The following is a 72089-nucleotide window of genomic DNA, read 5'->3' on the forward strand; positions in this document are numbered from 1 at the left end:
CACTTTATAATATAACAGCACTGGACATTTTCATTTTCTGTCCAGTGAAAGTGCAGGTCTCCTTCCTCTAACCGATCAAGAGCTCTTCCTTAACACAGTAGCTTCTAAGCATTCCCTTCTGCGGTTTCTCCTGTATTACCCACTGCAAACAGCTTCTCCAACTGATCCTTGCACTGCGATCGTATCCTCTCTCGCTCACCTCTGCTCCAGCACCAACCTATCCAGATGGGTAACCCCTAGCTGCGGCGAGGTGCATGGTTCTGGTTAGCTATAGTCTGTAAGGTGAGAACCATCACCAGAAGACTGGTTTAACTCCAGTGTTGCTACTTACTCCTTATACAACTTGCAGCAAGTCTCAGTACTCCAGCTATGACTGTAAGCTCCTGGAAAGGACTTTATAACTATGTGTTTAATCTTGCACTGTAGTAACAACACTTTGTAAATACTATTGCCCAAATCAATCATTTGCTCTGTGTATAAACTAATTTTAGAAGTAAAATATTCCACAATTTTGTACCCAGGATATTTTGGTATATTGTTACAGCTTCCACCCTTCAAGAATATGAAAGACAAAAAGCCTGGCATCTTACAATATGTTTTAGTAATACATCCCATCTGGGATTTGCTTAAAAGAGTGAATACAAAAATCTATTGTTTCAAGTGTTTGCATCTGTCCTTCATTGTGACTCCCTTTTATTGTCTAATCTAGCCCTTAGTTTTCACAGCTGCAGTCTTAGACATTTGTAACCTCTCTATTCTTCCACCCCTAATGTCCTAGGTGACTACACATGCCCCTGCTGCCTAAGGGCTGAGGTCTAACCATTCAGTGCTGAGCTCTGGAGCAGGACCCAAGAGCATCTTCCCTCCAGCACCTCTCACACAGCCCTTGAAAACAGGATGTAGTGAGAACGTGTGCTCTCTTCTCACCACCTCCATGATGGGGCAGATACGGGCTAAATAAAGATACAGCACTGAGCAACTTCATCTGTTAAGTAACAAGAAAGGAAAATATAGCACTGTGTCAACGAGGACTTTAATTTCAGGCTGTCACTGTCATGAATGGCTGTAGGAACAGTGGGCAGTTATAGCAATGGAGTTCAGGCCCAAGCACCCTGCAAATAACTGAACATGGTTTGTAAGTTTTTGTTTTCACATGTCACTAAGTGATAGAGGAGAAAAGCAGCACCTGACCACTAAGACCAGGCAGGATTAGGTATTTCAAGTAAAAGCGCAGATTCTCAACCCTTACAACAAGGCACTATGCTCTGAAAAGGCTTTCCCTGTTAGTCATTATTAATGCATTAAAGCGTTAAGTCACATAAAGCAGGCTGTGCAAAATGCTTCCAGGGACAGTGACACTTCCTGTGACATCTTGGGCTGGGCACTGTAGCAAGAGCAGCAGCTTGTGGTAAGGTGTGACTGTTGCAAGCAAGCAGTAGTTGCATATTGAATTACATGGCATGGGCTTTTATTCTGCAGAAATTACAAAACGTGCCATTGCAACAAAAAAAAAAAAAGTTCCCAACCCTCCCCTGCTATCCAAGTGTAGGACCCAAACCTGAATTACACATTTTTACCTGAATAATCCCATCCACATCTCCAGCCTTAGTTTCACTAACTGCATTAAAGCTTTTCTGATCCAGACTGCCCAGCCAATGATTTGAATCTAAAGCTAAAAGCAAGGGCACCAAGGTCATCACAGTAGAAATGACAGTCAGGCTAATTGCAAAGAGATTCCGGTCAGAACCCATACTGACTTTATAAAATGTCAATCTACTTCTAGGAAGGGTGCTGTGTGCAGGTATCTACAACATCACGCAGAACCAAAAAGTAGACAGCTGCTGCACTTTAGAAAACAAACAGTTAAAAGCTCACTAGTTTCAGCTGGCTTTCACTGAAATCTCATGTATTAATTATTTATTATGGATGAGATGTTTTAACTTTAACTGACTTATCTTTTGCTTTTATCTGCTTAGTACAGTCCTCCAATAGACAGTGTAGAAAAATATGTAAATAAAGGAAGACAATATTTGCTGTAACTGCTTCCCACTTAACCACTGGGCCTACTTCAGTTATTTATTTACAGTGATCACGAGCAGGAAGTCAGATGCCACATAAGACAGACCTTCTTCTGCTTATTCCACTGTGAATACAATGTTGGCACCTGTAAAATGGCCCTTCTACCCTCCAGCCAGGCTGTGCAATCCCTTTTCCAATCTAATTCTAGAATTGAAAGGTTCGGTGGCCTTGTGCCACATCCAGAGCCATCCTAACCCAGAAGGGAGAAGCTCTGCACTCCTGTGCCAGTCCCCCCTATAAGAAGCTCTGTGTTCCTATCCCATTCGCTCTCTGGCCCGTCGCCAGTTCCTGAGCCATCCAGTCCTAGAAATGAAAAGGCTCTACGTTCCTGTACCAATGCCCCAGGCCTTCCAGTTCTAAGGATGAGGGGCTCTATAGTTGCATGCCATGGCAGGGACAAAGTACTACATCTGGCCGCACCATCATATAGTGGATACATAAAGAAATACAAAACTACATATTGAAAAGGGTTGTAATGTTAGATAAAGCAGTAGCAGGATTTACTCAAAGCTATTATACTACAGATTTTTATGGATTTCATTTGATATAAATTTTTGATGTCACAGCAGTGCTGCCATGAGGCATAACACACCTATGACTTTACATAAGCAATACATCAGCCAATCAGATTATGTTTAACCATCCATTTCTGAAGCCACCTAATGCCCTTAATTATGCGCCATTCACAGAGTGTCATCCCTGGTGCATTAGGAGGGAAACTTACTATAAATCCTGCATAGGAATGTCAAGAAAGCATCAATTAGTCCTTAAAAAGTCTTTAGCGTGCATCTTCTTTAACCATTACTGATCCTTCACATCAGGTACCAGGCAAGAACTCCCGCTGCCGTAGCAACAGAGGCAGCAAAGAGGAACTGCACAGCAGGGAGTCTAAGTACAGAGAGGGCAGCATGGAAAGGACATCCAGATGTTTCACTGGCACCTGAAAACAGAGACAGCAGATCTTTAACATAACTAGAAAGGGAAGCCCTAGAAACATTGCATCAGAGCTAGCCCAGGAGTAGCTGCAACACTCTGCCCTGGGCATGGTTGGAGGGAGAGTAGACAGCCTGGTTCTCTTCTGGAGACTAGGGCTGTCTGCTCAGTAGGTCAAGTCTGCCTAGCAGACATTCAACACACTGACTTGGGAGGAAGCCTATTGGTTATTTAGAACAGGGGAAAGCAAACTATGGGGGCATGAACAATCCTGAAGGGGCAGGCTAGCTGCCCAATCATGGGAAAAAAAAAAATGGCTACATTGTCAAGTCTCAAAGCCATGGATGCACTGCAATATCAGGAGAGCAGCCAGAACATATGACATTGTAATCCTGCCACATGGTTCAGTCGGCTGAGGAGAGGAGTTGCTTCCTGCTGTGGCGGGCCCAAGTGGGGAGCCGCTCATTCTGCGCCAAACTGGACATGGTAAGAGTTACTGGAGTGTTCCATACCCCATGAAGAGCTGCCACCCCTGAGGCCTCAGCCCAGCTGTTCCTGCTGCCACCTGCCTCAGGGAAAAGAAGTGGTGAGGGAGGAGGGGGAAATGGGTAAAGAAGCCAGAGAAAATGAAGTGGTGGAGAGAGGGAAGAGAATAAAGGCAAGAAGAATATAAAAAAAAGTTAAAGAAGCAAATCATAACTTGAAAAAAAAAAAAAAAAGTTGAATAGGGTAGGAAGGAGTGTCTCAGTTCCTAAGATATTTTGGCTGGCACCAAAGTCTTGAAAAGTTTTCCAGCCCTTAACACTGAGGTGCATGGCGTATGTGTCTTTCTGTCTAGGAGTGGTATTATAGGTGTCTGTGTGCCTGCCCGAGTGTGGGGTATCTATATCTCTCTGGGCACTGGAGCAACTCTGTGTGTGGGGTCTCCATGTGGCTCAAAATGTTTGCGCACCCTTGTGTTAGAAGACCCCTTCTTTGGTAATGGAGCCCTCCCTCCCACGCACGCACCTCATTTTCAGGCCAATACAGTACAGTGCGCTCCGACGGACGCACGTTTTCCCTTACCCCTTATTCACTAAGGGGCGGAAATCGTGCGTCCAACCCGCGGCACCTAATAGCGCCCGCAACATGCAAATGCATGTTGATGGCCCTATTAGGTATTCCCCACGATACAGAAAGTAAAATGTGCAGCCGAGCCGCACATTTTACTTTAAGAAATTAGTGCCTACCCAAAAGGTCGGCGCTAGTTTCTGCCGGCACCGGGAAAGTGCACAGAAAAGCAGTAAAAACTGCTTTTCTGTGCACTCTCCGACTTAATATCATAGCGATATTAAGTCGGAGGTCCCGAAGGGTGTAAAAAAGAAAAAAAAAAATGTAAAATGGGCCGGCAGCTGTCGGGCCGAAAACTGGACATTCAATTTTGCCTGCGTCCGGTTTCCGAGCCTGTGGCTGTCAGCGGGCTCGAGAACCGATGCCGGCAAAATTGAGCATCGGCTGTCAAACCTGCTGACAGCCGCCGCTCCGGGCTAAAAAGGAGGCACTATGGACACGCTAGTATCCCTAGCGCCTCCTTTTGCCCGTTTCTACCGCACCACCTCATTTTCATACTGTATCGAGCGCAGCGGCGAGTGGCCGGTGCGCGCGCCGGGAGAGCGGGCGTCCGTCAGAATCAGGTGGTTGGGCAGGTATGTATTTACCAATTCTAAATTTAAAAGGCCAAATCAGCCGTATTGAAATGGCTCTAGAAGTTCCCCCTAACAACTGGAAATAGTTGGTTACATTAGCAAGAGTCACAAATTATTTCATGAATTAGTCCAAATCGTGTAATGTCACCGCCATGAACTAATCATGCACGGTCATTTTTGGTGCAGTTTTGCCTCCTTTGTCTTTTGCTTTTAAATCTTAACTGATTTCTTTTTGGGTAGTGGGAGGGAGGGAGGCGGGCAGCAGCAGTTTCCTCCTGCTCTTTTGGGCTTCCGGTTGAAATCATGACCAGCCTTTTTTAGGCTCCAGTGGCTCGAGCTTTCATTGGCAACTATCCATGGTTTATGAGACTTAACTCACAACTACCCAGGCCTTTCCCCCATTCTTCCTCCCTCAGCTAATCCCAAGTAACTCACTAGAAATTAGGCCCTATGTCAACATAAGATTTATTATTTTCTGCACTAAGTAAATGCTGTGGATTTTCCTACAGCTAGTGAAGCATGAGTTACCAGCAGCAGGAGTGCATCTACATTACTGGCTTCTAAAATGTTAGCCACCCGTCTTCTTGTCCCACTCTCCCCTAAAGGGCCTGTGACAGCCAAAAGTAACCCAACCCCCACAAAGAGGAAACCTGAAACACCCCCAAGCAGGAAATCCTTCCTGAAGCAGAACCTTCCCCTTCCCCTTATCCTGTACCCTTGTTCCCTAGGACCCTGCTATCTCTGAGTGGTCCCAGGGTCTTCTGGGCAGGAACGATCCCCAGTCACTCCTACCCTGCTGCCTCTGCAGCATCAAATGATGCCAGATTGCATCATGATCTCTTTTGCCTCAAACGTGCCAGGAGTGAAATGGGGACTGCTCTTGCTCAGAAGATCCTGCAACCTCTTCCAATATGGTAGAAGGGACCAGAAGAAGAGGAACATGGAGGCAGGGTTTCTGCTCTGGGAAGAGGATTTTTTGAAGAAAAAAAGGAAAGGCAGCTTCATGCCCAGGAGATAAACACTTCAAATTTGACCCCTGGCTGCAATTCCTTTGATCCAAACAAAATACAGTTATTCAAAATAAAACCACCAAATGCAAGCTACCTTGTTTAGCAGCATAGTATGGACACTTGCGGGTATCCCCTGTTCCTTCATGCACTGGCAGTCCTCCATCTTGGATCTCTTCCTTTAATGTTGAACCAAGTATTTCCAATTCTTCGAAAACCTGCAGCAGGAAGCAAAACACTACAATGATGGAGCAAATATTATAAACACCTACTAACAATTGTTGCTGAATACAAATGCATTTCACAGAGGTTAAAATTATAGACTACTTGAAAAGCAGGACCACAAACATTGTCACCTGTCTAATTTAGTGCAGTAAATTTCAGAAGTGTTTAAAGGGCAAGTATTTGACACCAGAATCATCTATTGCAGTTCAAGGTAGGGCTAGGAAATCTCCAGGGGTAAATTCTCTCTAGTTGCTTGCTGTTGGATATTATTTTATTTATTTGATATACTGCCCTTCGAAAAATATCAAGGTGGTTACAGAATAATTTTCTTCTTTTTAAACAACCACCATCACCAGAGGTGACACAGTGCAGTCTGGTTCTTTACCGTGTCAAGAGCCAATGTCAGTAAAAACAAGGAAACAACTCCCCAACTTCCCATCCAACTAGCAGCTCTAACAAAATAAAATTAACATCCATCATACATAACATAAAACATTATAAAAATATACCTAAAACTGCAATCAAATCTACGTTAAATCTGATCAAACCTAACATTATACATACATAAACACACTCCTGACTCCAAAAAGTCTAACCTAACTAAAATAATCAGACTGCCTTATAAATAAAACAGAGTTGGACTAAAATTAAATGATACCTGCATATTGTACTGAAACACCTTGGTGGCTTCCTCTACAATCCTTGCCTTGGTGCTCTTGTCCAGATCAAGCGTGTTCAATCTTGCCCTGTACAGCTGCTTGAACTGCTGGGAATTGGAAACATCATCAAAACAGTAGAACTGGATTCCTTCCCCCGTGTTGGGCAAATGCAGGGCCCTCTGTGCCACCTTCCTTAGCACCTGTCCCCCTGAGAGGTCCCCCATATAACGTGTGTAAGCATGAGCTACCAACAGCTCTGGTTCATGATGCCCTAGGTGATGGATTCGTTCTATATATTGCTTGGTTGCCTGAGAACACTGAATCTTGTCCTTCCAGTCTTCCCCGTAGAAGTACTCCAAGTCCATCATCAGTGCATCAGTCCGATGCAGTTCCTGTGGGAAGTACAGGGGTGCAAAGGCAGGGTGGTCCTTGTTCCGCTCAATCTCCTCTTCCATGGCAGAATATGTAAAGTACAGAGCTGCTGTGGCCAGCTAAGTACATAAAGATACATTGTTAAGGGCCTTGAAAAGCACTTGGAACAGCGTAACAATATTCAGCATTTATACAAACATGATCAACACTATACAGAGATTTTTCAACATGACAGCCAAGTATTTCAGAATAGCACAGTCAGAGGTTAGTGCTCAAATCTGGAGACCTTGATTAATGTCTTAGATGCTGCTATTCACTTGGCACAAACTGCTTAAATGCCCTGTGCTGTAGAAAAGAATTTGTACGAGTATGTTCCTTCCTAAAATAACTATGTACATGAATAATACCCCACAGAGACTGGTACTGCCACTGCCACTAACAGACAAAGAGGAGGGTGTGCTAAAAAAAAAACAAAAAACTAGAGAAGGAAAGAAAGAGGAGGGGAGACAGACAAATGCAGGGGACAGATACAGACATTCAAGTTCAATTTATATGGTTTATATTCTGCCTTTCAGACACTTGAAGGGGATTACATTCAGGAACTATAGGGATTTCCCTATCCCCAGAGGGCTGTATCTATGGGAACAACGCTTAATAAATCAGGCCCTGAGGCAAGGAAGGGTGAAGTGACTTGGCCAAGTTCACAAGGAGCAGCAGTGGGATTTCAACCCCGTCTTCCCTGGTTTGCAGCCCGCTGCGCTATTAGGTGGTTCCTCCACTCCAAAAGGAAGATTCAGGGAGAGAGAGAAAGCAGGAGAAAAAAGATGAACAGCTTGTTTCTCTCCCATCCCCTGCCCATAGGCATAGAGGTCTGCAGTCATCAGAGCCTTTCCTAGTGTAGGAAAGAAAGGTACAAAAAAAACCCTTCCTTTCCTACACCCCTCACCCTCATTCATGGTCTGTGCTACCACCCTGCCCTGACACAGCGTGACTGGGGAGTGATTTAAAGGTTAGCAAGAGGAAAATGAGAAAAAAGAAGGAGGAAAGAAAAGAAAAACCAGAGGGGAGAGAGATGGAAGGAATTAAATACAGAAACAGAAGGGAAGAGGAATGAAAAGATTAAAGAAATAGTATAAAAGTAAATGTTCCATTTGGGATGAATGGGAGAGGGCGCAGAGCCCTACTAAGCCCTCTGGGGATAGGGAAATACCTACAGTACCTGAATGTAAACCGCTGTGATCTCAGATCGAATGTCTGTATATAAAAATAATAAATAAATAAAAATACTAAGCAGGCCAGTCAAAAGCATAATGGCACATGAATAACCAGGTACCCAGCATGCTCTGCCCACTGGGGATTAGGAAGAGAGACCACAGTCTGGCACAGCCATCTAGCAGCAAACTAAGTCCCGTTCTCCCACTTCTGGGGCAACAGAAGGCCAGCAGTAAAGGGACACAGAGAGCACATTCTCCCAGGGCCCCATAGATGCTGCTTCCTCTTTCCTGCAGGTTTCCTGCTAGGAAGGAGAAACACAGGACCAAAAATACATCCTCACTGTGTTCCCATTTTGCTGTCCTGCCACAGCCCAAAGAACCAAAAAAAGGTAGGAAGGAGAGGAACAAGGAACCTGAAAGAGGCAAAGGGTAGCGGTAGCGTTCACGCTGAGGAAAGAGGGGTTCCCTGTACGTACCCGGATCAGTCCAGACAGTGGGTTGTGTCCCCCTTCCAGAAGATTGAGTTAGAGAAAAACTTGAAGGGCGCCCCCTTATAAGCTGGTGCACCCTCTACTTTCCTTCAGTCTTTTTTCTGACTCCAGCAGATGAAAGTGGTTGAACCTCTGATTCCCCTGTAAATTTCTAGAAAGCTAGATTTATTGATTCCTTCTCTATTTCTTGGCTTAATTCTTACCTTTGGATGGATCAAGTTGATAAAGTTTATTAAAAAAAAAAGAAGCTTAACTTAACTTTTGGCTCTAAGTCCTAGCGACTTGTAACTTGCTGGCATAACTGTTTTACAGTTTTCTCTACCCTGTGTTAGCCTGTATATATTTTGGGGGTAGGTTTGTACCTTTTTTGCTTCACAGGTCTAGTTGTTGACTTTAGACTCCCTGGCGTGCATGTTGGTGGTCCAACCTCTCCCCCGTTGTTGCGACCTGACCCGCTGCCCTGAGATGTCGTATGCCTCAGGGCAGCATTCACAGAGACGCGTTATTCCTCTGTGTTAATTTTAAAAAGGCATTTTTCAGTCTGGGAGAGTCGTATGGGTCTTAAGCGGAGTTTTGTGTTTACCCGCTCCTCGCAGCCCCGAGCTGGCTTGATTTTCTTTCAGCTCCACCCCCGCCCCCATGCTGCACTCCTCGACTTGCTCGGCCTGTGGAGAGCGCAGATCGAGGCTCTCCCGTGAAGGGGTGTGCACGAGGCGCCCCCTGGTGGGGAGGGTCCCTCGCAGCTGGCAGGACAGTCTGTTTCGCGCTCCAAGGCGCGCCTCAGTGTGCACAGGCCGGCCACAATCCCATCTAGCGTGGGAATGGCGGCCATTTTGGGTGAAGAGCCGGCTGCTCCAGCACAGCCAGGAGATGATTCTGACGCCGGATTTTCACAGTTACCGCCAATCCTAACTCTCATTCACCCTTTGGACCCAGAATCACCTTCAGGGGAACCTCCTTTGGTGCCTCCCCCTCGGGACCTCTTCCTGGCCTCTTTTCTACGGACTTCGTACTCTTACTTCATAATGCCTATCTGGCAAGATTGGAACAGCAGCAGGATTCAACATCAGGGCCCCCTCCTCCCAAGGTGAGCAGGATGTCTAATCCACTAGGTCCTCAAGGAGCAGGGATCCCAGGGGCAGGAGCTACTCAAGGATCTTCCAGGGTTCGGGTAGTTCCTCATCCGGTGAGTCCAGATCCTCTGCCGCGGGTCCTCTTCCAGATCCCGACCTGGATGATCCCTCTCCTTCTGTTTCGCTGGAAGGAGATGACCAGAGAATGCTGCGCCTCTACCAGAGGGATGAGTTGGATCTTCTCATCCCACATGTTCTCCGAGAATTGGATATTGAGGCTCCACAGGACCCCCCCCTGGGCCTAGTCCAGCGGCGAAGAAAGGGGACCTCATCCTGGCCAGCCTACGTCCACCAGTGAGGGCGTTTCCTTCTCATCCTATGCTTCTTCAGTTATTGTCCAGAGAATGGGATTTCCCTGAGGCCTCTGAGGGTAGGCAGAGCTATGGATAAGCTATACTCTCTCCCCGACGATTTCCTGGATCTCAAAGTACCCAAGGTGGATGCGTCTGTGTCTGCAGTGACAAAAAGAACAACTATTCCGGTGACTGGCGGAGCCACCCTGAGAGATCTACAGGACAGAAAGCTCAAGGAGAGTGTTTGACGTCTCTGCTTTGGAGGTCAGAGCTGTGGTATGTAGCTCCCTCACACAACGGGCCGGTCTCTGGTGGGTTCAACAACTGTTCAGTACACAGGAGCTTCCTCCTGAGGAAGTGCAACAGGTGGAGCAGCTGGAAGCCGTAATAGCTTATGGAGCTGATGCTCTCTATGACCTTCTCCGTGTGCTGGCCAGGTCCATGGTTTCAGCAGTTTCGGCTCGACGCCTCCTCTGGCTCAGAAACTGGTCCATGGATTCCTCTTCCAAGACGCAGTTGGGGTCTCTGCCCTTTAAAGGGAAATTGTTCTTTGGTGATGATCTGGAACAGATCATCAAGTCCCTCGGAGAGAATAGAGTGCACAAGCTTCCGGAGTATCGTCCATGAATTTCCAGGACGTTCAGTTCTACCAGAAGCCGTTTCAAGGGCCAACGGCGTTTGACAATCAAGACCGGCCGCGCATAGATCGCCTTCCTCTCATTCCCAGTCCTGGTCTCATTCCTTTCGAGGCCGGAGGCCAGCTAGGGATAGCCTCGCTCAGGGAGCAGCTTCCAAATCTTCACAATGAAGGCGTGCCAGCCCACTCTTTGATCCCAGGATGGGGGGACATCTCGCCCTCTTCTACGAGGAGTGGGTCAAGATTACCTCGGATCAGTGGGTCCTAGATATTCTAAAGCATGGGTACATATTAGAATTTGCTCGACCCCTAAGAGACCGGTTTCTCTTCTCTCCCTGCGGACCACTGAAGAAGTAACACATAGTACGTCAGACGCTCGACCGGCTTTTGGCCTTCGGGGCAATTCTCCCGGTGCCTCCGACAGAAGAAGGGTCAGGCCATTATTCGATCTACTTCATAGTTCCCAAGAAGGAGGACATCGGTGCTGGCTGACAGACTCCACTGGGCATCAAGGCCCATTCACTCAGAGCTCAAGCAGCTTCCTGGGTGGAGAGCCAGTCTGTCTCACCTCAGGAGATATGCTGTGCAGCTAGCAGGAAATCTCTGCACACTTTTGCTCGGCACCATCGCTTGAATCTACAGCCACCGACATTTGGCTCCTTTGGCAATCAGGTCATTCGAGCAGGGCTATCCGGGGCCCACCCTACACATAGGGAAGCTTTGGTACATCCCACTGTCTGGACTGATCCGGGTACGTTCAGGGAAAAGAAAATTATTCCTTACCTGCTATTGATTGTTGGACCTTTTAGTGCATTATAAACTAAGTATAAGAAGTATACTTATTTCTTGAATCGATACTGTGGCGTATTCTACTCCATGCTGCAGTGTGGATTCAAGAAATATTTATTTATTTATTGTTTTTTTTTATACCGATCTTCCTACATTAGATGCAAATCAAACCGGTTTGCAAAGAACAAAAACTTGCCAGACGGCCTTACATGGAACAATGAACATTTAAGCAACTTTAAGTAATAGTCAATGAGAAGAAAAACTAAATATACAATTTTAATTACATAGTAATCAAGGTAGATAAGAATTGGATTGGATTACATAGTAATGAAGGTCATAAGTGATAAAAGTCTAGTAAATGTATAATAATAAATAATAATAAATATAATAATAAATAAGTATACTTCTTATACTTTGTTAGACCTTTTAATGCATTATAAACTATCAATATCCCATAATAACTTTCAAAAGTAGTGTGCACGTGGAGGAGTCAACAGATGTGTTTAATGTAGCCCCTGAGGCAGCTCTGAGAGGAGCGAAACTCGGCCAGAGTCGGGCAAAGATTTAATAAAAAGTTCCTGTTTTACCGATCCTTCTCTGTGTTTATCGGTGGTAGAGACAAGGATAGTATCTGAATTCAAGAAAGCATGGGAATATTACTGGGAGAGGAAGGAACTACAAAGTTGGACAGGAGATGTAGATAGCCTGTGTGTCCTTTATCTACCGTTATGTTTATGTCATTCTCTCTAGACTTAAAGCATTAGAAGAATTTTTGAGAATCTCCAACCTTGAAAATCTCCTTCTTAATGCGGCCTTTTAAGAAGTCTTTGACAAACGGGGTATTTTGTGCCCGATCATGTGATTCCTTGGTTCCTTCTTTCAGCAGCTCTGACAGGTCTGTGGGGCTGCAAAAAAACAGTGGACATGTGCTTACAGAAACATTTTGTGTTTTTTCATTCAAAAATAAATTTTGAGAAACGCACCAGATTGACAGCACTAAAAACTAATCCTCCATTTATCCTAAGAACAGGTACAGTATAGATTTCCCTATTCAGCACTGCCAGTGTGCACCAATTCTACAATTCAGTGTCCAGGCCTGTGCAAGTTTTGGCCTCTCTGCTGAGTCTGCCAGCTGGGGCATCATTTAGTGCCAAATTGCAAAAGCAGTATTAGTGATGTGGATACCTGTGCACTGGGAACTGGACCAAGACCACCATCTCATGAGCTCCCCAAATGGTTTGCAGCTGGTAGCAATTTCAGTCACTACTGCCCTAAATCAGACTTAAACCAGTCACCTAAAGGTGACAGGCTCTATAATCATGTGCCAATTCCCTTCAGAAAGGTATTCCTCTGCATGGATCATCTTGTGCTATGTCTGCAGATTAATTCCCTTTCTTCACACCTTACTCTTCAGTCTCCCAGCACCTTACATATCCCCTCATGTGAAACATTAGAAATGGCTCAGTGTGTCTGTATGAGTGATGCACATGAACACCCCCACGAGTTCAGAGATGAATTTTTTTTCACAGAAACACTCAGATTCATGAGAGTCACAAAAATCACTAGTCCAACACAAAAGCAAACATGGCAAAATTCCTCTGATCCGCCCCTTGCATGTGCACCAGCCCCTCCAGGATGGACCACAGAACTGTCTGAAGGTCCCATCCTATCCTTCATGCATGCCAGAACATGTATTGCTGTATGATCATAGAACATGAAAACCAGAAAGGAAGTAGAGACTAGGCAAAACACACATTAAGTGTACACAGTTAGAACAAGGTGTGTCGCATAACGATTATTGATTTGTGAGAGACTTCAATCAAAAGATGATCAACTTGTCTGATGCAAGGTAGCAAGCATGTAAATATATCAGTCAGGCTGAAGAAGTCCATTTAAATTCCACAACACATTGTGGAATTTAACATGACATGGCAGACATACTTTTTCTCATTCTGTACTCATGGGGGGGGACGGACCCCTTTACTGAATAAAGCCCAATGCATGTTAGCACAGCAGGTCCTGGAACAAACAGAAGGTAACACTCATTAACATGTGGTCAGCTGATCTGCTGACTGAGGTCCATGATCAGTGGCTTACAGCACCATCCCTACCTCACGTCCTTATCCTCATCCTGAAGGCTTTCTTCATAGGGCAGAGCTTCTGACTCATCTGCAGCCTCCGATACCTCAGAGGGCATTTTTGCTGGGTTGGCTGCAACCCTCCCAACTTGGACAGAGGGCAGACCCCTGCTAGAGTGGAGGCCTTTGCTTTGGATCCTTCAAGTTCTTTTATTCCTGTCTGAAAACAGTAAAAAAAAGTTCAGCTTTCTTGAAATTTCCAAGACCTTAAGGAGTAACACATCTCTACCAAAAAGCCTTCAGTGTTACTTTTATTTAAAGAACCAACAGGCAGCTTATTTTCATTATTCTAATTCACTGTCTGTGTACACGAGACCGTATAGTCTGAGACAAGGAAAAATTATGACTTACCTGTTCATTTCCTTTCCTTCTGCTACACTAGTCAAAGTCTACTGGGAAGAGTTAACAGCTTTGTCATTATGGTTAAGAAATTTGAAAAAACTTGAGTTTTGGATTGTTTGAGTTAAATAGATATTTTCGAAGTGAGAATGCTTTTCTTTTTAAAAGAAAGTTTTTAGTTTTCAATAAAATTTAAAGCAGCAATTCAGATGATTTGATTTTTAGACTAGTTTACTGAACAAGAAAACTTTAGTTAAACAAAATATTTTTTTTATAATTATACATTAGCTTTGACAAGAGTATGCTGTCTATACATGACACACGCTAGTGTTCCCAGAACAGCCCTAACCACGTGGTGATCAGTCCAGACTCCTGGGTTTATGCATCCCTGCCAGCAGATAGAGACAGAGAAAGTTTAACTGGCACTGCCACCTGCAGTTCTGTCGTTTGCCCATTTCTCTTCTTGTTAAGAGCCTTCCTCCTATGGGACAGGGTTCCCGGGGGAACCCTTCCCTGTTTGGTTGAGGTGGACGAGCTGGAAGTCGGTGACCTTTGTATGCTTGCTCCAGCGTGATTTGTGGGGTGTAAGTCTGGTGGTCCAGATCCCTCCCTTCACGAGGCCGCTTAGGCAGCTTTTTGGCTCTGGTCAGCTGCTCTGGATCTGCCTCTTATTTCAGGCTGGGCTGAGCTGGACAGCTCCCCTCAGCTTTAGGAGAGGGGAGCTACTTGATGTTTATTAAAGTTATAAATAATTAAAAAAAAAAAAAAGTAATACAAGAAGCAGCTGGAGCTGAGTGGTAAGATTTTAGGGCTCTAACGGGCGGCCTGTATTGTCAGGGGAGAATTTTTGCAGCGGTGTTGTGCTTGGTAGGAGGCACTTGGTCCCGCCACGTGGTGATGGTTCGCAGTAGGGCCTGCCATGCGTGTGTCTCTGTTTCCATGCGATTAGGCCGCCTCGGCCTGTGTTCTGCATGCATTTCAGGCGGTGACTGTCCCTCCCAGCTTCCAACCCCAGCGAAACACCGGAGAATCAGTGCTGGATCTGATGAGTGCTGTTCCTGCCGGGGAAAGCTCCTCCCATGTCGGACCCTCAGGCTCTGATGGCGTGTGAAAGGTGGCCATTTTAGCTTCCTCGGCAGTGCTACCCGCGCCATTGGAGGGATCGGGGGAATTCTCCCCCGAGGCTTTCCCTGGTTCACCCGGGCTCTGTGGAGGAGCAGGAAAGCACAGGTGAGGCATTGCCTCTAAGTTTACCACCATCAGGGAACATAAGAACATGCCATATTGGGTCAGACCAAGGGTCCATCAAGCCCAGCATCCTGTTTCCAACAGTGGCCAATCCAGGCCATAAGAACCTGGCAAGTACCCAAAAACTAAGTCTATTCCATGTTAATGGCAGTGGCTATTCTCTAAGTGAACTTAATAGCAGGTAATTGACTTCTCCTCCAAGAACGTATCCAATCCTTTTTTAAACACCGCTATACTAACTGCACTAACCACATCCTCTGGCAACAAATTCCAGAGTTTAATTGTGCGTTGAGTAAAAAAGAACTTTCTCCGATTAGTTTTAAATGTGCCCCATGCTAACTTCATGGAGTGCCCCCTAGTCTTTCTACTATCCGAAAGAGTAAATAACAGATTCACATCTACTCGTTCAAGACGTCTCATGATCTTAAAGACCTCTATCATATCCCCCCTCAGCCGTCTCTTCTCCAAGCTGAACAGCCCTAACCTCTTCAGCCTTTCTTCATAGGGGAGCTGTTCCATTCCCCTTATCATTTTGGTAGCCCTTTCTCTGTACCTTCTCTATCGCAATTATATCTTTTTTGAGATGAGGCGACCAGAATTGTACACAGCGGAGTGACTCGAGCGTCGCTGCTGTCATCAGCTCCCCGTGCTTTTTCCCCAGAGTTTATTTTATTTTATTTTTGCACAGCACGTATTTGATGCAGCAGGAGGGCCTCTGGTACCAGCAGTTAGGTCTGGTCCCCCCCCTCCTTCGTCCCCAGGAGCTCCCACGCCAGCGACTAGGTCTGCTCAGCCCAGGGGGGGGGGGGGGATTGATCGGTTCCACAGAGGCCTCCTTTGATTCGGAGGTGGCATTGGCAGGGACCCCAGATCCTGATACGGACTACCCAGTTCCAGGGGACGATGCAGAGGCCGTACCAGAGTCCAAAGGGGACGATCCCAAGATTATTAGTTTGTTTTGGAGGGATGAATTAGCTCCTCTGATTCCTCAGGGCTTCAGTGAGCTGGGGTTAAACCTCCCTCATACAGATTCAGACATGGATGGGGCAGATCCAGTCCTGGACAGGCTTTGGGGTCCACCATCAGCGTTCCCCCTATCATAGGTCCGTACAAAAAGATGGTGGATTAGGAGTGGAGTACTTCTGATGCCGGACTGAGAGTAGGGTGAGGTATGTCGAAGCTTTATCCCTTGCCTGAGCAAACCTTGGAACTCTTTTCTATTCCAAAAGTGGATGCGGCAGTGTCAGCGGTCACTAAAAAGACAAACATTCCTGTGGCAGGTGCTGTGGCATTGAAAGATGTTCAGGATTGCAAGCTGGAGGCCCATCTCAAGAGAATCTTTGGAGTATCTGCTTTGATTTTACGGGCAGCCATTTGTTCCAGTTTCATGCAACATACATGTCTGCATTGGGTGCAGCAGCTTCAAGGTGGTCAGGCAACATCCAGTGTTGAAGGGAATAGTGCAGAATGCTTGGAGACATCGGTCGCATATGTAGCAGACACTTTGTATGATTTGGTGCGGATTTAGTCTCGGCTTATGGCCTCCGCTGCATCTGTCCGGCAGATGTGTCGACCAAATCCCAATTGGGTTCCATCCCCTTTAAGGGAAGTCTTGTTTGGGGAGGACCTGAAGCAGTTGATAAATCAATTGGGTGACAAGGTCCACAAGTTGCCGGAGGATAGGCCCAAGACTAAGCAATCCTTTCCATCCTGGTCGCATTTCCAAGATGGCAGACAGCTTGTCATGAATGGTGCCACAGCCTCGCAGAACAGTTTGCTGGCTGTGGTCCATCTTGGGGGCAGTCATTTCGGGGGAGGTCACAGACCCTTCAGAATGTCCACAGCAGGAGGAGTTCCAGGGCCAAAATCCTCCCAATGAGGCGAGGCTGGTCCACTCTGTCGTTCCTTTTATACAGTTGTGCGCACTCAAGAGTTCCTGGCTTCACCTATACATTCCCATTCGTCAGGATCACCAGCGTTTTCTAAGATTTATGGTGCTGGGTCAGCATTTTCAGTTTCAGGCCCTACCATTCGGGCTGGCCACGGTGCCACAGACCTTCACCTAGATCATGGTGGTAGTGGTGGCAGCCTTGTGGCACGAGGGAGTATTGGTACACTCTTATCTCAACGATTGGCTCATAAGGGCAAAGTCAGAGGCCAGTTGTCACACTGCAATCCAGAAGGTGATTCATATTCTGGAATCTCTAGGCTGGGCTGTGAATTTGGCAATGAGCCATCTAATTCCATCTCAGAACCTTGATTATTTGGGAGCTTGGTTTGATAAGACCATAGGCAAGGTGTTCCTGATGGAGAAGAGAGAGATAGTGTTCGAGTTACAGGTGCAGGTTCAGCGCTTGTTGAGGTTGCAAGTACCCAGAACCTGGGAATTTTTGCAGGTTCTGGGTTCGAAGGCTTCAACTCAAGTTGGTTCCCTGGGCCTTTGCGCATATCAGACCGTTACAGAGAGCTCTGTTGGCGTAATGGAATCCATTGTTGAAAACTTTTTGTCAGCCTGTGTCTCTCTATGCTCCTACATGGGACAGTGCCTTGGTGACTACAAATGTCAAATCTAGTTCGTGGCATCGATCTGGAGGTCCCAGATTGGATAATTCTCACTACCAATGCCAGTCTCTCTGGCTGGGGTGCAGTGTGGGAGAGACAGTCAGCTCAGGGCACTTGGTAGGAGGAAGAATGCTCGTGGTCTATCAATTGATTAGAGACCAGAGCAGTGAGGATAGCGTTACTGGCTTTTCTGCCTGTGGTTCAAGGACACTCCGTGACAGTCTTGTCAGACAATGTGACAACCATAGTCTATAATCAATCGGCAGGGGGAAACCAAAAGTCGGATGGTGGTACAGGAGGCTCAGAAGTTAATCCTTTGGGAGGAGAAAAAAAAATGAATCCAGATAGCGGCATCTCATGTCGCAGGGGTAGATAACATCCAGGTGGATTTGTAAGTCACAGACTTCTAGATCCAGGAGAATGGGAATTATCGGAGTCGGCGATGCAGCTCATTCGCAAGGGGTGGGGTTATTCCCATAAGGATCAAACAGCAACTCATCTCAATGCAAAAACATTTTGCTTCTTCAGCCGCAGGCAAGAATATGGGGCTGAGGGAGTAGACTCTCTGGTGATTCCTTGGCCTCGGGAGGTCCTACTTTATGTATTTCCCCCCCCCCCCCCTTGGCCTCTGGTAGACAAGATCTTGCGCTGGATAGAGAGGCACCCTAGGGAGGTGGTGTTGGTAGCCCCAGAGTGGCCGCATTGACCATGGTTCGCAGATCTGGTCAACTTGGCAGTGGACGGTCTGTTACGGTTCAGTCATCTTCCTCGCCTTCATCAGGGTCCCATAATTTCAGACCAAGCAGATTGCTTTTGTCTAGCGGCTTGGCTTTTGAGAGGCGGCGTTTGAGACACAGGGGGTACCCAGAGGCAGTTATAACTACCCTCCTACAAGCTAAATGGATGTCTACTTCGTTGTTTTACATCTGGGTCTGGAAGGTCTTTGATGCATGGTGTACAACTAAAGGTATTCTAGCTTGGAGGTCTTTGGTGTCTCAGATTTTATCTTTCCTTCAAGATGGTTTAAGAAAAGGCCTAGCTTTTAACTCTTCGAATTAAAGTAGTGGCTCTGGTTTCTTTACGTGGTGTAATTGGTGTTGGGAAGTTGTCCTCTCACTCAGATATGGTCCGGTTTCTTCGAGGGGTTAAGAATTTGCGCCTTCCACTGAGGAGCGTCTGCCCATCCTGGAATCTTAATCTTGTCCTTAAGAGTTTTGTGTGAGCCTCTCCGCAGGGCAACTTAAGAATTTGACCTTGAAGGTAGTTTTCCTGGTAGCCATTTGTTCTGCAAAAAGAATTTCAGAGTTGCAAGCTTTATCTTGTAGAGATCCATTCCTTCAGATTCAGGTGTGTCCTTGCAGATGGTTCCCTCCTTTCTTCCCAAGGTGATATCGGCTTTTCATGTTAATCAGATGGTGAAGCTTCTGGCTTTTCCGGATTTGGATGCTTCTGCGCCTCATGTGCGGGAGCTTAGGCGTTATGACATCCAAAGAGCTTTGATGAGGTATCTCGAGGTAACAAATGATTTTAGAAGATCGGACTACCTGTTTATTTTGTGGAGTGGTGTGAAAAAAGTACCCAGACTTCCAAGGCTGCCATTGCGAGGTGGCCTAAAGAGACTATTGGGTCAGCATACATACTCAAAGACTGTCAGGTACCTGTTTGAGGGCTCATTCTACTTTGTCTCAAGCAGCCTCGTGGGCAGAGGCCCAGTTGGTTTCGCCACAGGAAATCTGTAGGGCGGCGACTTGGAAGACGCTGTATACTTTTGCGAGACACTACAGCTTAGATGTCAGGGATCCGGAGGTTCGGTCTTTTGATGAGAGTGTCTTGCGAGCAGGACCCTCCAGGTCCCACCCTAAGTAGGGAGCTTTGGTACATCCCAGGAGTCTGGACTAATCTGGGTATGTACAGAGAAAGGAAAAAAATTGGTTCTTACCTGCTAATTTTCGTTCCTGTAGTACCACAGATCAGTCCAAAACCCACCCGGTCTAGGGGGAGAAGAGTCGTCCGCTCAGCTCCGATTGCTTCAAGTAGTTTAAGATTTTTTCCAGTTCTATTCTTGGTTAGGATATTTGGCTATTTTTTTTAAGTGTTTACCAGTGTTTTTTTGGCTTGGGTACAGTTAAATACTGAGGAACTGCAGGTGGTAACAGGGATTATGAAGCAGTATCAGTTAAGCTTTTTCTGTCTCCACCTGCTGGCAGGGATGCATAAATCCAGGAGTCTGGGCTGATCTGTGGTACTACAGGAATGAAAATTAGCAGGTAAGAACCAAAAACTTTTCTTATGTCAAAAAAAAAAAAAAAGAAGAAAAAAAAAAAAGGACGAACTGCTGGATGAGGTACTATCCCACTTCCAGCTGATGGAGTGGAAATTCCTTTTTTTTTTTTTTTTTTTTTTTAAATATGTACGACATCACTAATAGAATATAACAAGCGTACAGAACCCCATGAACCAGTATTTCACTGAAAGAGCTCAAAGGAGAAATTACTACTTATCTGATAATTTCCTTTTCCTTAGTACAGGATGGACCCAAAAAGCAAAGCGGAAGCCGATCCAGTTGGCTGTGTAGCAGTGAAGACAAATGAGAATCGGATGATGAAAAGAAGCCCTTTATTAAAAAATGCCCGACTCTGGCTGAGTTTCGCTCTTTAACATAGAGCTGCCTCAGGGGCAATTAAATTTGGCAGGACTTTAGGTATGCCTGAGGGGTGATGTCGCAGTATCATACAAAGTCTTAAACTTGTACAGAAATGGTAATTATCCTGTTCTGTCAAGAGACTGTACTCTGATCACGTTGACATGTCACGTAGCAACATTAGTGAGGAAAATCTCAATCAGTCTGTATCATCGACTTAATCTGAATCTATATGGCTGCAGAGTGTATCAACGATAATTCGCTGAATTATCGTTGATACACTCTGCAGCAATATAGATTCAGATTAAGTCGATGATACAGACTGATTGAGATTTTCCTCACTAATGTTGCTACGTGACATGTCAACGTGATCAGAGTACAGTCTCTTGACAGAACAGGATAATTACCATTTCTGTACAAGTTTAAGACTTTGTATGATACTGCGACATCACCCCTGCAGGCATACCTTAAGTTCTGCCAAATTTAATTGCCCCTGAGGCAGCTCTATGTTAAAGAGCGAAACTCAGCCAGAGTCGGGCATTTTTTAATAAAGGGCTTCTTTTCATCATCCTATTCTCATTTGTCTTCACTTTTCCTTAGTACAGACAGGTAAATCCAAAACCAATGGGATGTACCAAAGTTACTCCCGAATAGGACGGGAGGCTGCCTGCGTCCAGCCAAAAAAACCGCACTTGTGAAGGCTGCGTCCTTCCGGGCCTGCAGATCCAGGCAATAATGCCTGGAAAAGGTATGTAAGGAGGACCATGTCACAGCTCAGCAAATGTTGACAGGAGACAATCTAACTTCCACCCATGACACTGCCTGAGCCCTAGTGGAATAAGCCCTAATCTGACTAGGCAATGTCCGTTCAGCATCCACATATGCAGCCATGACTGCCTCCTTAATCCTGCAGGCTATTGTAGCCCACGACACCAGCTCACCCCATTTACTCCCACCATGGAGAATAAACAGCCAATTCATCTTTCTGAGAGGTTTAGAAACCTCCAAATACCTCAACACCATGCCTTTTAACATCCAAGGGGCATAACAGGCAATATTCCTCCTCAACTTTTGTCCTATCCAGAGACTGCTGGGAAATAGATTGATACAAGTGAAAATCTGAGACCACTTTTGGTTTAAAAAAAAAAAAAGGAAGGAAAGAAGTTGTATCGCCCCTGGAGTCACTCGTAGAAATGGCTCCCAGCAAGACAAGGCCTGTATTTCGGATACTTGACATGCAGAACAAATTGCTACAAGAAACACTGTTTTTAAAAAGGTCAGTAACCTAAAGGGAAGGTTACGCATCAGTCAAAAAATAAGGCCTGCTAAAATATCCAAAACTAGATTAAGACTCTACAAGGGCACTGGTAACTCCAAAGGAGGCTGAAGATGTTTTACTCCTTTCAAGAAAGGGGCCACATCTGGATGAGTTGACAAGGGCCCACCATTCACCTGACCTCAGAAATAGGCAAGAGCCGCAAACTGTACCTTTAAAGAATTAAGGCCCAACCCTTTATTAAATCCATCCTACAAAAATTCCAAAATGAGCGGAATCTTAACCGAACATGGAAAAGCCCCTTGATCTTCACACCAAGCCTCAACCACTCGCGAAAACTGCACATAGGCTAAGGAAGTGGAGAACTTTCTCACTCATAGCAAGGTGGTAATCACCGCAGTAGAATATCCACGCTTCAGCAACCGAGCCCTCTCAAGGGCCTTGTTGTAAGACAAAATCAATTAGGATCTTTGTGAAAGACAGGCCCTTACTGTAGTACATTCCTGTGTGCCAGAAACTGGAGGGGAGAGTCCATCAGAAGCCTTCACAGATCTGTATACTACGATCTCCTGGGCCAATCTGGTGCCACCAGAAGCACCATCCTCCTGTAACTCTCGACCCTCTGAACCAACCTGCCCAACATGGGTCAAGGAGGAAAAGCATACAACAGCTTGCCCTCTGGCCACTCTTGCATGAGGGCATCAATGCCCAAGGACTTTGGATCTCTCCTGCAACTGAAGAAGAATAGAGGAACATTCATATTGTAAGAAGTTGCCAGCAGATCTAGAAATGGAAGGCCCCAGCGATCCACTATTAGCTGAAACACCTCATTTGACAATTCCCATTCTCCTGGATTCAGACTGTCTGCTGAGAAAGTCTGCTCTTACATTGTCTTTTCCTGCAATGTGAAAGACTGAGATCTCTTGAAGATGCACTTCCGTCCATTCCATAAGTTGGGCTATTTACTGTGACACCTGCTGGCTCTTGGTTCCTCTCTGCTGATTGAAGTAAGCCACTGTCGTTGCATTGTCAGACATTATCTGGACCACTTGGCCCTGCAATCTGTCACTGAACTGCAAGTATGCCAACCAGAACACATGGGTTTCCAGTTGATTGATACTCCAGAGAGTCTCTTCTGCACTCCAGCACCCTTGCACCATCAGCTCCTAACAGTGAGCTACCCAACTCTGGAAGCTTGCATCTGTCGTAAGTACCAGCTAGTCTGGCGAGCTTAGGGAAACCCCCTTTTAACCACCACTGTATCAGACTTCCAATCAGCAGATGTAGCTGAATTAGTCTTGAGACTATGGGCTCCAACGAGACAGCAGAGTGCGCCAAGGAGGAACATATGCAGCCTCACCCACAGCACCACCTCCAGGGTCGCCACCATCAATCCAAGCATCTGAAGATAGGACCACACTGTCATGCGTATTGTGTTTGTCAATAGATGCACCTGCATCATCAGCTTCTGAATATGACCCTCCAGCAGGAAGACCCTGCCCTGTTTCATGTTGAACTGAAGCCAGAGATACTGTAACGACTGATGGTTGAAGATTGCTCTTGGCCAGGTTCATGACCTAACCCAGCTCCTGAAATAAAAAGAGATCACCTTGCGCGAGACCAAGAGGCTCTCTTCCAGATTCTTGGCCCAAATCAGCCAGTATTCCAGAGTACGGGTGTACCAGGATCCTATTTTTCTCAACTCCGCCACCACCACCACCACAACCTTGGAAAACGTTCTGGGCGCAGTGGACAAATGAAAATGTAGTACTCGAAACTACCAAAACTGTGTATCGCAGAAATTGTTGATGCTCTAGTCAGATAGGAATATGCAAATATGCCTTGGTCAGGTCCACAGACGTCAAAACTTCCCCAGTTGTACTGCCATTATCACAGTGCACAAAGTTTCCATGCAAAAATGTGTCACATGCAAATGATGGTTGACTCCTTTGAGATCCAGGATGAGACGAAAAGAACCTTCCTTCTTGGGCACCACGAAATAAATGGAATATATCAGCCAATATTTACTTGAGACGTGGGCACTGGAATCACAGCCCACAGATTAAGGAGTCTTGACAATGTAAACTCCGCTGCCTGTCTCTTCTACGGAGAGTTGCAGGGAGACACCATGAACACTGCGAAACTCCAGCGCATAGCCATCCTTTAATCATCTCCAGTACCCACTAGTCTGTTGTGATCTTGAACCACTGATATTTAAAAAAAAACCAAAAAAAAAAAACGACCCCCCCCCCCCCCCCCCCCAGGAGATAGGTCGGCACACCTTCACTGGGAGGCTTGGGAATGCTCCACTACCTGAGCTGCTTGGGATGAAAGGTCCGAGACCTACCCAAAAGGTGGAGTCCTCTGAAAAGCCGCTCCTCTGTATTGTCAAAAACATCGACCCCCATAATACTATCTCTCATGCTGAAGAATCACAGGGCCTGTTTCTTATCCTTAGTAATCAAGGAATCAGTGACTCGCCCCACCTATTGGCCATTTTCTCCAGCTAACTCAAACAAGAGTGAGCCTTTAAAGGGAAAACTTCACAAGGTTAGACAGAGGTTGAATTGGCCAACCAATTTCTCAGTCATAACTGACACCTAGCAGCTATTACCGAAGCCACCTCTCTGGTCAAAGTGCAGACCAAATCACAGCCTGCATCTGCCAAAAAGGTGGCTGCTGGTTCCATCACTGCCCTGGAATTTTATACCAGAATGAATGATCTCCTGAGAGAGCAATAAAGAGCGAGCCACCAGGGAACAGGGAAGCTATCTGCAAATTCATTGTCATTGCTTCAAAGGCCTGCTTAAGGATAGCCTCAATTCTTCTACCATGCAAACAGTAGCACTGTTTACTCTGAAAAAATCTAGGGCTTCAGGTACCCTCTTGTTTATGTATGGTACTGCTGTTGATAGTATACTTACTGTTCAACTAATCATTAACTGAAAGTGTAGTGATAGCTTTACGACTAACTGATTTTTGTACCCTGTACTCTAGTCACTTTGCTCAACCTTGAGCAAAACTGTTCTGACAAAAAGCACCCCAATCTTTTAAAATGGGCAGTTACCTTAATATCCAATCTAGAAACTCTACTATATTTATGCAGATATACAGTTTCTTGTACCTATTGATGACACGATAGAAAAAGCACTCAAAAAAGATATAATTGTGATGGAGAAGGTACAGAGAAGGGCTACCAAAATGATAAGGGGAATGGAACAACTCCCCTATGAGGAAAGACTAAAGAGGTTAGGACTTTTCAGCTTGGAGAAGAGACGACTGAGGGGGGATATGATAGAGGTGTTTAAAATCATGAGAGGTCTAGAAAGGGTAGATGTGAATCGGTTATTTACTCTTTCGGATAGTAGAAAGACTAGGGGACACTCCATGAAGTTAGCATGGGGCACATTTAAAACTAATCGGAGATAGTTCTTTTTTACTCAACGCACAATTAAACTCTGGAATTTGTTGCCAGAGAATGTGGTTCGTGCAGTTAGTATAGCTGGGTTTAAAAAAGGATTGGATAAGTTCTTGGAGGAGAAGTCCATTACCTGCTATTAAGTTCACTTTGAGAATAGCCACTGCCATTAACATGGAATAGACTTAGTTTTTGGGTACTTGCCAGGTTCTTATGACCTGGATTGGCCACGGTTGGAAACAGGATGCTGGGCTTGATGGACCCTTGGTCTGACCCAGTATGGCATTTTCTTATGTTCTTATTACCATTTATCTTAATGTACTAAAACTATCTCACTTTAATCTAGTCTTAAACATGGAGAAAAACAGAAATAATGTTATTAGAAATAAAATCAAAATATGATACAATCCCCCCACTAATGCTTGAAAATAACTTAAATTTTTCACCCTCTACATTCCTGCGGGGACCTGGGTATTACAATACATACAGAGCTCAATTTTAAAAAACACATTGCAGCAAAAGTGAAAGACTAATATTACAAGCTTCTTACATTAAGTAAATTGAAACCATTAATGGAAAGAAATGATTTTAGGACTGTTTTATAAGCACTTATTTTATCCAGTGTGGACAACTGCAATACCTTACTTTTAGGTCTTCCAGCATCTACAATTCGACCATTACAGGTGATGCAGAATGCTTCTGCAAGAATCTTGACGGGTAGTAGAAAGCACGACCATAACACACCAACACTAATCTCATTACATTGGTTACCAATCACGTATCGTTCCCAATACAAAACAGCATGCATAATATATAAAATACTCTATGCTGATCAAACGGAATGGCTGAACAGCACAATTCGGTTACATGTACCTCAAAGAAACTTGAGATCAGCGAAGGGCCTGCTGACAATCCCCAATGTAAAATTTGCACACTTGACCGAAGTTAGAGAACGAGCGGTATCAGCCGCAGGCCCAAAATTGTGGAACTCCTTGCCAGTAGAATTGAGACTCCAGAACAATATTAAAAAATTCAAAGCAGAGTTAAAAACCTGGCTTTTTAAATGTGTGTACTTGGACAGCAGCTAGAATTTTAACGCTTCATTTTTAGCTAGAATGCAAAGGTGTATTTTATGATGTTGTTAGTATATTTTAATATAGATTTATCTTAGTATAATTATGCATTTTATTGAATTTTAAAGTCTATTTATATTGTTGAAACTGATGTTTGTGATTTTAGTATCTTAGCATTATTTGTTTAGCTATATTTTCTGATTGTGATTTTAAGTTTATTTATTGTTAACCTATATGATGGAACCCCAATATGTCGGTATATAAAAAATAAACTATAGTGATATTCCCCTCTGCAACATTCAGGGAGTTTGTCAGGCTTTTATTTATTTTTAATTATGCAAGCAAATATAGCATACTATCATAGTAATTTATATAAGAATATAAGATATGCCATACTGAGTCAGACCATCAAGTCCAGTATCCTGTTTCCAACAGTGGCCAATCCAAGTCACAAGTACCCAAATATAAAATAAATCCCATGCTACTAATGCCAGCAACAAGCAGTGGCTATTCCCTAAGTTTATGGACTTCTAATGCAGGCAAAAAAAAAACAAAAACTACTGACAAATCAAAGACATATGTTATAGCAATTTTTAAAAGCCCACTTCCATAGATAAAGTGCTTTTGCTTGCGTAAAGCTCAGCATTAAACATGTAAATGCGTTTGAGCATCTGGTCACTAGCATTAAAAGAGTTTTCTTTGTGACTCCAACCAAAGAAAAACATGGAAGTGCAATTCTGAATTTAAAAGGAGTGTGAAATCAAATTGCTAACCCCATATTTTTAAATTGAAATCCAGTATTATAGTCTATTTTATTGCTCTCATAGGTCTAGCAATTTCAGACACACGTGAAACCCTGACTTGGTTTGTAAGAGCCAAACACACAGAAGGCAACCATAGCCATTCCACTCTATGCAGAACTGGAGACTAAACTACTTTCAGAATGGACTTTACAGGTTGCTGCCAGAGTTTGGCCACTGAGCAGGAAGTCATCTATCTTGAGGAAGGAGGCGCTGCACTAAAGGAATTATGCTTCTCTTTATTGTTCCCTCAGCTGTGCGGATGACATCTGTACTAGTATGGTGGAAAGAGCAATATTAAGCAGAAATTTGCAGCTTTTTGATGGAGGACAGACTTGCACAGCTTGAATCCACAGCTGCCTAACATTTTGTCAAGGTTATATTTGTTAGTTCTTCAAGATTACTAGTGCATTAGGAGCTAGAAGACTTCTATGATTCAGGCATTATGGTGCTGCTTCTTGTTGCAAATTGCATCTCTGCAAATGCCTTGCAAAGAGAGAATTTGGTGAGAACTTGAAAGACTTGCCTTGAGTCAAGGTGAATCAAAAATATTAGAGTTTACAGAGGGTGCCAGAAAACCTAGAATGAATATTTTGGGGTTTTTTTGTTTTTACAAAAAGTGGATCCACATTACCAGAGATAGTAGGTCTTTGATATGCCCCAGAATGGTTTCCCCCAATACATTCATGTTTTCTTTTCTATGTATATTACCAGCAAGACAATTGCTATACTGGCAACACTATATCTATAAAAAACGTGAATCTGTTATTTACTCTCAGATAATAGAAGGACTAGGGGGCACTCCATGAAGTTAGCATGTGGCACATTTAAAACTAAATTGGAGACAGTTTTTTTTCACTGAATGAACAATTAAACTCTGGAATTTGTTGCCAGAAGATGTGGTTAGTGCAGTTAGTATAGCTGTGTTTAAGGATTGGATAAGTTCTTGGAGGAGAAGGCCATTACCTGCTATTAAATTGACTTAGAAAATAGCCACTGCTATTACTAGCAACAGTAACATGGGATAGACTTAGTTTTTGGGAACTTGCCAGGTTCTTATGGATCTGGGGGAGAAAAACCCCAGCGGCAGGACTATTGGCAATAATCACTTTGTCCTAGTATTTGAAGAGTTAAAACAGCAGGGGCTCCTAGTTTTTAATCCTATGAGGCTGTTAAGAGCCTGTAACTGTTCCAGAGCACTCAACTCCAGACACAATGGGAGAAACTGCCATTAGCTGCTCTCTCTGGGAATGTCTGTGAATTTAAAATATACTTATGTACTAGGTTTAGGCTAGTAGGACCCCAGATCTTAAGCTTGCTCTGACACTGCTGCCTTTTAATGGTCACAGAGAGTGCAGCACTCAGACATGTGAACTGGCACATGGCAATCCTCAGAAAATCTCTCCTAGCCTTAGAAAGCCATTCCCAATACAAGCAGAAAGTATCTTTTCCCTTTCCTTTTTTTTCCAATCATAGCCCGTATCACTTACCTTAGCCAGCTGAAAGCTCTGGTTCTTTTTCTGCCTTGAAAAAGGTTAAAGGCAGTTTGAATAATAGAGAGTGTTATCTTCTCTTGTCAACTGACTTTTATAGCTTAACCTATTGCCACATTCAGGGGATGGGAGCAAGGGTGGAAGCAGATTGTCAGCCTTGAAGCAAAGCGTGCTGATCAATTGCAGGGGCTTGGCCTCCCCAAGCATTTCAGGTTAGAGTGTAAGCACATGCAGTGTTTGCCCAGCGAAAAAACAAACCTCATCAGATGGGTAGTGACCTGCTTTGCTCTCCTGGCTTGCATCACTGCAGGATGCTTGGCCCATTAAGATAAATTTGATTCAAAAAACAAGTTTAAGGGCTATATCACAACCATGAAATAAATATATAGTCATAAAAATTCTCTTCAGTTTAAAAACTGTGTCGAGGCTTGTCCTCCACAACCATCCATCCAATAGCTGGAGGCAGAGAACACAGACTGTATCTGGTTCCATACATGACACACACATACAAGTGATGGAAAAAAAAAAAAAAGACACTGCCTCCAACTGCTGAATGAGGGGACTAAACCCACAAGTTTTTTCTTGACTGGTGGAGCAGAAGGACAAGGAACCCCTTTTAAAATTACTTCCTTACTGTGGAAATTAAAAATCCCAAAAGCCACTTCTGTAAGCTCTATATAGCCAATAGAGATGTGAATCGTGTCATCGATCGTCTTAACAATCGATTTTGGCTGGGGGGGGGGGGGGGGGGGAGGGAATCGGATCGTCGCAGTTTTAGGTTTGTAAATATCGTTTAAATCGTGTTTTAGTGTGCCGGGAAAACCGGCACACTAAAACAACCCTAAAACCCACCCCGACCCTTTAAAATAAATCCCCCACCCTCCCGAACCCCCCCAAAATGCCTTAAATTACCTGGGGTCCAGGGGGGGGGGGTCCCGGTGTGATCTTTTACTCTCGGGCCTCCTGCCGTTGTAGAAATGGCGCCGGCCGTACGGCAACACGATTCGACTGCAGGAGGTCGTTCCGGACCCCTGCTGGACTTTTGGCAAGTCTTGTGGGGGTCAGGAGGCCCCCCAAGCTGGCCAAAAGTCTCTGGGGGTCCAGAAGGGGTCCGGGAGCGATCTCCTACGCTCCTGACGTCGGGGGACAAAAAACAAAATGGCGCCGGCGCTACCTTTGCCCTGTAATATGACAGGGCAAAGGTAGCGCCGGCGCCATTTCTACAACGCACCGGAGGCCCGAGAGTAAAAGATCACACCGGGACACCCCCCCCCGGACCCCAGGTAATTTAAGGCATTTTGGAGGGGTTCGGGAGGGTGGGGGATTTATTTTAAAGGGTCGGGGTGGGTTTTAGGGTTGTTTTAGTGTGTCGGTTTTTCCGCCCTCCCCTTCCCCTCCCCCTTCCCCCGATTTACGATTTTTGACGATAAATCGGGGGAATTCCTATTAAATATCGCCTCTAACGATTTAAAATATATCGGACGATATTTTAAATCGTCAAAAAACGATTCACATCCCTAATAGCCAAGGCATCCTCCTGATGCAGTCAGGTCAGGGAGAAACAACAAAAACATGAACACAAACTGTCCTGAGTTGAGAAACCTCTCTCTCAACAAGGAACTCTGCCAGTACTAGGGCATAGAAACAGGCTCCAACAGCATATAAAGATTGCCCTTTACCCATCCACTCTGCTCATTTTTCCCCTTTCTACTGTTATAAACACAGACTTTTCTCCAGTTTCATATCAGCATCTACGGAAAAAGTTAGTTTTTTTTTCCAAAAGTAAATACATAGGATACAACTTTATTCAGCTTAGTAATTTAAAAGAACGAAAACCCACAGAGCGATCCTAAGAAAACCATGCTGTGACTGTGCTCAAACTCAGCCTCTCATCTCTGGGGGTCAGTTAATCATGGGATAAGTCTTCTACAGTGCTGTGCAAACTTATGGTGCTCCTTAAATAATATAATCATTCTGACAGGGGTCCTAAGGCAGACTCAGGAGTTACACTACAGAAGATGTGTATTTGCACAGAAATCAAACCAGATAATAAACACACAGGTAACTGAGAAATGTTTATGTAATTGAAATAAATCATTAATCTCAACATTAAGCATTATATTAATCTATTATTTGTTTTTAATTATGAATGTTGATTACTGTGAACCACAGTATATGAATAAGAACAAGCAGAGCAGCTGCCTCTCTTAAAAGGCAAAGAACTCCATCTAACTGGTCCATGTAAAGAGAAGGAATTTCTTTTCCATGCAGATAAAAGTCACCTGTAAATATTATACTATATGATGAGTGACTGTTTACCATGCTCCTCTCAGATATTACCTACAGATCTATTCTCACAGAGCTCATCTAGCCTCACCTGCGCAGCCCATTCTGTAGATCAGTACTGTACCTGAGCATTTAAGGCCCCTCAGAGACCTTTCCCCTTGCTTCTGGCTTCAGAAGCTGTAGATCTCAGAGATCAAAAGATCTACTTGGAAATTAAACGCAGGACAGAGTTGTCAAGTTCAGGTCCAGACTGATGTGCTCAGAGCACAGAACTTCAGATGGCCACAATGACAAGGATGTCTTAGCACCTGGTTTCAATTCAGTCTTTCCAATAATCTCTTCAGAGTTCCTAACCTGACTCGGAGGAAGCAAGAACAGTAATCTGGGTTGGCTTTAATCCTTCTGCAATGCAGCTGGTTGAGTATCCCAGTTCCGGGCTCTCCCATCCTAGCACGTCACATTCTGGTAATAAATGTTCTACTTGGCACTTGCTGCTGATTACTATCTTGACAAAAAAAATACAACAATTATGACAAACCTGCTTGTGCTATGACTTATGCAACGCAGTCATCCACCCACTACATTTGTTTGCATTGATTCTAAGTTTACATTTATAAAGGCACCCTAAATCAGGGTGCTATACAGTCATTTACAGAGAGAGGCTAATTGTACGTCTGCCCCAAAGAGCTTACAACATAAGCAGATACCCAAGACATAGGGAGAGGGTGTGCGAGTAACAGAAGCAGGCTGTGAACTGAGGCTTCGGACACATTACTGGACTCAGCCCTTCCCTTTCTGAATCTGCACATGAAGGGAAGTTACAGGGCCCAGACAAAACCTATTCCCACCTTTAGATTTACCTATCTGTAATCTATATAAATAAAAATGTTAAATAGTTTGTACAAAATTGCTAATCTCAGAAACCACTGCACCAATTGCTTTCAAATTTGGACACAACCTTCCTTTCGCATACGGGAAGGTTCTTCTGTACTTCCATTACATATATGTCACACCTGTGACAGGTAAAAAAGGTTTAAAAATTGGTTCCACAAAACAGCGACATCTGGTGGACGTCTGACGTCCATGCAACCTCTTACACCTTTCACAAACACTCACACACCCCACACACGACAAATGTATTTAATTCACACAGCCTCCGAACACAGAAATCCACACTCCTCACACACACACACACACACACACACACACATGCCAATTGGACTTACTTCACACACCCTCCCAAAACTCACCAAAACGCACCAAATTCCAGGCTGCTACACCGGGGGGCCACGCACATGTCACATGGCAATTCCCACACCCTCCGAACTCACACAAAAACACCCTCCTCACACCCCCCACGCACATGCCTGTTCTACTTACTGCCCACACCCTCCGAACACACACAAAAGCGGAAACAGGTCTGCGCTGCTCCAGCGGAGGGCCAAGAACGGTCCGGGACACATCGCATACACTACGGCCGTCGGCTGCCAGCAATCAAAATGGCGCCGATGGCCCTTTCCCTTACTATGCCACTCGGAGACAACAATGGTGGCATTGGCCCATGTGACATAGTAAGGGCGAGGGCCCGTCGACGCCATTTTCAGGACTGGCAGCCAGCAGACCTTTGCCCTTACTTTGTCAGGGAACCTAGTGCTCCCATTACTCCTCCACAGTGACATAGTCAGGTCAAAGGGCCGTCGGAGCCATTTTCATTGCTAGCAGCCAACGGCCTGAACCCAAGACTTCGATCCCGAACCGAACACCCGCTCCACCGACTGACTGACTGCACAGGTATCCAGGGGGTGGGTTACTGTATTTCGCCGGGGTGGGGGGGGATGTGGAGTGCGTATTTAAACACTGCGTTTATGGTGGGGTTCTTTTGGGGTGGAAAGACGGAGAGCACACACAAACACAAACCATCCCTGATCTCAGAAAGGCACCAAATTAGCCCTCTACAAATCAATTAACTAAATAGAGAGTGCTAACTTGGTTAGGCACTCCCCTATTTTGATACAGAACACGCACAACCTCCCACTGACGGACCACGTTTACCACCACCAATTTCTATTTCGGTGTTTTTTTCTCAATCGGCATCCTAGCTGCTTCTTACAGTCTGGGTCCTCTTACCTAAGAAAGCATACATTTCAGGGGAGGGAGAATGAGAGGAGAGGTGAGTGACCAAGGGGGAGGAGGATGAGTGACTGAGGTAAATGAGCAAGGGGAAGGGGGAGGGAGGGTAAAGAACCTGACTCTGCCACTGCAACGCGTGGCCGGGTACCACTAGTGTTCTAATAAAAACCCTGGATGCTAGCTGGTTGCAGTCCTGCTTTAAACTGTATCATGACAGCCTGTGCAGCTGAGGTCCCTCTCACAAGCTTCTATTTACTTGTGTTATATTCTGCTTTTCAGGTATTTAAAAGCAGATTACATTCAGGTACTGTATTTATCCCTAGAGGACTTACAATCTAGTAGGGAGATTTAGCAAGAGAGCGATCCACGAACATGGGGGAGGGGGGGGGGGGGATGATAAAAGATGGTGTATGTACTGAACAGGTGGGAGATGGGGAGTGTGCAGAACAGGTAGTAGGATGGAGAGAGCGGATGTTGGCACTGTGAAAAGAGGGCAAAGAGACTGAGGTAATGCTGGAATACTCAGCATGGAATGACAGGGAGAGAAGAGAGGATATTAGGCACTATGGGCAGGGGGTGAGGGAAGCTATACCAGAGCTAACGTCACCAAAGAAGGAAGCGATGTGCTGCAGCTGTCACAAGTAAGAACATAAGAAAATGCCATACTGGGTCAGACCAAGGGTCCATCAAGCCCAGCATCCTGTTTCCAACAGTGGCCAATCCAGGCCATAAGAACCTGGCAAGCACCCAAAAACTAAGTCTATTCCATGTAACCATTGCTAATGGCAGTGGCTATTCTCTAAGTGAACTTAATAGCAGGTAATGGACTTCTCCTCCAAGAACTTATCCAATCCTTTTTTAAACACAGCTATACTAACTGCACGAACCACATTCTCTGGCAACAAATTCCAGAGTTTAATTGTGCGTTGAGTAAAAAAGAACTTTCTCCGATTAGTTTTAAATGTGCCCCATGCTAACTTCATGGAGTGTCCCCTAGTCCTTCTACTATCCGAAAGAGTAAATAACCGATTCACATCTACCCGTTCTAGACCTCTCATGATTTTAAACACCTCTATCATATTCCCCCTCAGTCGTCTCTTCTCCAAGCTGAAAAGTCCTAACCTCTTTAGTCTTTCCTCATAGGGGAGTTGTTCCATTCCCCTTATCATTTTGGTAGCCCTTCTCTGTACCTTCTCCATCGCAATTATATCTTTTTTGAGATGCGGCGACCAGAATTGTACACAGTATTCAAGGTGCGGTCTCACCATGAGCGATACAGAGGCATTATGACATTTTCCGTTTTATTCACCATTCCTTTTCTAATAATTCCCAACATTCTGTTTGCTTTTTTGACTGCCGCAGCACACTGAACCGACGATTTCAATGTGTTATCCACTATGACACCTAGATCTCTTTCTTGGGTTGTAGCACCTAATATGGAACCCAACATCGTGTAATTATAGCATGGGTTATTTTTCCCTATATGCATCACCTTGCACTTATCCACATTAAATTTCATCTGCCATTTGGATGCCCAATTTTCCAGTCTCACAAGGTCTTCCTGGAATTTATCACAATCTGCTTGTGATTTAACTACTCTGAACAATTTTGTGTCATCTGCAAATTTGATTATCTCACTCGTCGTATTTCTTTCCAGATCATTTATAAATATATTGAACAGTAAGGGTCCCAATACAGATCCCTGAGGCACTCCACTGTCCACTCCCTTCCACTGAGAAAATTGCCCATTTAATCCTACTCTCTGTTTCCTGTCTTTTAGCCAGTTTGCAATCCACGAAAGGACCTCGCCACCTATCCCATGACTTTTTACTTTTCCTAGAAGCCTCTCATGAGGAACTTGGCAATGTGAGATGGGGGGAGTATGGGGGGGTATAAGACTGAAGGGTCACCTGGGTGCTTAATACCCTTGCACTGACCCAGAGTTACAAACACAGGACGATTTCAGAATTTAGGTGGCAGGTAAAACAGACATAAATCCACTTTTCATTTAATGCCTAGGAAAATAAGAACATATGATATGCCATAGTCAATTTTAGAAGAATGAACAAGAAATAATGAGTGAAATAATGAGGGATATAAGTGTCCTAAGTCAACTCTAATGTTTTAAAGTGTTTTGTTGACTTATAATATGAATGTTGTTTTTGTAAACCGTTGTGATCTTCTTTTGGGAAGGTGGTATATAAATGCTTAAATACTGGGTTAGACCAAGGGTCCATCAAGTATCTTGTGTCCAACAGTGGCCAACCAAGTCGCAAGTCCCTGGCAAGTACCCAAACATTAAATGAATCCCAAGCTACCAATCCTTATTGGTTAATAGCAGTTTATGGACTACTCCAGGAACTTGTCCAAACCTTTTTTAAACCCAGCTACACTAACTGCCATAACCACATCCTCTGGCAATGAATTCCAAAGCTTAATTATACATTAAGTGAAAAAAGCAAGTTTGCTTACCGTAAACTGTGTGTTTCCATAGATAGAAGGATGAATTAGCAATGCTGTCATGGAACTGCCAATCAGGGCCCGGGAGGTGGAGCTTTATCAAGCAGAGAGTGTAGAGTTTTCAGTCTCTGCGGCTGCATGTGTGTTCCCGCGCAGGAAAGTAACAGATTCTCCTCAGTCTGTATTTAAGCTCAAGCGTAGTTGAATAGAAGGGCGACTACCAGGGAGGAGGGAGGGTCCGCATGGCTAATTCATCCTGCTATCTACGGAAACACCGTTTACGGTAAGCAAACTTGCTCCCCCCCCCCCCCCGTTGATAGTAGGGCTGAATTAGCCATGCTGTCATGGGAGTCCCAAGCTCCCGATCACGCGTAGGATAGTTGTATAAGTTGCGTGATTATTGAAGTGTGGTAGTCGCATAATTTAAGTGGGTAAAGCATGTAGTATTGCTTGACCTAGCTTTGCATCTGCTGCTGTTTGTCTATGCAGTAATGAGAAGTGAAGGTATGAAGTGACGACCCTGTGGCTGCTTTGCAGATGTCCACTGGCTGCACATTCCTGAGATGTGCTATGGAGGTCGACATGGCTCTAACCTGATGAGCGCGTTGAATAGAAGGGAGGCATAAGTTGTGTTTGTTGTAGCAAAAATGAATACACTGCACAATCCAACTGGATATGGTTCGTTTGGCTACTGGTTATCCCGGGGCGTTCGGGTTGAAGGAGACAAAAAGCTGAGATGTACGACCGGTCGTTTGTGTTCTCTCTTTGTAATATGCCAATGCACGTTTTACAGTCCAGCGTGTGCAATAAACGCTCCCTATCATTAGAATGAGGCTTTAGGAAGAAAGTTGGAAGTTCTATGGATTGATTGAGGTGGAATTGAGAGACTACCTTTGGAAGAAAGGCTGGATGAGGCCTGAGGACCACCTTGTTGTGATAAAATTGTAGATACGGGTCGTAGTGAACCAATGCCTGGAGTTCACTAACCCGTCGTGCGGATGTTACTGCTACTAGGAAGACAACCTTCCACATGAGGTATTTGATATGCGCAGAATCTAATGGTTCGAGCATTAATTGTTCTAGCAGTATGTTGAGGTTCCATGGAACCGTTGGCTTAGCAACTGGCGGTCTAAGGTGTTTTAAGCCCTTGATAAATCAAGATAAAGGATGTCCAGCGACAGAGTGATTATTAACCAGTCTGTGATATGCTGCTATTGCACTCAGATGAACTCTAATGGGTGATATTGCCAAGCCCGATATGTACAGGGAATGGAGATAGTCCATTAATAGTGCTGGCGAGCAGTCTATCGGTGGGATACCCTTTGCTGTACACTAGGTAGAGTAGCACTTCCATTTGAAAGTATAACTGCGTCTGGTGGATGGCTTTCTGGATTCCAGAAGAATCATTTGGGCTGCTACGGAGACCCCTCGTGCAGTTAATAGTGACCGTTCAATCTCCATAGCAGTCACATGGAGGGACAAGTGGAGTGGGTGAAGGAGTACACCTTGTTCTTGAAGTAAAAGATCTGGTCGGTCTGGTAATCGAATCGGAGGTTCGATTGAAAGACGTAAGATAGCTGTACCATGGTTGTCTGGGCCAAGCTGGGGCAATGAGGATCAGCTGACTTTTGTCCATTATGCATTTTTGAATTGTCCTGGTGATAAGTGGAATCTGTGGAAAGGCATACAGGAGATTGGATGTCCACGGAATGAGAAAGGTGTCCTGAGCAATCCGTAGGGGACTGGGTCGAATCGAGCAGAACCTTGGAAGTTGAGTGTTTGCTTCTGTAGCAAACAGGTCTATCGACTAGAGATGTGAATCGGAACTGAAATCCGAACAGATTCTGGTTCCGATTCACATCTCTACTATCGACAGAAACCCCAGCGAGAGAAAATAGTCTGTAATATTTCTGGGTTGAGCGACCATTCGTGCGGGTGGAATATATGACTTAACCTGTCCGCTCTGGTGTTGGCCACTCCCGGCAGGTAAGTTGCTTGTAAGTGTATGGAATGTCAACGTGCATGGTGGAAGATCTGGAGGGTTTCCTTGCAGAGGGACCATGAACCGGACCCTCCTTACTTATGTAGAACATCACTACTTGGTTGTCCGTGTAGATCATGACTCTGCAACCTTGTAGATATGTTTGAAAGGTCCATAGGGCATTGCGTATCGCTCTGAGTTCTAGCCAATTTATTTGAAGGGTCTGTTCCGATACTGACCAAAGGCCTTGTGTTTCTAACAGGTCGAGATGTGCTCCCCAATCTTTGCGCGATGCATCGGTGGTGAGGACTGCATTGTGTGTCTGAGGGTTGAACAAAACTCCCTGGTCTAACGTGGGCTTGAGGAGCCACCAATTGATATCCTTTTTCATTTGGGATGTCAGTGTTAGACGTTTCGCCAATGGATGTGAATATTGCTTTCATTGGCGTTTTAGACCCCACTATAAAAAAGTTTCATGTGTAGTCTCGTGTTTGGAACAGTGAAATTCACTGCTGCCGTGTGGCCCAAGACTGTTACGGTGTTGCGAGCCGTAGGGTACTGCGTTGCATGTAGGGAGCAGAGCAGATAACGTATTTCTTGTTTCCTGTCTGGGAGAAATGCTCTGTTGCATATGGTATCCAGACGAGCTCCGATAAATTGTAGAATTTGTGTAGGTTGCAATGATTGCAACCTACACAACTGATTACTCGAAGATGGTCCCACAATAGGGTTGGATTCGAAGCTACTATTAACCAAATCGTACAGGTATGGAAAGATAGTCATACCCTGCTGACAAAGGTAGGCCACCACAACCACCACGCATTTGGTGAATACTCTGGGTGCTGCTGAGAAGCCAAAAGGAAAGAACCTTGTACTGGTAATGCTGATGTTTGTATTGAAAACAAAGGTATTGCCAGGAGGACAGATGGATTGGAATATGGGTGTATGCATCCTTCAGGTCTATGGAGCACATCCAATCGTTGGGTTGTAAGAGGGGAAGAATGGACTTAAATGATACCATCTTGAATTTTTCTTTGACAATTTGTTCAATTCCCGAAGATCCAGACTTGGGCGACAGCCTCCTGACTTCTTGGGAATTAGGAAATATGGGGAGTAGAAGCCCTTGCAACAGGCCGCTGGAGGAATGTGTGATTGCTCATTGATGCTGAAGTAGGGTTATTTCTTGAGCGAGCTGGGGATGAAGTGTTGTTGGTCCCCGAATGAACAGATGTGGAAGTGTGGGTTTGGCTATGAATTGAAGTTGATAGCCGTTCTTTACTATTTCCAGAATCTACTGGTCCGACGTTATGGCCTCCCAGGTGGAAAAGCAAGCTCTGATCCTTCCCGGAGGTGCTTCTGTAGGGAGTGGTGGTGGCCGGGCACTTAAAGACTGTGTGGTTTTTAGTGGGGCTGCTGTTTGTTGCGGTTGAGACCTAGATTTACCCCTTCTTTGTTGTTGAGGTTGATGCGAATGTGGTCTCTGATACGTAGAATACAATTGTCTGCGTGAGAATTGTTGTCGATGAGAAAAATGAAAATATCGTTTGGAAGATGGGAACGTAGTCTGAGTCATTAACGATTGAACTGCAAGAGCCTGGTCCTTAAGTTTTCCAACTGTGTCATGAAAACGTTCTCCGAACAGATTGGCCAATTTGCCATGTACGGAAGGCAATTTGTCATGCAATTCTTCTCTTATGGCACTAGCCTTTAGCCAAGCCAACCTGCGTGCTGCGATCGCTGTAGCTGATGCTCGGAACGAAGTTTCGAAGCCTTCGTACATGGCTCTTAAAAAGTGACAAGAGCACTCCTCCATATCTAAGTGTGGAGATAGAATATTGTCTCCAGTTGAGGTGAGCATACCTTTGGTCGCTTGGATGCATTCATACATATACTGGACCATATAAAATTGGTGATGGATGCGGGCAGTCAACATCGCATTCTGATATATGCGTTTCGCAAAATCATCTAAGCATTTGTTATCCCTCCCAGGGGGGTTGGCGGCGTGTGTTTGACTTCTTAGATCGTTGAAGTGCCGACTCGACCACTATAGATGCATATGGTAATTGTGGAGTAGAGTATGGTACAGTATAGAGGTCATAAGAATACAAGATATTGCCATACTGGGTTACACCCAAATGATAATCAAGCCCAGCATCCTATTTCCAACAGTGGCCAATCCAAGACACAAGTACCTGGCAGGATCCCAAAAGATCAATAGATGTAAATCTGCTTATCCCAGGGATAAGCAGTAGATTTCCACAAGTCCACCTTAATGGTTTATAGACTTTATTTACAGGAACATGTTCATAACTTTTTTAAACCCAGCTACACCAACAGATTTCACCACATCCTCTGGCAACAAATTCCAGAGTTTAATTATGTACTGAGTAAAAATCTTTTTTTCTATTTGTCTTTAATATATCATCTAGTAACCTCATTGTATATCCCCTGGTCTTTGTACTTTCTGAACTGATTCACATTTACCCATTCCGCTTCACTCATTTTATAGACCTCTATCATATCTCCCTTCAGCCTTCTCTTCTCCAAGCTGAAGAACCCTAACCTCTTTAGTCTTTTCTCATAAGAGAATCATTCCATCCCCTTTATTCACTTTCATCTCCTTTCTCTGTGCCTTTTCTAATTCCACTATATCTTTTTGGAGATGTGGTGACCAGAACTGCACACAATACTCAATATGAAGGCATGATGATATTCTCTGTTTTATTTTCTATTCCTAATAATTCCTAGAATTCTAGTTTGCTTTCTTGGCCACCACCGCACACTAAGCAGACGATTACAACATATCCATGACAACTCTTAGATCCTTTTCCTTGGAGGTGACTCCCAATATGGAACCTTGCATTGTATAGCTATAATTTGAGTTGCTCTTCCTTACATGCATCACTTTGCACTTCTCCACATTTAATGTCATCTGCGATTTGGATGCCTAGTCTCCCAGTCCTGCAAGGTCCTCTTGCAATTCTCAACGCTTTTGTGATTTAACAACTTTGAATAAATTTTGTATCAGCAAATTTAATCACCACACTCATTCCTATCTCTAGGTTTTTATAAATGCTAAAAAAGCAGCTGTCCTAGTACAATTCGCTGGGGCACTCTACCATTCACCTTTTTCCATTGAGACCATTTAGCCCTTCTATCTTTTACTCAGTTCTCAAATAGATAATAGAACATTGCCTCCTATCTCACGATTTTACATTTCCTCAAAAGTCTCTCATTAGGTACTTTGTCAAATGCTTTATGAAAATCCACATACAATATCAATTGGCTTACCTTTATCCACACCTTAAAAAAAAAATTATATATATGTATATAGCAAATTGGTGAGGCACCACTTCTCTTGGCTAAATCCATGTTGTCTTTGTCATATTAAACTAGATGTTCAATAATTTTGTTTTTCAAAATATTTTCAAACATTTTTTCTCAGCACTAACATCAAGCTCATTGGTCTGTAATTTCCCAGATCACTCAGGGAACGCTTTGTATCAATTAGCATTACATTGGTCACCCTCCAATATTAAGGTACCATAGCCAATCTTAATGACAGTAATCTGTAAACTAAAAGTAGGTCTGCAATTTCATTTTTCAGTTCTTTTAGCACTCTGGGGTGTATAACATCTAGTCCAGGTGATTTGCTACTCTTTAGTTTGCCAATTTTCTCTAGTACATATTCCAGGTTCACTGAGATTTGTTTCAGTTCCTCTGAATCACCACATTTAGATATCACTTCTGGTATGGGTGTCTGCCTTACAACTTCAGTTAAGACAAATGCAAAGAATTCATTTAAATCTCTCCACTATGACCTTGTCCTCCCTTTTACTCCTCAATCATCTGATGGTCCAACTCACTCCTTTGCAGACTTTTTGCTTCGAATGTACTTGAAAACGTATATTATCGGTTTCTGCTTCCTTGGCAAGCTTTTCAAATTCTGTCTTTGCCTTATCAATTCTCTGCATCTAACTTGCCAGTACTCATGTCATTTCCTTCATTTGGATCCCTTTTCCATTTTTTGAAGGATTTTTGGCTAGAATAGCCTCTCTCACCTTTAAACCATGCTGGCAGTTGTTTGGTCTTCCTTCCACCATTTTTTTTTTTAAATGTGTGGAATACAACTGGTATGGGCTTCCAATGTCCATGCCTGATGTAAACTCTATCTTTGCAGCTACTCCTTTCAGTTTTTTCCTAACCATTTTTCTTATCATAATCTCCCTTTTGAATGTTAAATGCCATCACAATAGATTTCCTTAGTGTCCTCCCTCTAGTTATCAAGTCAAATTTGATCACATTATGATCACTATTACCAAAGTAGCCCAACCACCATTACCTCTTTCACCAAATCATGTGTTCCATTACAGATTAACTTGAAAATAGCTCCCCCCCCCCTTGTTGAAGAAGTGCGGGATCTGGGGGTGTTCATGACAGATGATCTTCAAAAGTGGTCAAACAGGTGATTAAGGCAACAGAAAAAGCCAGACAGATGCTTTGGTGCAAAGGGAGAAGAATAGTAGACAGAAAAAATGAAGAAGGCAATATTGTCTCTGTATAAGTCCCTGGTGAGACCTCATTTGAAATACTGTGCACAGTTCTGGAAACCATACCTTAAAAAAAAAAAAAAAAAAAAAAAGAGACAAACCAGCTGGAGTCAGCCCAGAGGATGGCTACTAAAATGGACAATAGGCTTAAAAATCTAAACATGTATACTGTGTAGAGGAAAGGCAGGATAAGGGAGATATGATATAAATATGCAGAGAAGGAGAGCCTCTTTAAATGGAAATGAGGCGTCATGGGATGAGGGTGAAAAGGGGTAGACTCAGGAATAATCTAAAGAAAGGAGAAATTGTGGTTTACCTGTTAATTTCCTTTACTTCTGCTACATCAGTCAACATATGGACTCTGACCCTCATCCAGCAATTGTATGCAGAATTCTTTTCTTTTATGACATCACCAGTATGTATATCATGAATAGAACTAGAATGGCCAGTACACTTGTCAAAATTAAACTATAAAAACTACTGCATTTAAAAAAAAAAAAGCTTGTAAATATCTTGTTTGATTAAGTTTGTTTCAAAATTTAATGTTAAATACAAAATCTACTTTGTAAAAATGCTCTCTCTGCAAATGGATTTAACATTTCCGATTAACGTTTTTTCCACTTTTTCCTTTTATTATTTTTTTTTAATTTCATAAACATGGAGATAAAACTTTTGTAAGACAAAACTGTTAATCTTTCCTGGGTGGCTTTCTTGACTGGTATAGCAGAACTAAAGGAAAGGAAATTAACAGGCAAGTCATTTTTTCCTTCTTCTACACCAGTCCAGAACACAATGTGAAGTACCAAAACCCATCTGTTAAGGGTGGGCGGGTGATAATCCTGCCTTCAAGATAGAGGTGCCAAATGCTGCATCCTGCTTGGTGAGGACTTAATGTCGTTCATGTGGCCCTTAATGATCATAGGAGCTTGTTGTCATGCAATAGGCCAAAGAAATTGCTTCCCTAATCCATCTTGCAATTGTAGCTTTAGAGGCAGCCTTTCCTTTGTATGGACCCCTGAACAATAGGCTCCACCTCTGTCTAATGTATATCTTTAGTCCTCGCTAAATACCTTAGGAGACATCTTTTGACATCTAAATATTGCAAAGAACTCATTCCACCTCTATAGTCAAGTCTTGTTAAAAGCTGGCAATACAATCGTTTGATTTAAATATCTGCATTTCATCTTTGGTAAAAAGGATGGGACTGTTCTAAGTATCACTAATTCCTTGTTAAATTTCAGAAAAGGATCTCTGCAAGATAAAGACTTACTCAGAAATGCATCTCGCTGAAGTGACTGAAGCCAGAAAGTCTAATGTTAAATTCTTTATTGTAGACTGATCCAAAGGCTCAAAAGATGCCTTTGTTAAAGGACCCAATACGAAGTTTAAATTCTGTTGTGGATCTATTGATTTAATTGATGGACGTAGACTTTTCACCCCACTCAAAATGAGAAACTATAGTTAAGCCCTTGATTCTCCCTCTAAAACAAGAAATTGCCAAAACTTGCACCTTTAAAGAATTTAAAGCCAAATCTTTATCTAGTTTCTTAAGAATGCAAAAAAATCTCCAATTTGTGAATGCCAAGGAGATAATGAATTCAGTCTGCAATCGACAGACCTCAAAAGTATGCCAAATTCTTACATAAGCAAGCAAAGTTGAGCTTTTAGAATTCAACATTGCTCTAATTAACAATGGTGTATAACCCTTTTAAACTAATTTAAACCTCAAGACACATGCCATAAGTGAGAATGGAGAAGAGTCATACATATCTATCAGACTAATGTGAAAGGCCCGTGACACCTGCTAGATACAATGGCTCCCTGACTAACAGCCTTCTCTGATCTGCATGCCAAGGTCTTTGCTTCCAATCTGGAGCCACCATGACCACATAACCTTCCTCTTTTTATTTTCCTTACAATGAGTCCTATCAGGGGCCATGGAGGGAATAAACACATTAGTATTTCTCTTGGCCACCTCTGTCCTAACATATCTATTACTTCGCTGTCATGCTCCTTGCACCTGCTGTAAAACCTTTCTACCTTTCCATTATTGTGGGTTGCCATTAAATCTAGTCGATGTTCCCCCATTACTGCACTATTTGTTGATAATACCACTGGTTCCGCTCCCACGCTCCTGGGTCTATAGGATTTCTTCTTCAATATTCCTAAAAGGTTTGCCTGACCCACAATCCATAAAGCAGATAACCATGCCAAAATTTCTTTTCGTCCGTACAAACAGGAGATCAGTCTCCTTGGAAGTTCCCAGACTTCGAGTTCCACCTTGCTGGTTTATGTATGCTACTGCTATGGCATTGTCGCTCAGGACTCTCACCAATGATTCTAAGGAAAGCAGCATCACTTCGTTTCCAACCAAATCAATCTTATTGCCCTGGTCTCTAAACCGTTTATGAACCCATGAACTTTCTTTTTGCAGCCACTGGCCTTGCATATTCTGATAACTGGCAGCTGTTAGCAGCATCCACTCTGGATACTCTAGCAAAACTCCCTTCTGCAGATTTGGTATCTGTGCCCACCATCTTAGCCCTCCTCTTACTGATTCTGACAGGGGTAAATTAACCTTGTAATCCTGTGTTTGCGGTTTCCTACTTGAAAACAGAGCTAATTGTAGGGGTCTCATGTGAGCTCTTGCCCATGGGACTAAGTCTAGAGTTGAAGCCGTGGAACCAAGTAGTTGGAGACAGTCCAAGCTGTTGGAGCCTTCTCCCTTGAAAATGTCTTTATTTGCGACTGGATCTTTGAAATTCTTTTTTTGTGATTAAAGTAACCAATCCCTCTTTGGTACTGATCTGAGCCCCCAAATGCTCTGTCAACTGGGAAGGCTGTAGGTTGTTTTTCCAAAATGGATTACCCAGCCTTTGGAGCAAAGATATATTACATAGCTGTTTGCCAGAAACCCTTGAGTAAGTTTGCTACTGATTAACCAATCGTCCAAACAGGAGTGACGCAAGATCCCTTCTCTTCTTAGAAATGCTGCTACCACAACCAATCACCTTTGTAAATGTTATCGGAGGCACTGCTAAACCGAAAGGCAGAGCTCTGAACTAATAAATGTTTTCTGACTGTGCAAGAATGAAGATACCTCTGGCTGTTTTCCCTCATAGGTATATGAAAATAGGTCTTTCAAGAATTCTCCTTTTCTAACTTAGGTCACCACCAAATGCAGAGTTTCCATACAAAAATGAGGAACATATAAACACGTCACCACCTTTTATATCCAATTTGGGGTCTGAGCAAGCCATCTTTCTTTGTGATAAAACATATTGAATAACCACCTTGCCTTAAAATACCTCTGAAGTTTACCCCATACAGACATTATAAAAGAAAGTGGATCTGCAGGGCCTCGATCTCTAGTAAATTGATTAGCCTGCCTCGCTGAAGGTCTGAACCTATCCTCACTTAGATTTTCAAGCTCTTCTTCAAATAAAAATATTTACCTTTAAATGGTAACTTGCATAGACAGGCCTTGGACCACGAGTCTGCCACCCAGTGGCAGAGCCAAAAGAAGTCTTCTTGCTCCCACTGAAAAAGCTAAAGATTTTGCTTTTAAATCTTAGTCTGTGTGACTTAATATCAGAAAGGTAAGCTGTAGCTGACTCAATCCTTGCAACCACTTCTCCCTCTGTTAGCTGTGCAGAAAAGCTCTTAGCACATGGCCAGAGCAAATTGTTGCCCGCAAAGTAAAAGAATTTGCAGAAAATATGTGCTTTAACATCAACTATTTTTCTATTCAGAGGATCCTTTAATACTACACCACCTTCCAATAGTATTGTAGTTCTTCTAATGACTGCCACCACTACTGTATAAACTTTTGGTTGGTGTAATAGATGCTGAAGTTTAAGAACCTAGTATGTATGTATGTATATATATATATATATATATATATATATTTATATAACAGCCTCCATGTGTCTTCATTTGCAACTACCAGAATTTTCTCCTATTTTATATCCCCTGCTTAACTCAGCCCAGTTATTGTACTGACAATTCTCGACTGGGGGGGGGGGGGGGGCCCCACACACACACCAGATATTGTATCATCACGAACCTTGCAAAAATAAGGAGCAACAAATTGTAGGGGATGCCTTTTTATTAAGGTCTGGGCCCCAAGTATACCTCTTAATAGCTGTGAACGCTGCTTCCCTTCTCCTGGCTAGCACAGCCACTAAGCCAGCTCCATTTTTATCCCGTTTTAACTGCCATCACCTCTGCTGATTGGCTATTCCAGATACCCATTACCCTCTCCGTAAAGCTGTATTTCCCCTTAACTCTGTATCCTGAAGCTTCTTTTTCTAAATAAAGCATTATCTCCTTATACTTTATAGAAACCTATCCGATATCTGAATGTTTTGCTTATATCCCGCCCCCTCAGCTTCTTCCAGCGAGTCCCTAAAGCCTCTCCAGAAAAAGGTTAGTTATAACAGGATATGTATCAGTTTGACAGGATGGAAATAATTCAAAGAAAGGCCACCAATCTCATTATAAAATCACCGTGAACGGTGTTTTCTGTAGATGGTAGGATGAATTAGCCATGTTGTCTGGGACGTCCCTCTGGGGTGGCCAGGCGGAGCTTTGCTCTGTGTGTGGCTCCATCTTTCTCAAAATCTAGTCTAGTCTAGTCTAGTCTCAAAGCGTGTCTGCAAAGCATGAACTGGAGACTGTCTGGGGAGGTGGAAGGGTCAACATGGCCAATTCATCCTGCTATCTAAAGGAAAAACACCCTTTATGGTAAGCAAACTTGCTTTTTTCCCCACAAATAAGCAGACAGACAATTAGCCATGCTGTCTGGGAGCTCCCAGTTGAAGGTTGTGAGCACAGTCTGAAGGCTCCCTATGGGAAGTAGTGCAGTTCCCGAGGCTGAGTATGACATGTTATGCCCAGCCTGGTCCTGTGTAGCGGACAGTCTCTCTACATGGTCACTGACTGGAGTATGGTCCTGCCCATTGCCACATCTGAAAGAGCTTGCTGGTTGAGACAATAATGGGAAGAGAAAGTATGCGAGGATCATGTAGCGGCTTTACAGGTGTCCATTATAGGAATTTCACGAAGATGAGCTACCAACACTGCCATTGCTCTCACTTGGTAAATTTTTGGCACACTGGTTAGGGTTCTGAGCTTTTACTGTAACAGAATGAACGCATTGCGAAATCCAAGTTGAACGAGTCCTCTTGGAGACTGGAAGTCCTAGGGCATTCAGGTTAAATGAAATGAATAGTTGTAAAGCTCTAGATTCAGAATGTGTTCTACGCTTAGAGTATGCCAAGCTCGTTTGCAGTCCAGCATGTGGAGCCACCGCTCACCCTCATTCTTGTGCAGCTTCGAAAGAAGGTCGGTAGTATAATGGTTTGGTTAATGTGGAAAGCGAAAACCACCTTGGGTAAGAATGAGGGGTGCGCTCATAACGTCACTTTGTTGTAGTAAAATTCAAGGTATGGTGCATAGTGAACCAAAGCCTGCAACTTGCTGACTCTTCTTGCGAACGTCAGGGCAACCAAAAACTGTACATCTCTCATATGGCAACTTTCCAAAGGCTCATTGGGGGGGGGGGGGGGAGCATGAGCTGTTCCCATGGAACGGGTGGTTTCTGCACAGCTAGTTGCAAACATAGTATGCCCTTCATGAACCAGGAGACTAGTGGGTGGTTGGACACCAGTAGGCCATTGAAGGAATAATAGGCTGTAATGGCACTCACATGGACCCTCACCGAAGCTATCACTAGTCCCACTTGATACAAGGAAGTGATATACTCCAGCAAGAGCTCCAGTGAGCAGGAAAATTGATCCGTTCCTTTTGAATTTCCCTTGTTAGATGTAACTATTATTTTCCTCCTACTGATGTTGTTACCCCTGTTATTATGTAAACCGATGTGATATCCATTTGAACGTCAGTATATAAAAGTTTTAAATAAATAAATAAATAAATAAATAAATAAACGCCCTTGCCGCCGGACCATGCCGAGTATCTGTGCCATTTGCCCTGATAATTCCTTCTGGTAGAAGATTTTCGGGATGAGACCAGGATCTCTTGGACTTCCGATGGCAAGTGCCAGTGACTTAGTATTGTCCTTTCAACCTCCACGCAGTTAGATGCAGTGACGATTACATTGGGTGAAGCAGGGTGCCATTGTCCTGTGTCAGCAGATCTGCCCTGTCACAGAGGGGAATAGGTGGTTTGATGGAGAGTTGCACTAGATAGGTGTACCACAGTTATCTGGCCAAGCTGGAGCTATCAGAATGAGGTTGGCGACATCCACAATGCACTTCTGTATTGTTCAAGATGAGTGGAATTGGGGAATAGGTGTAGAGAAGCCCTTCCGACCACGACATGAGAAACATATCCTGCGAGAGTCTTTCCCTGCTGGGTTAGATGAAGCAGAATGTCTCCACTTTCTTGTTGCGCTCCGTGGCGAAGAAGTCCGTGCATGAAAGGCCCCATGTCGAAGAGACAGTCTGCCATGTCCTGGCGAAATTCCCATTCGTGCGGATGGAAGATCCTGCTTAGTCTGTTATCTTTGGTCTTCTCCACCCTGGGCAGACAGGTTGCTTGAAGGGTGATGGTGCGCTCCTCTACCCATTCCAGGATGCACACTGCTTCCCTGCACAACATCCAAGAACCAGATCCTTCTTCCTTGTTTATGTAGACATCGCAACCTGATTGTCCATGTGGATCATAACAGTTTGCCTCCGTAGGAATCTCTTGAACATGCGTATGGCATTCTCAATTGCTCAGAGCTCTAGGTTTATCTGTTGGACTCTTTCCCAGCCAGACCACAGCCTTTGTTTGTACCTGATCCAAATGGGTTCTCCACCTCTTGCATGAGGCATCCATGGTTAGGGTTAGCTGATGTGTCGGGGGGGGGGGGTGAAATAGTGCTCTGCCTGAAAGCTGTGAGATGAAATCACCAGTCCAATTCTTTCATGACCCAGGTCAGACTCACTTGCCGGGACAGTGGATGTGAGAATTGTGTCCATTGCGCCTTCAGCCTCCATTGCAGGCACTGTATGTGTAAGCGGATATATGGCACCACATATATGGCCGAGCAGGCTCAAGATCTGGTGGGCAGAGGTGGTAACAGAGTCCTTCGGATGGCCAGGGTGCGTAGTGTGTGGGCCCATCCACCAGCAGGAATGCTTTGTCCAGCCCTGAACTTATATGGACCCCAATGAACCATAGGTTCTGCATTGGCTGTAGACTGGATTTCTCATGATTGATAACAAAGCAGAGACCCTCCATGAATGGATTATAGCCTCCAAGCTGCACTGCAGAATTGCCGGTTGGGGTGCCATTATCAATCAGTCGTCTAGGTAGGAAACAGTTGGATTCCCTGCTACCACTATACACTTCGTAAAGACTCTGGGGGCAGATGAGAGACCAAAGGGGAGCACCTTGAACTGAATGTGGTGTTTCCAGGTCAGCAAGCACAGGTACCACTAAGAGGAACAGTGGATCGAGATGTGAGAGTATGCATCTTTGAGGTCCAGCAAACACATCCAATTGTTGGGTTGTAGAAAGGGAAGAATGTTCTTGACAGAAGTCATCTTGAACTTCTTTTTAGGAATTTGTTGAGAACGCATAAGTCCAAGATCAGGCGGAGCACCCCCCAGTATTGGGAATAGAATCCTCTGTTCAGCTGACTGCTGGGAACATGCTGAATAGAATGTTTTTGGAGCAATTTGGTGACTTCCTCTCGCAACCGGTGTTGGTTCTTTAAGGAGGGCTGATGCGGCTTTACCCAGTAGGGGAGACTTTGGAGTCTCTTGAAGTTCAATGGTTATTCGTCTCTGATAATGTTTAGCACTCAACGATCGGAGGTGATCGCCTCCAAGAATGGTAGAAAGGGAAACTCTGCACCCTACTTTGTGACAATAGTGGCCCAGATACCTCTAAAAGTCCTGTTGGGTTTGTGTGTTGTTATTCGGGGGCAGACGTTGCTGCTGCTGAGACCTTGTTGTTGCTACAACTGTGGCTGGGTTTGTGGGTAAGCTAGCAGATGGTAGGATGAATATGGCCTGTATGGTCGCCACTGGTGATAGGCCTTCCTGTGGGTCTGGCAATACTTCTTGCCCGAGGACTGTTGGTCAGTGGGAGACGCAAGGGACAAGACTGCTATATTCTTCTCTTTCAAATGGGCTACAGTTTCATGCAACTTGTCTCCCAACAGGTTATCTGGGAGACATGGAAGGTCAGTCAATTTTTCATGCACGTCCTCCCGATTGGTGCTGGCCCAGAGCCATGCCATCCTCTGAGCCACTATGGCCCCTATTGTAGTCCAGGTGCACATCTCGAAGGCTTCATATATTGTCCGCAATAGGTGTCTTAGCCCCTCCTCAAGGTCATGAAATTGCTGTGGTGGGGCTTCATCTGGAGAAGTGGTGGCAAAGTGGGGCTCAAGCAACTGTAGGCATTTGTACAGGTACTGTGTAGAATTGGTGCTGCTGAATCTTTGTGTTCAGCATCCCCACCTGGAATGCTCTTCTACCAAAGTCGTCTAGTACTTGAGGTTGCGCTCCAGAGTATTTGAATGGAGGTGTGATTTTTTAGGCTCCCTTCATGGCCAACTCGACCACCACCAAGGCATGCAGGAGTTGGACCATGTTGTAGAATGGAGACTGACGCATCCGGAATTTGAGATCTGTTTTCCATGAGGTTGCTTGACCAGAAAAGGGGGACTCCCAAGCTTTCGTTATAACAGAGTCTAGCACCGCGTGGAATGGCAAAGCAGTGGGCTTGGCCGATGCTTTGCAGATCTTCAGATCACGGATCACTTCAGAGCATGGATCAAGTACCTTCCGTGTTTCAATGTCAAGTCTAGGAGAGGTTTGCTGTTGGCGAGGCAGGATCAGGTTGCTCCTCCAGCAGGTCAGATGGGTACCCCATAGAGGAACCGGGCAAAGAAGGTGGCGAAAAATGTGAGGAGACATCTCCCTGTGGGGATCACCGAGGGGCTAGGCTGGCAAGCCGGGGCTCCAGATTGCTGTCCCTTCTCTGTGGAGAAGATGGTGCACCCGTGGGTGAGTACTGCTACCTCCTTGATACTTGGAGGAGAAAAACTAAGCCAAAATTCTGGAAATCTACAAAACCACCTGTGAGGCCAGGTCCCTCCGGCTGTGATGAACTGTTGAGCCATTCACAGAGGAATTCATGAGGGGCAGAGCCGCTAGCAGGATGTTGGAGTCAGGACCTCTAGGCCGGACTTGCAACTGCTCAGTTGTGGTAGACCTGTGTCTCTTGCAGAAGGCTTCCTGCAATTGCAGTGAAGACTTCTTCCGCTTGGATACAGAGGACAAATCAGGGTAGACACGCTCAAAGAAGCCAGTGGACATGAATTCAGATGTCGGCTCCACATCCAAAAACCTGAGCTCCAATTTGTCAAGGGTAAAGACCATCTGCAGGTCCAGCACCGGAAGAGGCTTCTGGGAAGTCTTCCCAGTCAAGGGACTAAAAGGCAGTTGGTTCCCGGTGACTCTTGAATGCTATTTGCGTCGAGGCCTTTGAAGTTACGTGTCCATGCATCGGCTTCTGCGTCAAGGGGCTCTCCCACATCAAACCCAACGATGCACCGAGTGCCAATGCCTCCCTCCGCTTTGGTGCGTGCATCAACGGTCTCTTGTGGTCTGCCTGTTACTGCATGGGAGCATAAAAGACAGGGCTTTGCAGACAGAGCATATTAGCGAAAGTTACCTGGCGTTGCTCAGGTTGTCTGGTCAACAATTTGTGTTCATGCCTGTACATGGGTGCCTCTGTTTGTGGGAGGCATATGCCTATGTGTTTCTGTTTTTAAACAGAGCTTTGTTATAGAACATGTCTTTCCACAGTACACCTTCCAATATTCTGGGTGCTACTTGATGGCCACAGACGAGAGCTAGAATAGATATCCTTAGTAAAATGGGCACCATCTGGCCTGCTCTTGTATGCAATGATGCATTGTATTACTAATACACACACACACACACATACACATATAAACACAGACATCAGTATCCAATATTCCTTCTTTAAAATTCCCTATGAATTGTAGGACAAAGGGCAAACAATGTTTCATGGCATGGCATCGCAAAAAAGAACTTTCAATGTTATGAGTTTACCAAATTAACCCTGATCTTGACAGTGAAGAACAAGATGAGCAACCAGGATATCTATGTCCAGCACTGTTAGTCCCTTCATTTCCAGTCTGCCAGCATGTAAGAAATTTGTAAGAAGACAAGGAACACAGCTGAATTTGCAGGAACTACTTTTACTTGACAGTAACAGCAATGAAAGAACATCACAATATGTTCCCAGAGAGAGGAGGCATATTTCTTCAGTACTTTACAATGACTTGGCTTCAGAAGCACAACTTGCTTTACTGGTCAAAATACCTGCAACTTTTATTTATTTGCTTTTATATACTGACATTCGATCGAGATATCACATCAGTTTACATATAACTGAACACATAAGGCAAGATTTGCTTATTTTACATTGTAACGTAACTAGTATAATAGATGAAGATACACATTGTAAAAAGTATAATAGAAAAAGATACACATATTAAAAACATTATAATATTTCAACTTGGGAATATAAGTTTGGATTATGATTTACATAGAGTCTTAGTGAGGTGAAGTCCTTGATGAAGGGCTTTTAAGTTGCAGCTAAGGTGGGGATGGGGGGTGTGAACGTACGGATGGCTGCGTTGTGGGCTTAAGGTGGGTTTCATCGAGTTGGTAGCGGCTGGTAAGGTGATGAGTTATAGGCAGGGATGAGCCTGGGGGGAGGCTAAGTATCTGGCGGGAAGGCTTTTCTGAAAAGCCAGATTTTGAGTTGTTTTTTGAATACTTGAGTGGAAGGTTCATTTCTTAGTAGTGGCGGGAGGGAGTTCCAAAGTGTGGGGCTGGCCACCGATATGGCTCGTTTACGGGTTGATGTGAGGTGCGCCGCTCTGGAGTTTGGAATGGTGAGGAGGCCAGAGTCTGAAGACCTGAGGTTTCTTTGTGTGGAGTATGGTAGTGTTTAACCAGTTCATCTTGTTGTTGTTTATTTTTTTGTGGATGAGGGTGAGGGTTTTGTATTGAATTCTTTAGCTGATGGGAAGCCAATGAAGTTCTTTTAGTGTGGGTGTGATGTGGTTTCATTTTTTTATGTTTGTGATGGACCTGGCAGCAGCGTTTTGTAGCACCTGAAGGGGTCTGATGGAGGTTTCGGGGAAGCCAAGGAGTAGTGTGTTACAGTAGTCTAGCTTTGAAAAGATTATTGTTTGTAGGACTGTCTGAAAATCTTGAGCGTGGAGAAGGGGTTTGAGCTTTTTTAGTATTTGCAGTTTGAAGAATCCAACTTTGATTATGTTGGAGATGCGGTGCTTGAGGTTAAGATCATTATCGATAGTCACTCCCAGATTTTTTGTAGATGGTGTAAGTTGTGCCCTTGTATTTTTATGGGTGTTAATTTTGAGGGGGTCTGAGGGACGTTCGTTGGAGATATGTAGGAATTCAGTTTTGCTTTGGTTGAGGCAGAGAGATAATGGAGATAGCAGATGCGTTATTTTCGTGCTGAGTTGGTTCCATCTGTCTAGGGTGTATTCAATGGTTTTGTTTATGGGGAGTAATATTTGTATGTCGTCTGCGTATACGAAATAAGTGAGGTGTGATTCTGAGAGGAATTTGCAGAGTGGGAGGAGGTATATGTTGAATATGGTGGAGGATAGGGAAGATCCTTGTGGGACACCGTGTGTAAGTGGTATTTGGGAGGATTCTGATGTGTTTATCTTTACGTTGTAGGATCCGTTTGAGAGATATGATTCGAACTTTGACCTTCCCCAGAAAATCAGATATTTACCTTTCTCGTGTGATCATGCCAGGACAGCTCTGCCTGCTAGCTCAAATGTTAGTGCAAATATACTCCATGCCAATGCCAAAGTGATTGCCAGCAGAAATTCAAATGTTTCTACATCAGCAAACCCATCCTTCAAAGAGATCACAGAACACACATTTTACAATTGCTTCACATCCACAGAAAGGGCATGGAGATGAAAGCTCAGCTTCAGAAAGCAACCACGTCGTAAGAATGAGGACACTACAATTCCCAAGTGTATGCTCTATGGCTGACTGAAAAGTGGACATAGATCATAGGGAAGACAACTAAGATTCAAGGACACTCAAGTACAACCTTAAAATCTGCAAAGTGGACCTCAACAATTGGAAGGACAGGGTCAGATGGAGGCAGCTTGGTCACTTGGCCATTCACAGTTTGCAAACCAAATTAATATAAGCACAAAAGAAAAAAAGAATGAGAAGAAAAAAAAAAAAGTCAATGCCACAACTTCATTAGCTGCATTATTTGAGCATCAAGGACACACAAAATAAATTTAGTCAACCCATTAGTCTGTCCTCAGATCCAGTTTCCTTCTTATTTGCAGCACAAATGGCATTGAATTCAATGATCAACATTTAGATCAACCCTTGCTGTTTTGGGAAACAGCGAAGGCAGTACTTTGGGGCAACATTATTAGCTATGTTAGTTAGAAATGGAAACAGATGCATGCAGAGATCTTTTGGTTAGAAAAGCAACTGAAGATCTTGAAAAGCAAAATGACAATAGGGCCTGCAAACTCCTTTCGGAACAATTCAAGGCTACTCAAATGGCCCTTAATTTGTTACATAATAGGGAGGTGGACGCCTTGCACCATATAAAATATCAATTGTTCCACTTTGGTAATAAATCTGGCCAATTGCTGGCCCGGTTGTTAAAGAGCCAGGAACTGTCTAAATTTATTCCATCTATTAAAAAAGCACAGGGTGTGGTCAAAACCTGCTCATCTGATATAGCGCAAGTCTTCTCTAAATATTATCATCAACACTTGTATTCTGCGGAGCCCCCTGGTTTAGGGTTAATAACTTTCCTGAGCAAATACAGTGTTCCATGCCCTCTGCAGACATTATTCACAAACTGAACCAGGACATAACCCCAGGAGAGGTTTTAGAGGCTATTAAATCTCTGCACGCATTGAAGGCACCAGGCCCGGATGCTCTCTTTTATAGATTGTTGTTACAAGATATCCCAGACATCTTGTGATCTGTATATGAAGCCATGTGCGTTAAGGGGAGTATGCCTGATACTATGAGGGTGGCCACTGTAGTCGTTCTACCTAAACCAGGGAGAGATTCTCAACTTCCCTTGTCATATCAGCCCATATTAACTTAGACATTAAGATCTATGCTAAAATCTTGGCAAAAATCGGTTGAAGTTTGTAATGCCTCTGGTGATTTCTTCTGATCAGGTGGGCTTCGTGCATGGGAGGAGATCTACAGTCAATATTCATAAAGTCCAAGCGGTCTTAGAGGAATGTACTTATTATGGAGCCTCTCCTGGTAAGCTGTCACGCAGAGAAGGCCTTTGACAGAGTGGCTTGGCCCTTTCTGCACCGCGTGCTCCATAAATTTGGGTTCCTAGGGAAAATTTATCAATATCACTTTACTGTATTCTAATCTCGCAGTAAGGGTTTTGATGAATGGCCTTTTGTCCAAGGAGTTCCCCTTGTGCAGAGGGACGAGACAGGGTTGCCCCCTGTCCCTGCTCCTATTTATTTTGACTGTGGAACTCCTTGTTATAAGGCTATGTCAAGCTCAAGAGGTTACAGGATTGTTTGTGGGACCATTGCAGTATAAGTCTCTTATTTGCTGCTGATATTTTACTGCTTCTATCTAACGCTAGACAAGCACTCCCAGTCGCATTACAGATTTTTCTGGATTATCAGGCGTTCTTGGGGTTTAAGCTAAATCTCAATAAAAGTGAGGCATTAGACATATCTAGTATGCTTAAACATGACTGGCCTAATTTTACTGTAAAGTGGGCTGGGGATACCATTAAATACCTAAGAATTCACATTCATAGGAACCCTATGCAGTGGTATCACATTAGCATCCCCCTGCTTATCGAGAAACTGCGGTAGAAGTTGGAGAGTTGGCGTTCTTTCCCTTTGACAATACAGGGTCGTATAGCAGTAATAAAAGTTATTGCCCTGAAATTCTCTTTTTCTTAGGCTTCCTCTATTTTTACGATGGAAAGACCAACGGAATTTACAGCAAGCTCTGGGGGCATTCTTATGGCAGGGCAAGATGGTACGATTGCCTTATGCTATCTTGATTGCCCCAAGAATGCAGGGGGGGGCCCCCCCGAGTGTACCTGATTTTAAGCTTACTCATGAGTGGCAAATTTACGATTTCTTTGGGGACTGGCTTTGCAGTACCTCCGAATATACTGACAGCAGTCTGATCTCTGCCTTGTGTCCCTTTAGATCCTAATTTTGTTCTTCACGCCTCCACATGGGAATTACAGGAAGCTCACTTATGTTCTGGTCTAGTGAAATCTCTACGACGAGCCTGGGTGATGATACGTAACCTTTTGCAATTGCTAATGCATGTTTCCCCATAATTTCCTTTTCAGGGGACCCCTGAGGTTTCACTCTTCTGTATTGCCTAGATGGCATAGCTTCCCTGTCTCCGCTAACTGGCTCCTAAAGGTTTGTGGATCCCATATTGGGCAAATTTTACTCATGACCTTTCAGGAGACATTGGGGTTTCATCCCACTCACTTCTTGCTATACAACCAGCTGCAGGCTTTTTATCAGTGCCTCACAAAGGGGGTTGAGGGAGCAATTGATAACTTAAGTAAAAAAGTATAAGAAGGGTTATTTATGGCTAAACAAGGATCCCTTTCCCGTTTATATACCTTTTGCCAAAGTGTTAAGTCATACTGTTGTTATGATAATCTTCTTGTAAAGTGGCAGGCTGATATCAAGGAAGAACTTGACCTCATGCTTCATGAATGCTATATTTCAATACCAAAGACAACCAACAATGTAAATCTTAGGGAAATGCAACTAAGAATTTTTCACCGAATAGTGTATTCGCCTGTACAAGCTTATAAGATGGGCTTTGTTGCATTCAGTGTTTGTTTAAAATGTGGCTGCTCTCTGGCAACACTAATGCATTGCTTGTGGAGCTGTGAGCCCATTCAGGGATTTTGGGAGTCAATTTGTAGCCAGACTTCTGTTCTCTTTCATAGTGATATTCAGTGGTTCTGCTCTCTCTGTATCTTAAACAATAATACTGCAGTTGACTGTATAAACTTTAGTTCTTTTCAAAGGTATGCTTGATTGTAAAACAATGCCTTCTACTTAACTGGATAAAATCCACCCCTCCTACTGGGGATACGTGGAGGTCCTTAATGATAGAACTGTAACAACTGGTTATGGATCTCTGTATTGCCGTTTTTCCCATAAGAAGAAACACTTTTTCCAAGGACATTTTGGTTTATCTTTTTCAAATCCCTGCCGGTGACGATGCAGAAGCTCCTTCCCCTGGACTTCTACCTATGGAAGTTATTTTGGACTTTCCAGAATGCTTACCCAGGCTATTTCTACTGCCGTAGACTGTATTCATATTCCAGCATTTGGGGGGGGGGGGGGGGGGGAGGGGGGTTTTGTGGGGATAAATCTGAGTAGGAATGCTGCCCTGTTGTTCAATTATGCATTTTCTTTTTTATGATCGTTGATGCAGTATTCCTCAATAAAGATATATTGGAAAAAGATAAACAAACAAAGTCAAAGAAAGTTGATTTTAAAAAAAAACTCATACTTCATCATGGACAGGAGACTCCATCATCACTCCCCTCTAACTTTCACTACTTGCCATCTCTTGCTTCATGCTGTATTTTTTTTCTCCAGAGTGGATTACTGTAATAATTACCACTCTGGTCTCCCCAATATGTCAACTGTCACAAAAGTCCATTGCTGGCCTATGCACAGCTCTGTGTGTTACTTCCCTATATATACTCTCATGACCTTGCTTCTAATTATTTTCCTTGGCTCTTCTCCATTCCTGACCTAGTTAGTCTTTATTTCCACTTAGCCCTCCTACCAAGCAAGTCACTTCACATGCCAAAGTCTTTTCACTTCTAGGACAGATTTTTTTTTTCAAACAAGTTCCCTTCAGACATAGACTATGCTGCCATCCCCACCTTCCAATCTATCTAATCTATCTAGTCGAGAATCACTGCCTAACCCAAAATATTGCAGTCCATCTCTGCTTGATCATGTAATTTTTTTTTTTTTACTGTTTAACACACTGTACTTCCCTAACTATAAGGCATTGTGGCCAGGCTGCTATATAACTGAAATTACATCCAGATTTAAATAATAAATAGCACTGTGAATTTTAAGTGTATGACAAGCACAGTAAAACAAAACAAGTATTCACGTCAATAAAGCAAGAGAAGAATTTACATACAAATCTTTTCGAAGGGGGCCTACGTCTCTGTTTAGTGGCCGATGGCACGGGGTGCTAGGTTCTCAATGAACCCTTTTACTATCTGGAACAAAGGCACCCACCCAGCATATGTGACCTGTTCGGTCACCTTTAAAAACCAACACCGCAACTGCACCCAGCCTATGCCCAGCAGAGCAATGGGGAGACCCTCGGCTGCTTTCGCCGAGAGCAAACGCTGCCCCGTTTTTGACAGCGCGTCTCACCTGACCGGGCGCAGGGCAACCCGAAAGAAAACCACGAAACCGCAGTAATAAGGCAGCAAAGACATTTCGGCTCTATTGGATCTCAGCCCTAGAAAACGGGCAACCACTGACCCACTCCAAAGCAGGGCGGAGATGAAGAAGCCGAGCAACGCCTCGGAGAGGCACAGTCAGGGCTGGCTTTCCCTGCCTCCCTCTCGTCCTTTACTCACTGTCACCGAAGCCCGCTTCGTCCGGTCAACAACCGTCGACTTCTCAAAAGCCGCAGGAAGAAGCTCCCAGGCGTTCCAAGCCTCGCTCTGAGGACGGGGACTTTTCATTTGCGTCGCTCTCGCGCTGGTTTATGCACCTAACGTTACTGGGTGGCACATACGTGCGCATGCAGTGAGGGGCGGGGGGCGCATGCTGGTGTAACACAGTGGTCCCCAACCTTTTTTTCTGCCCTGGAGCACCTGGCCTTGGGCTCACTTCATCATGGCACACCTTCCCTATCCCTCATTTCCCTGGCATCATTCTCTCGTTTCTTTCTTCTCCTCCCCCCAACCCCTGGCATCATCACTTTCCCTTCTCTCTTCTCTTCTCTCTTCCCTGCCCCCTCCGCGCATCACCTTTTTTCTTCCCCCTTCTCTCCCCCCCCCCCCTCGCCTCACATCATCACCATCTTTTCCTCCTCTCTTCCCTCTCCCTTCACGCCACTGTAATCCTCATCTTCTCTCTACTACCCTTGGCATCATCCTCTTCTCCTCCCTTCCCTCTCCCTCCACCACCCCTAGTATCATCACTTTCTCCTCCTTCCTTCCCCCTAGCATCATCATCTTCGCTTCCCTTTTCTTTCCCTTCTACTCCGCTGCCTCATCACCTTCTCTTCCCTTTATTCTCCTTTCTAATTTCTGCATCATCACCTTCTCTTCCCTTTACTCTCCCTTCTAATCCCCGCATCATCACCCTTTTTTCCTTTTTCTTTCACCCCCTGGTATTATCACCTCTACAACTCTCTTTCATTATCACATTCCTCTTCCTATTTCCCCACTGCATCACCACTCTCGACCTTCCCGGCATCTTCATCTTCTTACTCTCTCCCTCTATCCCCTGACATCATCTCTCCTTCCATCACTCTCTTCCATCACCTTCCCTTTCCTTCCCTCTCTCCTCCTTAGCATCAGCACTCTCTCTTTACTTCCCTCTCTCTGTCCCCTACCCCATCACCTTACCTTCCCTCTTCCCCCAGTTTCCTAGCAAGTGTGGCTGCCTGCCCCTTCCAGCAGCACTTACCTGGTGATGCTTCTTTCTCCTCTGCCAAATTTCTTTCTGTAATGGGAACTGCATGAGGCCAGCAAGACTTGTGAGTCCACAGGGTCCGGTGCAGTTTCAATTGCAGAGGAGAGCCAGGAGAGGGAAAAGCAGAGGCAGCAGCAGATAAGCGCTGCTCTGTGACACCCCCTGCTGGTATGAGGCTATCCTGCAGGTCAGCTATTAAGAAACTGAAGATTGCAAGGGCTCACCAGAGATACAGCTAAGGCACACGGGTTGGGAAACGGTGTAACAGCACATTTGCCTCTCGAGTCGCAGGTGCTCAAGAGGTTTGAGTCTTGTGTGCATGTCTACTGTTGTCACATGTGGCCTTATGTAAATCACTTTACCTTTCCACTCATATTTTTCTTTATTTGAAACTTTTTATTTTTAACTTGAACAGCAAACTTAGAATATTTGTAATATTTATTTATTTATTTGTAGAGTTTTATATACCATTATTCAGTAGAGCCATCATAACGGTTTACAAATATGCAATTATCATACAAAATATGCAATTAGCATACAATCAAATGAAGTTAACATGGTAGTTGGGAACAGTAAACATTTTTTCTTAGTAGTTGAATAACAGAATAGTGAGGAGAACATTTTCAATGAACTTAATGAATCAAGTGAGAGAGCAGGGAAGGGTGAAAAAGGAGGGTACATCAGGAGAGCATGAAGAGGAGGATTATGCTTGCGAGTTCTGTTGAGGGCTGGGATGATCAGGTGTCAGATAGTTAGAATAGAGTTTGCGGAATAAAAATGTTTTTAGGTCTTTTTAAAATGTTTTCAGGATGTGCTGGGTCCTCAGTTCTTTGGGTAGGGTGTTCCAAATTTTGGGGGAGGCAATGGAAAATGCTCTTTCTCGTGTAGTTGAAAGATGAGCGTCTCTTAAGGTGGGGATGTTTAAGAATCCTGTGTTGTTAGAGCATAGTATTGCAGTCTGGGAAGCTGCAGACCAGGAGTGAACCCTTGGGCCGAACTACCCCAATGATAGGGCAGGTCGGGAGGCGGAGCCACAGGCAGAGGTCTTCACCCGGGAACCAGGAACCCCCCAGGAGGAGCCCGTAGGGTCCTAGAACCTTGGGACTTAGGAGAACAGTGAGAGTCTCTATAGTAGAAGAAGGCCTGGGCAGAGAGTATGATAAGGTAGTCCAATAGGAATGCTGTAGTCCGTGGGCTAGTTGGGACCGGCGTATGCTGGAGCAGGTAGTGAGCAGATACAGAGTCTATAGCGTGCTGTGGACTGGAGCAAGCTGTGAGCAGGATCGGAGTCTGTAGCGTGCTATGAGCTGAAGCAAGCTGTGAGCAGGAACAGAGTCTGTAGCGTGCTGAGAACTGGAACAGACTGTGAGCAGGAACGGAGTCTGTAGCGTGCTGAGAACTGGAACAGACTGTGAGCAGGAACGGAGTCTGTAGCGTGCCATGAGATGAAGCAACCTGCAAGCAGGAGCGGAGTCTGTAGTGTGCCGTGAGATGAAGCAACCTGCGAGCAGGAGCGGAGTCTGTAGCGTGCTGAGAACTGGAACAGACTGTGAGCAGGAGCGCAGACGAACCCAGGTCAGGCTGGCAGCAGGCAGGAGCGGAATCAGGCACGGGCAATGGTCGGTGGCTGGCGGTGAGCAGAAGCGGAATCAGGAACAGGCTGAGGTCAATGGCAGGCGGCAGGCAGAAGCGGAGTCAGGAACAGGCTGAGGTCAATGGCAGGCGGCAGGCAGAAGCGGAGTCAGGAACTAGCAGAAGTCAAGTCAGGAACGTGGAACAAGCGAAGCGCAACTCAGAACTACTAACCAGTAGCGACCCTCGTTGCAAAGCAATGAGACGGTAACCGAACGCCAGTTAAATCAGGCTTGGGGCGTGGCGTCGTTAGCCCGGGCGGGGCCAGACTTCCGGCGGCTGTGCGTCCATAGTGCGCATCCTCACGCACGCGCGTGGCGGCAGGGAGATGAGCTGGTAATGGCTGACGCCCTGGAGGGCCGGCAGAGCCGCAGGAGCGGCGTTTCCACCACTGTAGGTAAGCGCAGTGCAGAGCGGATAGGGGGGAAGCGGTGGATACTACAACACATAGGTTTCTTTGTGGGTTTTGAGGGGTTATGTTTAAGCCTTTTAGTCCATGAAGATCATCATTTAGGATTTTATGAATGATGGTCCTTGATTTGTAGGTAATTCGTGCAGAAATAGGTAGCCAGTGAAGAGAGGATAAAATGGGTGTTATATGTTCGTTTCTTTTTTTTCCTGTAAGGATTCTGGCAGCTGAATTCTGCAGTATTTGGAGTGGTTTGAGGGATGATGAAGGGATTCCAATAAGTAATGAGTTGCAGTAATCGAAGGTGGAGAAAATAAGCAGCTGCAGGACGGTTCTGAAGTCAGAAGGGTTGAGATATGGCTTTATATGTCTTAGGGTTAGTAGCTTGTGGTATCCTTCTTTCGTTTTATTTACTATGTGGGATTTGAAAGAGAGATCAGCATCGATGGTAACTCCAAGGTTCCTGGTATGGGTGGTAGGGATTATCGTTATCATTTGTTTATCTAGTATTGTCAGGGGTGGTGGAGTTGGATTGGGTTTTTTATCCATGAGTATGATTTCAGTTTTGTCAAAGTTGATTATGAGTTATATCATAATATAATATAATTATATATATATATATATGCTTATATCATGAAAAAGAAGACTCATCACTTTAAATTTCCAATAACCATATGAGAACATTATCACGGGAAACAATAACTATAGGTCAGTGATGGCCAACCTTTTGAGCTCAGTGTGTCAAAATTCATAAAAAAACCGAGCATAACTCGGGTGGTGTGTCACTTCTAGAAAAATCCATAATTGTGATATTTGTAGCTCTAATTAATAATAAGTTATAATTTTAATATATGTACTATATTTATTAATAAAGCAAAAACAAATAATTCTTTACCTTGCCTGCTTAGTGACTTTTTTGTTGCTGAATTTCGTCAGCTAAATCTTCAATTAAAACACTCTCTCCCCCTCCACCCCCCACCCGCCCCTCCCACACAAACTCTTACTCCCCTGGATTTTCTCATACATACTCATGCTCTCACACTCACTGGCTCCCTCACATACACACAAACACACACACCCAGGCAGGCTCCCATTCATTTTCACACCACTCCCGCTCCATCCTCCAGGCAGGCACCAATTCATTCTCACACACACAGATCCTCAGGCAGGCACCTATGCATTCACACACATACACCCCCAGGCAGAGTCCCATTCATTCACATGCACACACTAAAGGCAAACCCCCCTCTCTTTTGCCAGCAACTTCGGAGCCTCTCTCATTCCTCTGCTGCCACTGTCACTGCTGCCACATGACTATTGGGGATGTTACTATTCTTGCACATCCCCAAAGATTACATGTGCCAATCACTAAAAATATATATTTTTTTTTAACCATTGCTGTCTGATCTTAGTTTTCTAATTGATTGGTCACAGGCTTTTTTTTTTCCACCTTCCCTTTCTTATTTTTTTTTTTGCCAATTCCTTTTATATTGTCTTTTTTTCTGTTTCTTTTCTCTCCATCTTCTTCCCTCAAACACACAGTCAGGTTCTCATTCTCACATGCATTTCTCTCTCTCTCACACACACACACACACACAGTCTCTCACTGGCACATGCTGTCTGACTTTCACACACACAGGCTCTCTCTCACTCCCATATGCTGTCTTGCTCAAGCACATGCTGTCTCATGCTGTCTCTGCAAACATTCACTCTCAAACACAATCTCTCAACTCATCTCATACACGCACACACACACACCCTCTACAGACCCTCAGCCTCTCTCACCTCTGGGCCTCCTCTTCGCGGGTCGCTGCAGGATGGGCTCTGCAGCGGCCCTGATCTTCTCGGGCTGCGGCGGCCCTGCTACCGGGCTTTTTCCTCTTCTCAGGCCGCTGCGACTTGGGTGGGATTCGCAGCAGCCCGCGGCGGTTCCTCTTCTGCGCGTGCTGATGCTTCTCTCCTTCCTGCCCATGTGGCTCCGGCAACGTTTACTTCCGGGCCGCACAGGCAGGAAGGAGGAGGAGCATCAGCGCGTTTAAATGCGATCCCTATCTGCCTGTCGTTGCGCCGCATGAGCCTCTCTGCACCCGGGGGCATGGGGTGGGGGATACTAAATTAATTTTAAAGGGTCGGCGCAGCCGCTAAAAAAAAAAAATAAATAAAGGATCGGCACAGCAGGAAAAAAAAAAAAGGCTCGGCACAGCCAAAAAAAAAAAATCCCGATAGTCCATGAAATGCTGCGCGTGTCAGCAAACACGTCTCGGCATGTCACCTCTGACACGCATGTCATAGGTTAGCCATCACTGCTATAGGTAATCCCTTTAGAAATAATACCATTTTTACAGATGTGAAACAGAGTAAAAAGACCAGAATTTGCCCCATATAGTATCATATGAATTAAGGGATCCCCTGAGAGAATGTGTCAGCTTCTCAATCTCAGCAATTCCATGCCTATTCCTTAGTGTCCCCAGATCAGTCTAGACGAATGGGTTTTTCTCCCCTGCCAGCAGATGGAGACAGAGAAGAACAGCTTTACAGTACTGCCGGTACATAAGCCAGTGTGCCATCTGCAGCTGCTCAGTATTATTTGTCTTCAGCAGATGGTAGCGGTGACTAACCTGCAATCATCTGGTTTGGTGGACACAGTGCTCCAAGAAGTGGACAGATTCCTGGGGGGGGGGGGGGGGGGTGGAGGGCTATCCTTTTGGTCGAGCAGGGGATCAGTGGCTCTTTTTTGGCAAATGTGCTGAGGGGTTGAAAGCCAGTGGTGCTGGAACACTGGGCAAGGAAAACAAGGACAAGGGGCCACATGCAGAGAAGACACCATGCTGAGGCAGGGAGTAACCTGTGAGGGAGGGATTTATAGGGCTGGCCTTGCTGCATCATGCAACCTTCAAGGTGGATGCCAGAGCAGGTCCAAACGTGGCCCAGTGAGGGACCCTGCTGGCAGGTGAGCTGCCTAGCAGCCAGTATCTACAGCCATATTTCCTTCATCTACAAAGGCCTCTCTCTGACTTGCGATGCTCTCCAGAAACCTTTGTCAAATTTTCTGCTCTGCACAGGCAACTCTTCCTGACTGGGAAAACCGAGCTCTCTCCACTCTCCGCTGCTGACATGAAGATCACGCTCCAAAGATGTCTTTCAGAATATCCGCACTAGTCTCTCGCTCACAGTGAGCACTCTCTACTCTGGACACCAGCACTGCTCACTGCACTCCCTTCAACATCGAACTCCAAAAAGGACAAGATGGCGGTCCCTCCTTTTATGATGACTCTGATCCTCATACTCCTCACCCTGCTGACTTGTTGACGAGATTGACACCAACATCCACATGGTGCCACACCCTAGTTACATCGTCTACCATGTTGGCAATGAAGCTCCTTCTCCTTCCTCACACCAGGTTTCTGATCTGCGCAAACTCAGAAGGCTTTTTTTTTTTTTTTTTAATCCTCTTCTGGCATGAAATCTTCATAAGAATATAAGGCTTGCCATACTGGGTCAGACCAAGGGTCCATCAAGCCCAGTATCATGTTTCCAACAGTGGCCAAGCCAAGTCACAAGTACCTGGCATGATCCCAAGGAGTAAATTCCAAGCTGCATATCCCAGGGATAAGAAGCAGATTTCTGCAACTCTGATAATTGTTAATGGACTTTTCCTCCAGGAGCTTGTGCAAATCTTTTTTAAATGCAGCTATACTAATAGCTTTCACCACATCCTCTGTCAACGAATTCCAGAGCTTAATTATGCGTTGAGTATAAAAATACTTTCGCTTATTAGTTTTAACTGTATTGCCCAGTAACTTAATTGTGTGTCTCCTAGGCTTTGTACATTTCGAAAGAGTAAACAACTGATTAAAGTTTACTTGTTCCATTCCACTCATTATTTTATAGACCTCTATCATATCTCCCCTCAGCGTCTCTTCTCCAGGCTGAAGAGTCCTAACCTCTTTAGCCTTTCCTTATATGGGAATTGTTCCATCCCCTTTATCATTGAGGTCGCCCTTCTCTGTACGTTTTCTAATTCTGCTCTATCTTTTTTGAGATGTGGTGACCATAAATGAACACAATACTCAAGATGAGGTCGAACCATGGAGCAATACAGAGGCATTGTTGCGCTTCTGCTCGCGGGCCTAGCAGTGAACAGGTGCTTACCTTCACAGCAGGAGGCCGCTGATGTTTTCTTTCTTCACCGCGGCAGGGAGCCGCTGTTACCAGGACCCTCTCGCAGTTGGAAGTGCCGCCGACGCTATCTTTATCTTCGCGGCCTGAAGGCCGCAGATGCCGGCATCTCCTGCGGCAGGAGCCGCTCTTCAGTCTCCGTCAGCGGCAGGGAAGCCACCTCCCTCGATGGGGCCTGCGCAGAGGCCTGGTTTCTGCTCCTGCAGCATGGCCGCTAGCTATGGTCCTGTACAACTTCCTGTTCCTGTCTTCCTAAGGCGCGGGCCATGCCTCCTTCACAAATTTAAAGGACCCGTGGCTGGATATGCCCCGGGCCCCACCTGGACTCTTCCCAGGGTGTTTCCTGATATTCAGCCCTATATAGGGTCCAGCTTCCAGTCCTTAGTTGCCTTCGCAAGGAGTTAGTTCCTCTCCAGGACTTCTCGTCTTCATATTTCCTGTTCTTTGTGGGATCCCTCATCGTTCTTCATGTTGTGGTCTCTTCTGGATTATCTCTCATCTTGTCCTTATATTTCGTGGTCTTCCTGATGTTTCGTGGTCTTCCTGATGTTCCTTCCTGATGCCTCATCTCCGCTTCTGCTTCCTGGTCCCTTGGTTCCTCGTTGCTACCTCTTCTGTCATGCCATGTCGTGTCACGTCACCTCATGGCATGGGCCTGTCTTCTTGTCTGCAGCGCAAGCCTCCGGAGGGTCATCCTCGCCTGAAGCCAAGTATATTCTTGGTCCCGTGTCTCATGCCTGAAGCCAAGTCTCGTCTTGGTCCCCTGTCTCATGCCTGAAGCCAAGTCTCGTCTTGGTCCCTTACCCTGAATCTCGTCTCGGCCCTCGGATGTTCTTGTGGCTGCTCCATCCATGCCTAAGACTCCAGCGTGGTCCGTGACCAGTCATGGGCGGCTGTGTAGGGTGTGTCTCGGCGCAGGCTTCTACTGAATCTTCGCCATGTTCCAGCTTCTTCTTCCACGTATTCGTCTGGAGTCTGCTTTGCATTCAAGCGTGGTCCGTGACCAGTCCCATGGGTCCGCCCTATGGTGGGCTGTGTAGGGCGCGCTGCGTCGCAGCCTCAACCCAGTACTAGACTTTGTTCCTGAACCTTGATCCTGAGTCTTCACATCCCAAGCTTCATGTCTCCAAGTTCCTTGTCTTGAGTCTTCATGTCCAGAGCCTTCGTCTGCCCTCATCTCCTGACGGCCTGCTGCCTTTGCCATTCCCATCGGCAGGTCCAAAAGGGCTTGAAGTAGTTGGAGGACCACTCAGAGACCAACTTTGCGTGGTTGGTCTCACTCAGGTTGTGCAGGTCGGCAGGGGTCTGGCTTCCTGGTCTCAGCCCAGGCTCAGACATATCTCACCAGTCACAGTTCTGCCTTGGAGTCTTCTGGGGTTGTGCCGAGGTTAAAGGGCATACAACCTCCTCGGAAATGGGACCACTCTCCTAGCACTCCCTAACAGGCATTATGATATTCTCTGTTTTATTCTCCATTCCTTTCCTAATAATCCCTAGCATTCTATTTGCTTTCTTGGCTGCTGCTGCACATTGAGCAGAAGATTTCAATGTATTTTCAATGATGACACCTAGATACTTTTCCTGAGTGGTGACTCCTAATGAGGAAACTTGCATTATGTAGCTATAATTTGGGTTACTCTTCCCTAAGGGGTAGATTTTTTAAAAAAGCGCGATCGCATACTTTTGTTTGCACAGCAGGCGCAAACAAAAGTACGCTGGATTTTATAAGATACGCGCATAGCCGCGCGTATCCTCTAAAATCCTGGATCGGCGAGTGCAAGGCTGCCAATTTTGGGCAGCCTGCGAGTGCCGAGCCGCGCAGCCTGCCTCCGTTCCCTCCGAGGCCGCTCCAAAATCGGAGCGGCCTCGGAGGGAACTTCCTTTCGCCCTCCCCTCACCTTCCCCTCCCTTCCCCTACCTAACCCACCCCCCCGGCCCTATCTAAACCCCCCCCTTACCTTTGTCCCTAGATTTACGCCTGCGAGAAGCAGACGTAAATCTACGCGCACCAGCGGACTGCTGGCGCACTGTCTTCCAACCCGGGGGCTGGTCCGGAGGCCTGGACCACGCCCCCGGGCCGGCGCCACACCCCCGCCCCCGAAACGCCACGTCCCGCCCCCAAAATGCCGCGTCATCCGGTCCCGCCCCCAACACGCCCCTTCAAAAAACCCTGGGACCTACGCGCGTCCCGGGGCTCTGCGCGCGTGTATCACTTTGCATTTGTCTACGTTAAATTTCATTCGCCATTTGCATGCCCAGTCTCCCAGTTTTGCAATGTCCGCTTGTAATTTGACAACTTTGAATAATTTTTTGTCATCAGCAAATTTGATCACCTCACTTGTTGTTCCCATTTCCAGGTTGTTTATAAATATTTTAAAAACCATCAGTCCCAGAACAGATCCCTGGGGCACTCCATAATTCACCAATTCACCAATTCATACAATGTTGGGTTCCATATTAGGTGCTACAACCCAAGAAAGAGATCTAGGTGTCATAGTGGATAACACATTGAAATCGTCGGTGCAGTGTGCTGCGGCAGTCAAAAAAGCAAACAGAATGTTGGGAATTATTAGAAAAGGAATGATGAATAAAACAGAAAATGTCATAATGCCTCTGTATCGCTCCATGGTGAGACCACACCTTGAATACTGTGTACAATTCTGGTCGCCGCATCTCAAAAAAGATATAATTGCGATGGAGAAGGTACAGAGAAGGGCTACCAAAATGATAAAGGGAATGGAACAACTCCCCTATGAGGAAAGACTAAAGAGGTTAGGACTTTTCAGCTTGGAGAAGAGACGACTGAGGGGGGATATGATAGAGGTGTTTAAAATCATGAGAGGTCTAGAACGGGTAGATGTGAATCGGTTATTTACTCTTTCGGATAGTAGAAAGACTAGGGGGCACTCCATGAAGTTAGCATGGGGCACATTTAAAACTAATCGGAGAAAGTTCTTTTTTACTCAACGCACAATTAAACTCTGGAATTTGTTGCCAGAGAATGTGGTTCGTGCAGTTAGTATAGCTGTGTTTAAAAAAGGATTGGATAAGTTCTTGGAGGAGAAGTCCATTACCTGCTATTAAGTTCACTTAGAGAATAGCCACTGCCATTAGCAATGGTTACATGGAATAGACTTAGTTTTTGGGTACTTGCCAGGTTCTTGTGGCCTGGATTGGCCACTGTTGGAAACAGGATGCTGGGCTTGATGGACCCTTGGTCTGACCCAGTATGGCATTTTCTTATGTTCTTACCATTTTCCATTGGGAAAATTTACCATTTAGCCATACTCTCTGTTTTCTATCTTTTAACCAGTTGCCAATCCACAATAGCACGCTGCCACCTGTCGCATGACTTTCTAATTTCCTAAGAAGTCTCTCATGAGGGACTTTGTCAAATGCTTTCTGGAAATCCAGATGCGATATATCAACAGGTTCACCTTTATCCACATGTTTATTTATGCCCTCAACAAAATGAGCAAATCTGTGAAGCAAGACTTCCCTTGGCTAAATCCATGTTGGTTTTGTCCCATTAAGCTTTCCTTCTCTATATGTTCAGCAATTTTGTTCTTTATGATAGTTTCTACCATTTTGCCTGGCACAGATGTCAGACTCACTGATCTGTAATTTCCTGGATCACCCCTTGATGCCTTTTTAAAAATTGGCATTATATTTGCAACCCTCCAGTCTTCAGGTACCATAGATGATGTTATTGATAGATTACAAATTTCCAATAGCAGATCCACAATTTCTTTTCTCAGTTATTTCAGCACTCTAGGATGTATACCATCTGGTCTAGGTGATTTGCTACTCTTTAGTTTGTCAATTTAACCTAGTACATCTTCCAGGTTCACTAAGATTTGTTTCAGTTCCTCTGACTCATCACCTTTGAATTTCATTTCTGGTATTGGTATATCAGCACTCAAAATTCCCATTCACCACTTGTCTCTATTTACTTCTATGGGAGCTCTGCTCTTTTAGGGGCGGATTTTAAGAGCCCTGCTCGCCTAAATCCGCCCAAATCCGGGCGGATTTAGGCGAGCAGGGCCCTGCGCGCCGGTGAGCCTATTTTACATAGGCTCACCGGCGCGCGCAGAGCCCCGGGGTCTCGCGTAAGTCCCGGGGTTCTCCGAGGGGGGCGTGTCGGGGGCGGGCCCGGTCATCGCGGCGTTTAGGGGGCGTGTCGGCAGCGTTTTGGGGGCAGGTACGGGGGCGTGGTTACGGCCCGGGGCGGTCCGGGGGCGTGGCCATGCCCTCCGTACCCGCCCCCAGGTGACGTCCCGGCGTGCTAGCTGGTGCGCGGGGATTTATGCCTCCCTCTGGGAGGCGTAAATCCCCTGACAAAGGTAAGGATGGGGTTTAGACAGGGCCGGGCGGGTGGGTTAGGTAGGGGAAGGGAGGGGAAGGTGAGGGGAGGGCAAAAGAAAGTTCCCTCCGAGGCCGCTCCGATTTCGGAGCAGCCTCGGAGGGAACGGAGGTAGGCTGCGCGGCTCGGCGCGCGCCGGCTATACAGAATCCATAGCCTTGCGCGTATCTACTAAAATCCAGCGTACCTTTGCTTGCGCCTGATGCGCCAGCAAAAGTAGGCCAAATCGCGCGGTTTGAAAATCTACCCCATAATGCAAAAAATAACACACACAAAAAACTCCAAGCATTTCCTAATTTCTTCCACTACTCTTCTTCTCTGTCCATGCTGTCCCCATGCTCCATGTTCCAAGCACCAATTTTATGTAGTACCTACTTATGGTACAAAAAATGATGGCAAAGGTTTCCCTATTGGACAAGGTTCCTCCTTTCCAAATTTGATTAGTGGGTTCCTAAAATAGGTTATGCAGATGATGAGGTGGACCTGAACAGAGACAGTGGGAGTTACCATTAAGCACTTTTCCTTTGGCTGGACAGGAAGTATTCACAACCTTCCCTCCATGAACTTTGGTTCCTGCTTTCTGTAGTGCTGGCTAAATAAACTCTAGCAAACACAAGGTTTCAAATTCAAATCATTAACTTTATTTCTGGATGAACTAGCCAGTAACTATTTACATGGATGCTTGCCAGAAATTCACGGGCTTCCAACATACAGACTCACATAAAAGATAATATACTTGGAAACATAAACTTTACATTCCTCCATCTCTCTCTTTTTCTATATGACTACTTTTCACCTCAACAAACCCTAAGGGTCGATCTGGACCTCACTTCCAATCCTGTTTAAGGAATGGGGTTCTCATCTTAACATACCCATATTAAGTTCACTTAGAGAATAGCCACTGCCATTAGCAATGGTTACATGGAATAGACTTAGTTTTTGGGTACTTGCCAGGTTCTTATGGCCTGGATTGGCCACTGTTGGAAACAGGATGCTGGGCTTGATGGACCCTTGGTCTGACCTAGTATGGCATTTTCTTATGTTCTTATGTTCTTCTTATATCAAAATTCACATCCAAAGGGAACCAAATGCAATTTCCGTTTCACAGGATCTACTCACACTCTTCTGGTCTTCGATCGTCCACATAATTCCCCACTGCCTTCCATCAAGTGCTGATTTCCCTGGTCTACTGCACTCAAGGGGCATTCTGGGGCACTCCTCCTCTCATATGCACCCCAACTCCTGTGCTCCTGGCCTATTTCCTCAGAGGGAGGAATGACCTCTTCTTGCCCCCACTTTTTGATTGATTCCTTGGGAGAAGGAATAGCCCACTCCACTACACAGCCTCAGGCCTCTCCCATTGAAGGAAAGATCCCTGTAGGGTCCCATTCCCTAATGGGAATGTCCCTGGGCCCAGCCAGCCTGCAGGATGGCACTCCAACTGGCTACATATGTGGAGATCCTTCCACACTTCCCACCCTGCAACCAAAACCTTCCCATTCTTATACCTCCTGCTAAACCTCAGTTCAGCCTTGAATCAGATAGCTCCACCCTATATAAAAACCAAAAAATGTGTAAGAGATGCTCCATGGTTTTCACAATCTTAGCTGAAGTAAAGAGATACCTACAACATGCTGAAGTTAAATGACACAAATCAAATTCCCCCCTACAGGAGTATCATAACATTAATAAAGTATAGATCCTTAACGAACAATGAAAAATGTAAATATTTTACAAAACTATTAGACAGATCCCTCAATAAACCAAATTAATTATTTGCCATAGTTAAGCGTC

The 72089-nt window shown here is 44.8% G+C and overlaps 1 protein-coding gene across 6 annotated transcripts; it reads right to left on the reverse strand.

The window, feature by feature from the left end:
• Window positions 1–972: 972 nt before the first annotated feature.
• On the reverse strand, window positions 973–58792 carry HMOX2 (heme oxygenase 2). 6 transcript variants are annotated; one of them, XM_029576532.1, is made up of 6 exons: window positions 58647–58792; window positions 13629–13815; window positions 12305–12422; window positions 6588–7079; window positions 5802–5922; window positions 973–3019 (listed from the first exon to the last, which is right to left on the reverse strand). In XM_029576532.1, exons 2-6 carry the CDS (start codon window positions 13712–13714, stop codon window positions 2892–2894), a joined length of 945 nt encoding a protein of 314 aa, XP_029432392.1. In that variant the 5' UTR covers window positions 13715–13815; window positions 58647–58792; the 3' UTR covers window positions 973–2891. The 6 variants fall into 6 exon arrangements, with proteins under 6 accessions (XP_029432392.1, XP_029432396.1, XP_029432394.1 ...); XM_029576536.1 differs by having other exon boundaries at window positions 58549–58686; XM_029576534.1 differs by lacking the exon at window positions 58647–58792 and adding an exon at window positions 58438–58636.
• Window positions 58793–72089: the final 13297 nt, after the last annotated feature.

The sequence above is a fragment of the Rhinatrema bivittatum genome, chromosome 14 (genome assembly GCF_901001135.1).
Source record: "Rhinatrema bivittatum chromosome 14, aRhiBiv1.1, whole genome shotgun sequence".
NCBI classification, from domain to species: Eukaryota; Metazoa; Chordata; class Amphibia; order Gymnophiona; family Rhinatrematidae; genus Rhinatrema; species Rhinatrema bivittatum.

Coding starts and splice junctions, on each gene's coding strand:
- HMOX2 (XM_029576532.1), bottom strand. CDS start 13,714: ATGCCCTCTGAGGTATCGGAGGCTGCAGATGAGTCAGAAGCTCTGCCC. Junction 5,923..6,587: donor TGTTTCAGTACAATATGCAG/GTATCATTTAAT, acceptor TTCCTGCTGCAG/GTTTTCGAAGAATTGGAAAT. Junction 3,020..5,801: donor ATACTATGCTGCTAAACAAG/GTAGCTTGCATT, acceptor CTCTGTTTTCAG/GTGCCAGTGAAACATCTGGA.